The sequence below is a fragment of the Petaurus breviceps genome, unplaced genomic scaffold (genome assembly GCF_028583685.1).
Source record: "Petaurus breviceps papuanus isolate PSGF00001 unplaced genomic scaffold, PetGlider_PUasm1.0 38, whole genome shotgun sequence".
NCBI lineage: Eukaryota > Metazoa > Chordata > Mammalia > Diprotodontia > Petauridae > Petaurus > Petaurus breviceps.
This window is the reverse complement of record NW_027186304.1, coordinates 93,437,238-93,509,326: the sequence shown is the minus strand read 5'-3', so window position 1 is coordinate 93,509,326 and position 72,089 is coordinate 93,437,238.

Sequence of the window (72,089 nt, the reverse complement as noted above, 5' to 3'; positions counted from 1 at the left end):
GAAGATTGACCAGGGCCTGATTGCTCACATCAATTACATGAGCAATGAGAAGAGGAATGATTCAAGCAATATTATAGAGGTAAAAATGCCAAGATTTGGCAAATGATTAGATTTTTGGAGTGGAGATGAATAAATCAAATAGAATTCTGAGGCTATGAACCTGGGAGATTAACAGAAGAGTGGTCCTGTCAACAGAAGTAGGAAAGTTTAGTAGTAGAGTGTCTTTTTTTTTTTTAAGCAATCGGGGTTAAGTAACTTGCTCAAGGTTACACGGCCAGTCATTTCTGGGTGTGGTGCTGAGCGTCCAAGCCCAGGATTTGATCTCCAGGTCATCCCAACACTGGAGCTGGTGCTCCTACTCGCTGAGCCACCCAGCCGCCCCCAAGTAGAGTGGGTTTTGAAATAAAAGTGAGTCCTATTTTAATATATTAAATTTGGAATGTCTGTGGGACATCCATTTTGAAATGTCCGATAGGCAATGGATGATACGGACCCAGAGCTCAGCAAGTAGTACAGGTTCAACTTTTTTGAAAAACTAGGAAACTGGTTATTTACTGACCCAGATGCCTGGACAGAAATTCCTGCCATCACTCTCTGTTGCCTGCTCTCCTCGATTCTCTGTATTTACAGTAACCAGTCAGGTAAGCTGATATAACAAGCCACCTAGACTCTAAACTCAGCCATTATAGGTCTTTAGAAGGCATAGATCGATGTGTTCTTGCCTATGGTATGGTGGGTAGATGCCCTTATACTGACAATTCTGGGTGAATATCTGCTGAGAGTACAATCCTTTTCTCTATTTTGTTTCCTTGTACTTTTCCCTCTATATGCCTCAGACATCACCCTTGCAACAGTCTATTTCCTCCTCTGACCTGATTCCAGTGAATATGCCCCTCATTGAACCCCTGCTCTGTTCTCATGAATTTCCCTTCTTTCTGGAAACCTCTTTGTACTCTTTCCATCTTCAAGCAGTTTGGATCTCTCTGAAAAACATTGCATCCATGCTCACCCATTCCAGGACTCTCATTCTTGCTGATATATAGGGCCTGAAGAAGGAAGAGGCATATTCCTTATTCCACCTTTCCTTCCACACTGACTGCTAATATGTCCAACTCTTTCTATTCTTAAAACCAAACCAAACCAAACCCTTTCACTAGATGCTAACAGTCCCTCAAACTACCATCCCCTCTATAGATCTTCTTCCTTTGACATCTAGATTCCTAGGAACTGTTATTTGCTCTTATAGTTTCCATTTCCCCACCTACTACTCAGTCCTCAACCCTTTGCTATCTGGTTTTTCTGAATCAGTCATTCAACAAGTATTTATTAGTGCTTACCTACCAAGTCACAGTCATCATGCTAGGTGCTGGGGATACAAACAAAAACTTAAATAGTCTCTGTCCTCAGGGAATTTACTCTTACTCTATCACTGAAAATAGGGAAAACAAAAATCTATCTCCTTGAAATTTCCACCTATTCACAGACCAGTATTTCACATCATATACCAAGATAAGGTCAACATATGAGTACATGATTTAAACATAAAGGGAGACATTGTAAGTAAATTAGGGGAACGAGGAAAAATTTGTCAGATCTATGAATAGGGGAAGAAGTTATGACCAAGTGAGAGACAGAGATGATAATGGGAAGTACAATGAATAATATTGATTACATGGAATTAAAAAGGTTTTGTGAAAAAAACCCCAAAACAAATGAGTCAAAATCAGAAGGGAAAGCAGGAAACTGAAAGAATTATTACAGCAAATTTCTCTGATAAAGGCCTCATTTCTCAAATGTAGAAGGAACTGAGCCAAATTTAGAAAACTGAGAGCCATTACTCAATTGATAAATGATCAAAGCAAATGAGCAGGCAGTTTGCAGAAGAAATAAGAACTATCAGTAGTCACATGAAAAAAGTACTCTAAATCACCAGTGATTAGAGAAATGCACATTAAAACATCTGTGAGGTACCATTTCACACCTATCAGATTGGCTAACATGACAGAAAAGAAAAAGGACTAATGCCAGAGGCCTATGTGGAAAAATAGATATACAAATGTACTCTTGGTGGAGTTGTGAACATCAGACATTCTGGAGAACAACTTGGAGCTATGCTTAAAGGGCTAGAAAATCGCATGCCCTTTGACCTAGTGATGCCACTACCAGGTCTGTGTCCCAAAGAGATCAAAGAAAAAGGAAAAGCACCTCTGTGTACAAAATATTTATGGCAATTCATTTTATGGTGGCAAAGAATTGGAAACTGAGATACTCATCAATTGGGAAATGGCTGAACAAGTTGTGGTATATGATTGTGAAGGAATACTATTGTGTCGTAAGGAATGACAAGCAGGATGCTTTTGGAAAAACCTGGGAAGATTTACACGAACTGATGCAAAATGAAATGAACAGAATAAGGAGAACATTGTTCACAGTAATGGGAGTATTTTAATGATGATCAGCTGTGAAAGACTTGGCTACTCTGATCAATATAATGATCCAAGACTATTTTAAAGAACTAACAATGGAAAATTGCTATCTACCTCTGAGTGACAACTGATATATAGATTGAAGCATACCTTTTTTTTTTCACTTTTCCTTGCTTTTTTAATATGGTTAAGATGGAAATATGTTTCACATGATCTCACATGTATAATTGAGGTATTGTTTGCCTTCTCAGTGGGCAGAGGAGGCTTGGATGGAGTTAGAGAATTTGAGCTAAAAAAATTAAAAAAACAAAGCCTACAAAAATAGATTTCCACCTGCTCCTTTGTCAGTGAATGATAGTATTATTGATTTTTTCTTTTTTTTATCTTGCATTTTCTAGCTATATTTTAATGCAATGACATTTTCTATCAAGTCACAGAGCCTTAATATGAAAGATTATTATCCTTTCAAACAAAAGTATGACTAGGTCTCTTATTCATGACTATATTGATTGTTTTTCTTAGTGGAGATGTTAGTCTTTGTTCTCTTTATTTATATAGTCAGAGAACTACAGGATTTAAGAGCTAGAGGGGAAATTAGAGACCATTTAGTTCAACTTTCCCCCCTCCCTCGTTTGCAAATGAGGAAACTAGGGCCCTGAGAAGTTGTCACATGGGTAATTAGTGGTAGAACTAGGAGAAACAGCATTGTTTTTCTTGGAAAAGTCCAGGGACATTTCTACTACTCCACAGGAGATTCAAGTGAGTCTTTTACCAGCTATGTGACCTCACTGGAAGCACTTAACCTCTCCATTTTTAGTTTCCTCATTTGTAAAATGGGGACAATAATACTGCTCTATTTGTTTTATAAAGTATTTATATTTATTACATAAGATAAAGTATTTTTTATAGTCACAAAGCCTACTATCAATGTAAACAAAACTCATCAAAGATTCATATTATATATGAATGTTTGTCTAAATGTGATTAAAAAAAAGAAGGAACAGAGACAGAGAGAAACTCCATCAAAGTTCTCCTCCTGGAATGGAAGTAATCCTGGCGGGTCATGGAGGCTATGCCAATGGGTACATGGTCTTGAACATTCTACACAGCCAGAAAAACTCCAACAAAGGCAAGCCTGTTAGAGAATGAATAGCTGTTGTTGGAAGGTCTCCCCAGCTAAATCCAGAGATTCTAGCACCAGATTTGTTATAAGGTGATGGAGAGGCTGTAATTTGTATGAGTAAAGGGAGTACCTATCTAGATGAAAATACATAAATTTGTATCCTTGTAGTATTGAAGTGGGTTGAGAGGTAGTGTGTGTGTGTGTGTGTGTATGTGATAGAGACAGAAACAGAGAGACAAAGAAAAGACATAGAGACAGAGGGAGAAGGGACAGAGACAGAAAGAATAATAGAGAGCATTGTTCATATTTAAACACAGTCGTACTTATGTTGATCTCTACTCATAACTGAAAATATTGATAGGATTATAGATTGTGAGGTGGAAGGGACATATAGTACAACTTCTCTCCCTGTTCTGGCAAATGATGATATTTGAGATCTGAAGAGGTAAAGTGATTTATGTCAAATCAGATGGAGAGTATAGCAGAACTGGATTTCAAAGACATGTTTCAATATCCCCAGTCCAGATTTTTCCCAATATACTGTATTAATATAAAACCTGTTTCCCTCTGTAAGAATACACATTCTTTTTTTTTTCTTTTTTAAAGCAATTGGAGTTAAGTAACTTGCTCAAGGTTACATGGCCAGTTATTTCTGGGTGTGGTGCTAAGTATCTGAGCCCGGATTCGATCCCCAGGTTATCCCGACACTGGGGCGGGTGCTCTTACTCGCTGTGCTACCTGGGCCCCCCCCCCCCCCCCCCTTTTTTTAATGGTCTTCATTGTTGCAGAGCCTGTGACCATTTGGAATTTTGTGAGTTAGGCTCCCTTAGACTAAAGCTGCAATCTGGCTGCTGCTGCATTTTACCAGTGTCCAAAACTGCCTTACCTGCTCTGGAGAAGGCTTAAAGCTTTTCTTCTATCCTCTTTTCTCTCTGCTGCTCTGCTTCTGCTGGGTTAGTATCCTCCTTTGATCCTTCCTCCAAAATTGTCCAGCCCAGGGCCTGGGAACCTGTGACCTGGAGACCATATGTGGCCTTCTAGGTCCTCGGGTGCAGCCTTTTGACTGAGTCCAAGTTTTACAGAACAAAACCTTTTATTAAGGGGCTTTGTTCTGTGAAGTTTGGATACAGTCAGAGGGCCAACTTGAGGACCTAGAGGGCCACATGTGGCCTCGAGGCTGCAGGTTTCCCACCCCTGGTCAAGCCCAACAAATTGATGCTGGTAGACTGGCTGGGCATCCCTCCTACTTTACTGTTAGTTATCCTGCCTTGTAACTTAATGTTCAATTTGAACAAGTCTGATAAAGGGGTTGGGGTAGCATTGTGCTGTCTGTTGCTGCTTGCCACAGATTAACTTGCAGACAGGGACAAAGCCAAATGTCAAAGAAAACAATCTCCACATCTTCAACCATTTAGCCCTGAAAGGTATTAACAATGAAAGCAAACAAATGAACAAAAACAACAAAAATCCCTCAGAGGTGATGAAATAGGGTGAACATTCCTTAGATTGAGAAATAACATAAAAAGCTCCTCTCACATTAAATAAAAAGCACATTCTCCTAGTCCTTTATTGTCTTCTCTTATACTCAGCATGTACATTTCTCTTTCTTTCCTCTAAGAAATATTCTAAAGTGCTCTGTGAGTCAGGTGATGCTGATTCACCCTGGGTCAGCGTCTCCCTCAGAGGGTGGTGCCTAACTGGGTGGATTTTGTTCTTGGCATTGCAGAGAGCTTTCACAGAGGGACAAAAGCAACATTCAGTTCTCTGTTACAGCCACCACTACCCAGTATAAATTAATGATTGACTGATAATATGCCATGGACATAGTAGGCTTCCTAGAGGCCATAGAGAGACCAGGTTAAGCTGGCTGCTTCTCAGATCTGAATAAATAATACATATTTATTTGTTAAAAAATGTATTTGTGAAAAATCTGCTACAATAATGTTTACATCATATAGTATTTCACAATCTATGAAGCATTTTCCTGTGGCAATATTAGTATTTTTATTCCTATTTTGAAAATGAGGAAACAGATTCAGAAAAGTTAAATGACTTGTTCAGGGTCACACAGCTAAGAAATGATATGTTCAAGCAAGCTCAGAGTTGAATTCAGGTCTTTTTCCCTATCCAGTGATCTTTTGTCATTTCTATAGAATGTGTAGAAAAGAATAGGAGTATATAGTTGGAGTGGTTTATATAGCAATAATCAATGGTTTACTGATACATAGGACATTCAGGAAGAGTGGAAACTTCTATCATTAGGTAAGAATGCTGATGGCACTGGGAAATCCTGAAGATAGAACATTCTGGTTTTGTTGGACCTCATTTAATCCTCCAGGCTAGGAACCATGTAATATACACACTTGACCTTCTCTTCTATTTCATTTTGTTGTTATTGTTCAGCAGTTTCAGTCATATCTGAGTCTTCATGACCCCATTTTGGGTTTTCTTGACAAAAACTCTGAGTGTTTGCTATTTCCTTCTCCAGCTCATTTTATAGATGGGGAAACTGAGGCAAACAGGGTTAAGTGACTTGCCCAGGTCACACAGCTAGTAAGTGTCTGAGGACAGATTTGAAGTCAGAAAGATGAGTCTTCCTAACTCTAGGCCCAGCACTCTATACACTGTGCCACCTGGCTGCCCTGTCTAATGCATTAAAGCCTCTGTTTTGGTTATCCAAAGTTATAAGGCAACAAAAACTATTTATTTGTTTTTCTTAATTTATTTTTTTCAAATGCTTTATTAACTTATGATTTACATCATTCATTTCTGCAAGATTTTGAGTTACAAATTTTCTCCTTGTTTTTCCCCTACCCCCTGCCGCAAAACAGCAGTCCCACAGGATATCCCTTCCTCTAATCTGCTATCTCCCATATTTTCTCCCATATCCCTTTCGACTTTTCCAGTGGATCTCTATGCCCCAGTGCCTGTATATCTTATTTCCCAATTACATGAAAAATAATATTAATAATAGTGTATATATATATATATATTTAAATGTTTGATTTTAAAACTTTGAATTCCAGATTCATTCCCTTCCTTCCTTGTTACCCACCCTTACTGGGAAGATAAGCAGTTCAGTATAGGTTGTATGTGTGGCTAATGCAAAACAATAACATAGTAGATATATTGTAAAAGACCGACTATATTTCCCTCCCTCCTATCCCACCTCCCACTTGTTCTATTCTCTACTTTGATCCCCTCCCTTTTCAAAAGTGGGTTCTTCCAACTTCCCTCCCCCCCAGCCTGCCCTCCCTTCCATCATCCCCCCTCTCATCCCCTTCCTCCTTACTCTCCTGTAAGGTGAGATACCCTATTTAGTGTGTATTTCATTCCCTCCCTGAGCCAAATTCAATGGGAATAAGGTTGACCCATTCCCTTTTGCCTTCCTTTCTTCCCCTCCATTTTCCTCATTTTCCCTTTCCTATTCTATATGAGACAGTTTACCCCGTCCTGTCTCTCCCCATCTCCTCTCATTATATTCCTCTCTCACCTCTTAGTTTCACCTTTTAAGTATCATCCCTTCCTATTAAATTGGTCCTGTGCCCTCTATCTATGTATACCTGTAAGCATATGCCCATAAAATCTCATATATAGACATATATATATATATATACATATATAGTTCTATTCCCTTCAACTACTGAGAAAGGTTTCATAAGTTACAATTATTGTTTTTCCATGTAAGAATGTTAATAATTCAACTTTGATAAGTTCCTTATGATTTCTTTTCCCTGTTTACCTTCTCATGCTTCTCTTGTTTCTTGTATCTGAATGTCAAATTTTCTATTCAACTCTGGTTTTTTCAACAAGAATGCTTGAAAGTCCTTCATTCCACTGAATGACCATATTTTCCCCTGAAACATGATACTCAGTTTTGTTGGGTAGGTGACTCTTGGTTTTAATCCCATATCCTTTGACCTCTGGAATATCATATTCCAAGCACTTTGATCCCTCAGTGTAGAAGCTGCCAGATCCTGGGTTATCCTGATTGTGTTTCCACAATATTGAAATTGTTTCTTCCTGGCTGCTTGTAATATTCTCTCCTTAATCTGGGAATTCTGGAACCTGGCTATAATATTCCTAGGAATTTTCTTTTAGAGATCTTTTTCAGGAGGTGATCAGTGGATTCTTTCAAGCTCTATTTTGCCCTCTGGTTCTAAAACATTAGGGCAGTTTTCTTTGAGAACTTCCTGGAGGATGATTTCTAGGTTCTTACTTTGATCATGGCTTTCAGGTAGTCCAATAATTTTTAAATGATCTCTCCTGGATCTCTTTTCCAGGTCAGTGGTTTTTCCCATGAGATATTTCACATTGCCTTTGATTCTTTCATTTGTTTGGATCTGTTTAACAGCATCTTGATTTCTCATAAAGTCATTGGCTTCCATTTGCTCCAATTTAATTCTGAAGCAATGATTCTCCTCATTGAGCTTTTGAGATTCTTTTTCCATCTGGCAAATTCGGCTCTTTAAGGCATTCTTCTCCTCATTGCCTTTTTGAGCCTCTTTTCCCATTTGAGTTAGTCTATTTTTTAAGCTCTGATTTTCCTCAGTCAGGCTGTTCACTCTCATTTCGTAATTTTCTTGCATTGTTCTCATTTCTCTCCCCAGTTTTTCCCCCACTTCTCTTATCTGCTTCTTAAGGTCCTCTATGGCCTGTGACCAGCTTGTATTTTCCTTTGAAGCTTTTGATGCAGGAGTTCTGACTTCACTGTCTTCCTCCTCTTCCATGCTTTGCTCCTTTTTGTCCCCAAAATAGGAGTCTAATGTTGAAATCTTCTGTCTGCTTTGTTTCCTTTGCCTGGTCATGTCGCCTCTCAGTCATTTGACCCCTGGGCTTTTTGTCATAGTAGGACTCTGCCACCAGACAGGGGAGCTTACGTCCCAAACCCTGGGCTTTTCTAAGCTGCTGGAGGTACTAGTTGGGTGTCCTCTCTGAGGTCTCCGCATGCTCTGGCAAGCTGGACACACACCCCAGGACCTCCACCCTAGACTGCAATCCAGATCCAAGCAGGTTAAAGCAAGAGAGATTACCCCTCAGACTGGTGCTTGGTCCCCCTACACTCTGCAGGCCAGGAGCTGAAGCTGCTATGTGGTGCTGGCTGGCTGTGCGGGCTTCTCAGCGGCTTCTTGCCCTGGGGGCAAAAGCCATGCACTCCCACTTACTGGGTCCCAAAGTCCAGACTGCACTGACCTCTCACTTTTTCCTTCACATCTATGTGTTGATAAATCTGGAAATGGCCACAGCTGCTGCTGATCTGGAGTCCCTCAGGCCAGTGGCTTGTCATGCTTGCCCTGGGGCTAAAGCCTATGTGGTGCTGCGCTCCCAGAGCACTTCACTGGCCAATTCCTGCCAGCCTGCCAGGCTGTCCTCAGTGGGAGGTTAGTTTCTCTGTGTCATTTTGTGGGTTCTGCAGCTCCAAAGTTTGTTTAGAGTCCCCTTTTTTTACATGGATTGGGGAAGGTGGAAGAAAAACTATTTATTTTTGTTTGTATTTTCCAGACTGCTTTAAATTTTTTTTTCTCTCAGTTTCAGGTTCGTTTCGTAAGAGACTTTTTTGAATATCATCATATGAACAGCCAGAATAGGCCACCCATTGACTACCATTTCATTCTGCTCTGTCTGGCTTCTCTTTGGATGACTCATTTGGTTTCCAGCTGGGTACTACATCTGTTAAATAGTAGTTGCCCTGTGTTTTTTCAAGACAAAAATCTTTTGATTCCTCTCATTTCTGACCCCAGAAAAAAAACACAAAACCAAAAACACTTTGGGTTTCAAACTTGATAGGTTTTTGAGTTGATCAGGAACTGCTAATCAGCAGCTGCAAAGCTTTCTGGTACTGATCTCCACTGGGTATCTACAAGTAGTCATTTCAAAGGTCGTTCATTGGAGCTATGTTTTACCTGAATGTAGGGGAATTGAAAGCAGGCTTCACAGTTACTCTCTACTCCATTTTGAGTAGTTGGCAAGATAACAGAAAGATTCTCTGAAGCTTGTGTAGAGATAGGCAATCAATAATAATTCCTGTTACCTATCAGTGCTGAAATAAGCTAGAAGTAGGGAGACCACATGGGAGGTTGTTGCAGTAACATAGGTCTGAGAATGTAAAGGCCTGTATGTGGATTGTAACCATGAGAATGGAGACAAATGCTTAGATGTGAAAGGTGAGGAAGGAGGGATAAAGAGGACTTGTTAATCCATTGGATATGGAGATAAGAGAGAAGAGACCAAGATGAATCCACCTTTCAAACATTGGGATTCTGGGAGTATTGGAAAGTTGGAAGCTAACCTAGAGCTCCTTGGCAGCTTTAACAGTTTCAACTGTATAATAGTGGAAATGATTTAGGCCCATCAGAAATATTCTCTGTTGTGACTACCGTGTTTCCCCGATAATAAGACACTGTCTTATTATTTTTTTGGAAAGAAAAACACCAGAGGGCTTATTTTCCGGGGAGGGCTTATGTTGTCCTGCCTCAGCTCTCCTCCGCGGCACTGCTCTTAATGGCACCAGCAAGCAAATCACTGGGGAAGAACAGGATGACGCGCTCACTGCTGCAGCTCTGATTGGATGCAGCTTGAAGCGTGGCATGCGTTTTGGGGGGGGGGACGGTGCATACAGAGGGTACCATAATGTAGTGTGTAGCGCAGGGGATCACCTTCACTATAGTAGCAATCTCAATAGGGCTTATTTTCGGGGGAGGGCTTATTTTAGAGGAATCTTACACAGTAAGGGGAGGGCTTATTTTCGGGATAGGTCTTATTATCAGGGAAACATGGTAATACTCTGTGACTGAGTCAGAGAAAGAAACAACATGATATAGTGGATAGAGAGCTAGCTTTGGAGCCAGGGAGATGTGGGTTCAAGTCTTGCCTCTAATACATACTGGCTGTGTGGTTCTGTGCAAGTCACTTAATCTCTTAGTGTTCTAGGCAACTTTGTAAAACTGTAAGTCCCAGAGAAAATGCCAATTTGTATTGGTGGAGGTGGTTACATCATGCAGTAGTTTCCTATATCAATGAAATCACAAGTCTAACCCCTATTCTTCTCCAGACACTATCTATATATGTTTAAATATATGTATATTACATAGATATACATACATACATGGATAAGTTTAGATAAATATATGTGTGTATGATATATATGTTGTGGCATTGTAGTAGAGTGATAGAGAGTAATGTCAAGATGGAGAGTCTTTGAGTACAGAAACTGTAATAAATTATATGTCTGACATCTGTGGACATTTCTAGCTAAGCTCATAGAGACTCATTACCAGGTTTACTGCTGGGTAATGATCTATGCAGCCAAATCAATCCTCAAAGAATTTGTCTGATCGTGGAAGCATTGTGTTCTATGTCAATGAAGAGAGCACCACACTTGTGGAACCATGGATCCCTGAAGTGAGATGACCCAAATATATTCATGTATATGTATATGTGTATGTAGGTGATTGTAGATTTTGAGCCGGAAAGTACCTCAAAGTCCATCTAGTTTAATTCATTCATTTTTTAAATGAGGAAAGTGAAGCCCAAGGAAGTTAAATAACTTACCCAATGTCACATGGGGGTATCAAAGGTGAGATATGAACTGACCTTCTTTAACTCTTCCCACTCCACCACAATACTTTCATGCATGTATCTCCCAGAATATACAGAAATATATAAAAGGTGGTATCCCAAACCATGTAGGGGCACTCCTTCCATCAAAGCAGATTGCAGAAGTCTATGATTTAGCAGAAAAATATTAGTTATCTGAGACAGAAGTAAAAGGATTTGATGGGGTCATACAGATAATAAGTTTCAGAGGAAGGAGTTGAATCAAGGCCAGTACTTGATCTATTATAACTGTAATACACATGTGTGCACATACACACAAACACACACAAACATACACACACAGATACACATTGAGAATTTAATATATTCTACAGCAAGGGACAGTTGACTTAACACTGTGTGTCTGGTAACAACAGTTTTTTAACTCCAGGTGAATAATCTGAGTTTCATATGCAAATACTCTTGCAGGTAACCACCTAGAAGCATGGGGCCTCTCAGTGGGAATTTAGGGGTGTCTGTGGAGATGAATATTACTATTTAATCTAGTGATATCAAATAATCTCTTGAAGGTCTGATTTTTATAAAATTAAATCTGGAAATTAATTTAGGCAATTATCCTTATTTTTGTTATATTAGTGCAGCCTAACCATAAACAATGAATATCTCTCCAATGATTTCCTTTTCTTTTCTTTCTACAAAAAATGTTTTGTAGTTTTAGTGACATAAGTTCTGAACATGTCTTGGAAATTTGTGTGGATGTGTGATTTCGATGGTATAGGAAACTCCTGTTGAAGAAACTACATCTTTCAGGTCATATTGGCACTTGCTCTACAATTTAAAGTCTTTAAAGAGATTTAATTTAAAGAGAGTTGTATGGGGTACCAAATAGCTAAGTGACTTGCCTAGGGTCACACAACTAATATGCCTCAGAATTTTCACTTGAACCCAGATCTCCCTGACTCTGAGACTAACTATCCATGGGGCTACATTTTTTCTTCTCAGTAGGTTATCTTTCATATGTTTTATACATTTTGTGGTTATTTTAATGGGAATTTATTTTTATCTTCTGCTTTTTTGTTTGTGACATATACCTACACACAAATATAAACATACACAGAAAGGCTGATGATTTATATAAGCTTATTTTAAAATTTGCTTCTTCACTGAAGTTTTTGAATATTTCAATAATTTTTTTTTCAGTGAACCTACAGAATCCTCTAAGTAAACCATCATATTCTCTGTGAATAGAGTTTTGTTTCCTCTTTGTCTATGCTTATTCTCTCAGTTCTTTCTCTTGTCACTGCCATAGGCAAAGGTTTTTAGAATTCCATCAAATAATAGTGGTTATAGCAGGAATATTTGTTTTATGTATTATCTTTATGGAAAGATTTTTAGCATTTTTGTCCCAGTGTGCCTGTTTAAAGATGACATTTTATTGGTGGCATGGAGCTCTGAACATTTTGGACAAGATCTATAACCACTCAAAAGAGTCTGACCTGACCAAACACGCAGGAAAGATAAGGTGATGAAGAATGTGTATTGCTTAGATCATAGTTGTCATATCCTAGGCCTATAGGTGACTTGTAACAATTTTGTTGTTCAAGTAATTTTTAGTCTTGTCCAACTCTTTATGACCCCTTTTCAGAGTTTTCTTGGCAAAGATACTGGAATGGTTTGCCATTTCCCTCATCAGTTCATTTTATAAATGAGAAAACTGAGGCAAACAAGGTTAAGTGACTTGCCTAGGGTCAAACATGTTGTAAGTATCTGAGGCTGTATTTGAACTCAGGTCCTCCTGACTTCAGGCTTAGTACTCTATCCACTCTATCCACTGTGCTAGCTAGCTTCTTGCTTCCCAAGGGATGCCCAAATCAGATTAAAATGCACCTAGGAAATATTTCACAAAATAAAAAATTCAGTAAAGCACAGATAATGTTACATATCCCACAGAGATCTTTATGAACAGATTACTACTCCTTTTTTCTATTTGAGTTTGATACTAATCAAGGAGAGTGTCTAGCTAGATGTTATGGGTTGGTGATCCAAACCAGACCTTACAGGGCACTTTGTTTCATAATGCTCTAATATATTTATTATGCCATATTTTATATTGTAGCTATTTCTATTGATGTCTTTCCCTCCTTGTAGTCTGTAAGTTCCTTGAGGAACATAATACGTAGCCTTATGGACTATGTGTATGATATTTGTCTATCACTGTTAATGGCTGGGGCAGATTGTACAAATGGACATGGTGGGCCTATACTTAAACAAAAGCAGAGCAGGCTGGGTTGTCCAGAAAACTCCCAAACTCCCTTAATAACATCAAACTTCTCTCAGAAATAAAGGCTCATATTTTTAATGCCAACATAGTATCAGTGTTGTATGACTGTGAGATAGAAAATATAACAGATTCTGAAGAACTGAAAAATGCATATTGTACAGAGAACAATGGGAATTGCATGGTAGATGCAAGCAAGTTATAGAATAAAATTAATGAGAATTTTCAAAGAGGAACAGGAGCAATGATAGAATGATAGGAAAAGTGGATGAAATGATCATTTAGCAAATGCAAGGGATGGATGCCAGGTGGTCAGCTCATGCTCTGCTGGCATCCTCACCATGTCAAAGGAATCTGAGGAAGGCTTGCAGCATGCTGGTCAGACTGCCTGTAGTAGATGTGTGGAAAAACATGGGCAGGAGCTGCATAGAATGGGAGAAGGCCTGGATAGGTTGTAATCTGAATCACTGGAGGGAACTTCTTCATTGATGAGAGCAAAAATCTATTTGATTTATTTAGTCCGTGCAAGGCAAAAAAAATTGTGAGCTCGATCCTGCTCTCCCAGAGCTTACTTTTAATTGAAGCAACATATCATGGCTAATTGTACATAAATGATCTTTTTTTTTTTCAACCTTGAGAAACAATTTGTTCTTTTTCACTTATCAGTCTACTTTCTCATTGGAGCAGGGAGAAAGTATTAGCAACTGGGGTATGGATTAGGTGAAAGCTCCTGGAGGATATGACATCTGAACTAAGCCTTGGAGAAAGAAAAGGATCCTGAGAAGCCGAGAGGTTATAGTACATCCTAGTGCATCATGGAAGGTGGCCTGTGCAAAATCTTGAGGGCAGGAAATATATACTGATGAAATTATGAAAGTTATATATATATATATATGTGTGTGTGTGTGTGTGTGTACACATACACACAGACACATATGTACGTGCAATCTGTATTTATTTCTGTTCTTTCTTACAACACACTAAGGATGTTCATGGGTTGCCAAAGTATTTACAACACGTTACTTGCTAAACAGTGGACTGAATGAATATCAAAGAGTCAACTGCCTCTTAAATAATATCCAAACTCCTTCACCTAATATTACCATATTTTATGCTACCCCACCTCTCCAAACTCCTCTTTAATTTTTCCTATGCCATCAAAAATCCAAATTAAAATCCCAACTCTGTTATTCTTAGTGTTGCCTTAGGCAGACCTCTCTACCTAAGTATCAGTTTATGCAACTGTAAAATTAATGAATTACACTATATCACCACTAAGGTTTCCTCTAGCTTTGAATACATGATTCTGCTCAGTTTTTGTTTTTGTTCAACTGTTTCAGTTGTTTCTGTGACCCCATTTGGGATTTTCTTGGCAAAGATATGAGAGAGGTTTGCCATTTTCTTCTCCAGTTTATTTTACAGATGAGGAAATGAAGGCAAACAGGGTTAAGTGACTTGCCCAGGGTCACACAGTTAGCAAATGTCTGAGGTCAGAAGATGAGTCTTCCTAACTCCAAGCCTGGCACTCTATCCCAACTGCCAATTCTACTCGATACTACTGCCTTATGATAAAATTTATTAACTTCCATTCATATCCTAAACTTTCCCACATCCATGCCTTTGCCCAGACTATACCTCAAGTCATATTCTCTTGTGTCTACATGTACTGAAATCTTATCTATCTCTCAAGATACATATCAGAAGCCACTTCTTCCATGAAGCATTCTTTGATTCTCCAGTACAGAAATAAATCTTTTCTTCTTCAACCTTGGATAACAATTTATTTGTTCTTTTTGCACTTAGTCTATTTTCTTTTTTTTTATTATGTATGTATCACCTCCATGATTTCACAATCCTCTTTGAGAAAGGACAAACAACATATATCATTATTCATCTACTATATTGTGAGTTGCACAAAGCCCCAAAATGTTCCACAAAAAAATTCATTGCATTTGAATTTAAACTTGAAAGGATTCTGGAAATTGGAGCATTCTGAATAGCCACAAAAAAAGAAAGTAACCCTGATGGGTGAAATTAGTTATTAATATATGCTACTGAGAGAGTGATGAGTGTGGCAATCCTGGCAACATATTTGGAATGTAGGTCCTGCTTCATTAAAAAAAAATCAAACAATCCAGCTTTGTATGTATTTTAACTAATTAGCAATGAGATCCTTCTGAATCTATAAACTGCCATGTACATTTCACCACAGATCTTGTTTACATGTACCATGAAGGAAGAACATGGAATTTTCACTGGTACACTCACATTAGCTTTCAGAAGATTTTATAAATTTACTAATTACAGACATCTGCACAGTCCTCAGCCTCTGGCAATTAAAGTCAAATTGCAGCAATTTGACAAAACCTTGATGCTAAGAATTAGTTTACCTCTACATTTCCCCCTTGACTAGAATATATAATATGCTTCATTGATGTATTAGAGAGACAAAGAAACACAGGGTTTCTATGTGAATATAAGTTTCTTAATTTTCCTTCTTTGTCATTCCAAGTTTTTTTTAAAAACCCAAATACCATACCTTCACATTCACATTATAATTCTTCTCTCTTTTTCTCTGTCACTGTCTTTCTTTTTCTCTGTTTCTGTCTCTGTCTCTCCCTTGATCAGCAAAAGGAATGAAAAAGGAATAGTTTTCTGAAGACTCTTTTCCCACCACTCCCTTCCTCAGTCTTGACTTCTTTCTTTGATTGCACTGGGCCTATATTCAGCAGTCCTTTAATGATACAGCAAGGCAGGGGGAGATGCTCTGGATAAGGGAATATTCTAGAACGTGGATACGTCCAAAGATTTAAAAAAAATTCAAGTTGTTTCCAATGGAGATGCTTTATAAAATAATGACACATTTCTCTTCCCTACTAAAGAAACTATGCTGTACCTAATTTAATCTTTCCATGATGTAGTTTCTTTCTGGGCACTAATTACTGGACTGGACTACTGTTGTGGATGCTTATTTAGGCTGAGTAGGTGCTGACCTCAGGAGATTCTCAGGACCTGAATTTCTTCAAAAAAGGATTTGATGTTAACTTGATCTTTGGTCATCTGTCTCTTTCTCATAAAAGCAAGAGGAAAAGCACATGTCTGGATGACCTCCTGGGCAGTGTAACATATCAATTTTTCATATAAAATTAATTATTGAATCTAAGGATGAAGCAACCTTATCCCAAGTGGCTTTTCTCGCCTTCCAGAAGATCATCTTCACTTGGTATTAGGTGTGTCATTTGCCTTGCCAGCACCTTGCTAAATATTATTTACTATTTCTACATCACAACCAAAATAGGCTCTATAGGTCTCCTTGTCAACTTCAACCCACTCTTTGATCTCTCGGGCAGAATTTTTTTTTTATTATAAGTTATAGAAGAACAGTATCCTTCACCATTTCAAGAATTTATGCCAGTATATTTACTAGGCTTCCTCACAAGCCTATAAATTTTTCATCGTTATCAGAAGAGACCTTCACTAAGCAAAATATCAGGGCATCATTTCCTATACATTTTCTTTAAAGTTTAGCTTGCAGTAGAATTCCAGGCACAAACAAAACTAGAAATTCCATCTTTAATAATATAATGAGATTGGAAGCCTTGCCTAGCACAAGCCTGGTGGATCGACTTTCTCATTATGCAATTCACATTTTATATCTGGTCTATTGAATCAATGAAGTTAAAAGTTGAAGAGAGAAAATGGTAAAATATTAACAAAAACTGACTTTTCGTCAGGGAAGCTAGTCCTTCAGGGAAGGTAGTATAGCTGTTGTAGGGTGGCAGCAGGGTGGTCAGTAGTTATGAGGAGTACAGTAGGTTCTCTCAATGACAGATTACCTAGAGCCAGCACATAGAGAGAAGCAATCAGTCCCTCTGGCCAAGGCTGCTGAGGCCTGTCCCGGGGGCTAATACCTTCGGCTCACATGGGCCTGGGCTTGGCTCCCAGAGCACTCTGCTGGCTGATCCCTGCCGGCCTGCCAGGCTGTCCTCAGTGGGAGGTTAGCTTCTCTGTGTCATTTTGTGGGTTCTGTAGCTCCAAAGTGTGTTCAGAGTCCCCTTTTACATGGATTGGGGAAGGTGGAACCTGGAGCCATGTGGAAGTTCTGTTTCTACTCCGCCATCTTGACTCCGTCCCTCAATTTCCCAAAACACAGAATTTTAATAGGTAGAAATGAAGGATAAGTTCTAGGCATGGAAGACTGCTGTATGAAATTACTCCACATATGCAAGGTATTGAGATAGGGGAGATAAAATCTTGTGCATGAGGAACAATATTTCAGTTTGGTTATATGGTAGAGTACATGAAGGGGAATGTTATGTAAGTCTGGAAAGCTAGATGGAGCTATGTTGTGAATGACTTTAAATGCCAAACAGAGGAGTTTTTATTTGAGCATATTGAAAATAGCCACAGAAGCTTTTAGAACAGGAAAATGGCATAGTCACACCTATGCTCCAGGATAATCATTTTTCAACCTGATGAGAGATAGATGGGAGAGTAGAGAGATAAAATGCAAGGTTTATCACAATGGTTGTATTACAGTAGTCCCAGCAAGACATGATAAGGACCCGATGTAAGGTTTTAGTAACAGGATTAGAGAGAAAAGTACACTTGTGAGAGATGTTGGGGAGCAAAATCAACAAGACTTCGATATATAAAGTGAGGGAAAATGAAAAGCAGAGGATGACTCCAGGGTTTCACATCTGGGTGACTGGAAGGATGGTGCCCTTCACAAGAATCAGGATAATTTTTAAAAAGGTAGGCTTTTTGTGAAAGTATTTTAAACATGCTTAGAAATCTGTGGGACATTGAGTTTGAAATGTCCAATAGGCAATTGGTAACATGGAAATGCAGCTTAGTAGAGACTATGGTTGAATACATATTCCTGTTTCTTAGTTGTATAGAGATAACCATTGGACAAAAGAGGTGATGAGATCACCAAGAAGCACAGAATGTTGGGATGCATGGATGAGGATTCAGCAAAAGAGACTAAAAAGAGTGATCAGACAGGTAAGGTAACTAAGAGAGAGAACAGTGTCCCCCAAACCCAGAAGAGTGAGTCAATAGAAAATGGAATAAAAAAGAAGTAAAGCTTTTAATATGGCTTCTGATCTTAAACAACTTTGGCCACTATCTTCAGACAGCAAACTAATACAACAAGCAGGCATTTATTGACAGAAGCAGAAGGAGTAAGGTAGGGCTGTTGATGCAATAATGTAACACGAGCATGGTGCTCTGGGTCTTTAAGAAGCTCTGTGTGTGTGTGTGTGTGTGTGTGTGTGTGTGTGTGAGAGAGAGAGAGAGAGAGAGAGCATGCATGTGCAGATATTTGTACTCTATTGTTATATACATGCAATATTCAGCAGTGTCAGTTCTGTGTTCTTTGGGGTTATGCCTTTAATAATAACAATTTGGAATACAAAAAGAACTGCTATAAATATTTTTGTACAAAGAGGTCCTTATTTTCTTTGCTCTTTTGGGGATACAGGCCTAGTAGTGATATTCTGGGTCAGAGGGTATTTACAGTTTTATATCCCTTTGAGCATATTTCCAAATTATTTTCTAGAATGGTTAGGCTGGTTCACAACTTCACTAATAGTAAAAATGTCCCAATTTTTCCAAAACCTTCCCACCTTCAGCATTAATCCTTTTCTTTTTCCTTCACTTTAGTCAATCTGATAGGTGTGAAATGGTACCTCAGAGTTGTTTTAATTTTCATTTCTCTAATCAATAGTGATTTAGAGCAATTTTTTATCGTGGGTATTGATAGCTTTGATTTCTTCTTCTGCAAAATACCTCTTCATATCCTTTGACCATTTATCATTTAAGGAATGGTGTTTACTTTGCTAAACTTGGTTCAATTCCCTATTTACTCTTAGAAAAGACAGAGAAAACTTCAAATGCCCTAGAAGAGTGACTTTGTCCTCTCTGCATTCAAATCCATAATGGCTCCTACTTATGTAATGGTAGACTGGCCAATGAGGACCAGTCTTCAGAGCTTGCACAGTAGACTGAGCCTGCTACCAAGCATTGTGGGGAGTTTGGTGGACCTGCTTTTGGAAGTGCTTGATGACATATAATGGAAGATCACTGACCCAATCAGAATCAAAGCATGCACAGCTATTCTGTGACTGTTTCCTGCTCATTTATTACATTATAATGAGCAACATTGTTTTAATTGGCTGATGTGCCAGGATAGAGTGTGCATACAACCTCACCCTGCTGCCTCACACAAATAGACCAAATCACTTTTTCTTTTCTGGTGACAATTGAGGCAGTAAATGCTATAAGTCTTTGGGTGAAGAGAGAAATACCAGGACTATATCTCTTCACTCGTGTGGTCCTTAAAATGTACAATCTTGCTATTTCTTCTTTCTTTAGTGTTCATTCTTTCTTGTTCCCAGGTAAAGCAATATTGGAAATGGAATGATGTTGTGAGCTTTTCAATGTCATAAATGAGCTTGGTGAGAAATAAGCACACCACGCTGAAGATCTAGCCTAATACATTGATTTATCCATGGAAATGCTTCCACTGATATTGATCCTTCCATTGGCTAAGCCACACCTGGAAGTTAACTTAATAGGGGCAGGAAGGTTGTAGTGATCAATTTCAGTTTGAACTAACTTTTCCCAGGGACTGAAGTGAAAAAGGAGAGAATGTGCTCCTACTTCAAGATAGGGGGAAGGGTAAGATTAGTCTGGCATGTCCTATTCTTGAGGAAGTCAGATTGGCTTTTTGTGATCATGGCTTCCCTTTTTAGGTATTTACTGAGCCATAAGAAATGGTGAATCTGAAGAATTCAGGGAAAAATGTAAATATTTACATAGCATCCTATTTAGTCTCTCAAATTAGTATTATATTTGAAGATTGGGTTCCTACAAGAGACAACTATAGTTTTCATACTATCAGTGTGCTAGGATTAGCTCATAGAAGCTAGGTTTTCTAGAATTGTTATTTACCATTTCCCGCCAATATGTTTCCCATTGGTTATTAAACATTAGCCCTTAATTAGATTTTCAAAGGTATTTACTAAGTAGGAAGAACATTAAAGCAAGAACCATAGGTACAAAATCTCACCTCCCCAAACTCTTCTCTCCTTGTCTGTTCCCCTTTCTTCTTCTCCTATCCCTCTCCTTTCCCCCCTCTTCCTCTTCCTTCCTTCCTTTTATCCTTTCTGTTTTCCTTTCTTTAGTACCTCTAGTTTTGTTTATTTCAGTTTCTTTTCATCAACTGTAATCTACCAGATGAATGAAAGGTGAAACATCATAGATGTTTTTGTTGGCAATTCTTGTAATAATTTAGGATAATAGTTTTAAAAACATGGTTATCAATAGTTCTTATGACTGTTAATAGTTTGTAATTCTTTTGAGAAGTATCTTATTCATATCTTTTGACCACTATCCACTGCAGACTGTTTTTTGTTTATGTATTTTGGTTAATTCCCTATATGTCTTGGATAACAGATTATTATAAGAGGTACTTAGTGCAAAGATTTTTTTTAAAACCAAACAACAGGTTCCTAGCTACATTGGTTTTATTCATGCAAAATTTTTTTCCAATACAACGTACTTGGAATGAGCTATATTTTAGTCTCCTCTATCCTTTGTTTGGCCAATACTTCTTTCCAAGTCATAGTTATGAAAACACCTCTATCCATTTTTCTCTCATTTTTAATGAAGTGATTTTTTTATATTTAAATCAAGTATCAATTTGGAAATTATTATAGTGCTTTAATGAAAATTCCTTCTTTCAAGAGGTGGATGAAACAATGAGGAGAAATTCTTTTCTGGATCTATATTTCATCATAAAGGAAAAGAAGGAATCTTTGGGAGAAAATGACAGTTTCATTTGAGAAGTTGTGATAGGGGAGAAGAAAGCCAGAAAGGATCTCAATTAAATCCTTTATTTCAAAAGGTTTAGAGAAAATCTAGAGAGGCTCCTAAGTACAAAAACTCAACAGGAAAAGTCAGCCCAGGGGGGAAAATGTAATCTCTTTAGAAGAAAATTTTAATGCTATGAAGAGAGACAATTTTAATGAAGAAAATAAAGGAATACTGTCCAAAAAAATTGATGTGTAAAGAGCCCATCAACTAACTTAAAGAAAAAGACATAAAATACAGAAATGGAGATAAGTATATGAATACAAAAATGTAGAGCAGTCCTATAAGAATAGTGTCAGAAGAGCTAAAGCATACAATAATTTGGACCTGGTGAGCAAAGATAAGAATAACAAAGAGATTTTTAAAAGCTCCATTTGGGAAAAATGAGGATCAAAGAAGGATAATACTATGCTTGACTTGAATAAGATGACAACTCAGGAGAGGAAGAAGGCACAAGAGCTGAATTCTAACTTTACTTGTCTTCTCTTCCCAAGAAAAATGATTTTTGGACTGGATAGGATGAAAGATGGTTAATAAGTTAAGGAAAGAGATCATAAAGTAGCACTTAGCTGCCCTTGATGGGTTTGAGTTACTTTTATCATATGATCCTTATCATAGAGTATTAAAAGCATAGGCAGGGGTGACTTCCAAGTCACTGTCAAGTAATTTTTGGAAAACTGTAGAACATTTAGTATAATGTCAAGAGTTAATTCTATATATAGTTTCCAAATGTGTATTAAATACTATATGAACTTTCCTTAATATAGGAAGTAGTATTTATCTAAAACCAAGAACCAATCATTTATGTAATGAGTATAAACTAGAGACTTTCCCAATAGAATCAGAGGAAAGACAAGGATATCCATTGTCATCACTACTATTTAATGTAGGGTAATTAATACTAATTATAGCAATAACACAAGCACAAGAAATTGAAGAAATAAGCAAATGAAAAGAGGAAACAAAAATTTTTTTTGAAGATATGATAGTACAGTTAGAAAACCCTAGAGAGGGGGCGGAACCAAGATGGTGGAGTAAAAGCAGTGACTTGCATGAGCTCTTCCCCAAGCCCCTTGAAATACCTGTAAAAAATGATTCTAAACAAATTCTAGAGCAGTAGAAGTCACAAAATGACAGACTGAAACAAATTTCCAGTCCAAGATAATCTGGATGGTTGACAGAAAAGGTCTATTGCACTGGACTGTGCAGAGAACTTTCAGAAGTCTTTCAGCTTCACTAATGAAATATTCCCCTCCCCTATATTATTACCTTAAAGGTTACAGGGCAGATAAGCAGGAGGATGTATTATTATATAGGGGACATTTTAGGGTCCCTTGACCTCACTAAGATATATTCCCTTGTCCTATACTGCCTGCAAAGTTACAGGGCAGATAAGCAAGAGGGCATGTAATCTTTTTTGTTTATGCCTTTGGATATGGTCCTAGAATAATACCCTAATAAATAACTAACCTTAAGCAAGGGTAAATAGTAAGCAAGATTAAAGGAGGGTGATTCTACAATGTCTGCATTCCTTTGAGGGAGGATCTTTGTACATTGTCTGCATTTTTTGGGGTGTCTACATTCTCTTGGGGGGCATTAAAAACTCTTGTGAGCTCCTTGAATCTTTGGCTCTGTATGAAATGGTCCTGTAATAAACAGACTATTGATTACACTCCCCCCCTCCCCTCATTATTCTCACCGCTTGCTAGCCCACCAACTGTGCTGGCCGCAGTTGGACTGGGTGAGGAACACAGTCTAGTGTGTCATGCCAGCACATATGGGATTGGAGCAGGTCTCAGGGGACTGAATCACTGGCTCCTGCAGTAATTTCCAGACTTCTCAACCCACAAATGGCAAAGACAAATTCAAAGGTCAGCAGGAAAAGTCTCTTACCTGGTTGAGAGAGGAGTGTGGTCTGGCCCCAGCTGCTGCCCCAGTCACAAGGTACCGGCAGTCACTGCAGCAGTGGCAGCTGCTTCTGGAGCTCTCAGCCTACAGATAGTGGGGGAAATTGAGCAGTTGATCAGAGGGGGATTGCAGGGATCTCTTAGCTGACTCTGAGACAGGATTCTCTTGCTTTGCCTATGCTTAGATCTGGGTTTCAGTCCTGAGTGACAGTCCCTGGGCTAGGAGGAATACTGGCATAGTGAAGCTTGTGGTGACAGTGGAGATGGAATCCTTCTCACAGTTCCAAGGCAGAAAAAAGTGCTTGTGGTGACTCACAGACAAGAGCACAAGACAGGAGAGGAGTAAACACCTCTCCTTTGATCATATAACCTTGGAAAAACTGAAAATTTATAGGTCCCTGGAAATATCTCTGAAAACAGCTGAACAAAACCCCTGAAACTTAGGGCAGTACACCCTCCACTTAACAAAAAGCTCAAAAGTCAAGTAATTGGCTGGGAAAATGAGCAAACAGCAGAAAAAATCAAACTATAGAATCTTACATTCTTAGTGACAAGGTACTTACTTCCTTGGTGATGAAGAAGAACAAAACATACAATGAGAAGACAACAAAATCAAAGCTCCTACATCCAAAGCCTCCAAGAAAAATATGAATTGGTCACAGGCCATGAAAGAGCTCAAAAAGGATTTTGAAAATCAAGTAAGAGAAGTAGAGGAAAAATTGGGAAGAGAAATGAGAGTGATGCAAGAAAATCATGAAAAATGTATGTAATGGCAAGCAAAGAAGTAGTTAACACCTTGTTTCAGCTATTTAGCAGATACCTTGTTTCAGTTCAAGTTTCTTCTGAGCATTGCCCATGATTGAGAAGCAGAAGTTGTGAACCCCACAAGTTGTGAATCCTAGAACCTGTGAACTACTGTTACTGATGCAACAGGAAGGGGAGGAGCTAATGACCATATATAAGGAGAGGCCCAGCTGGAGAGAGCAGAACTGAGAACAGAACTTGTGGTGGTAGAACTGAGAACTGAGAAGAGAATTAAGCATAACTGAGAAGGAAGCTCTTGTGATGGCAGAGTCAAGAAGGAGAAAACTTGTGGTATCCTGGCACTCTGTGTTTGTTCTGTCTGTATTGATGTTTGTTTGTGATACAAGTACAGAAGCCCTAGGACCTTACTGGAAGCCCTGAAAGAGGATTTTCTGGTTGTCTGTTTACAGAAGTACTGGAGGAGGGTTTCAGAGGTCCTGGGACTTTATTGATGATTTGTGTTGATCTCTTGGACCTTATTTGTGGGTATCTGTTGGTATCACAGGCAGATATTGAATTGATGATGATGCCATCAATGTGTATGTTTGTTGTTTTGGCTCTGTTAAGCTTTGTTTTCCCAGAAACAGGAACTGTGAAGGATTTGAGGTAGACTGGACACTGTGAACTTCAGTGTGGAATGGGAACTGGACAAGGAATTGGACAAGAAGCTGGATGAGGAGCTGGACAGGAGCTGAGAGCTTCCTGCCTTTGAATCCAGGTGACAGTTGGATAGATTTGGGCAGGAGCTGGGACCATGGAAGAGAAACCATGGAAGCTGAGAGCCAGTCTCCAGTCAAGATGAAAGAAGACTTTACTTGGATACTGTATATTGATTGAGAAGATTATAATTTAGTGACCTAGGGGGGAGAACTTTGACCTTTGTGTCCCTTAAGGAGGCCTGTTCCTTAAGGATGATTGAATTAAGGACTTACTTAATAATTGAGCTACTAAATGATTGTACTTTGTTTAAAACTATGTGGCCACTTTGGTGAAAACTATGTGGCCATTTTAGTGATATGTTGTTATGTCATAACATTGTGAATGCTGTACTTTGACTTCTGTGAATGTTTTGCTTTAATTTATTATTGAATAAATAGTGAGTTCACTATACTATGTAATCAGAACTTTGAAACTGTCCACAGCAGCAGTCTTCTAGAAAGCTGTTCATGCTTGGTTTTACAATGAGTCAACAGCTTGTTGAAGGAGAGCCAAAAAAATGCTGAAAAAAATAACACTTTAAAAAAATAGAAAAATCCAAATGGCAAAAGTGGTGCAAAAAAACAATGAAAGAGTAGAATGCTTTAAGAAAGCAGAATTGACCAAATAGAAAAGGTAGCCCAAAAGGTCACTGAAGAAAATAATTCCTTAAAAATTAGAAAGGAGCAAATGGAAGCTAAAGACTTTAAGAGAAATGAAGAAATTATAAAGCAAAACCTAAAGAATGAAAAAATAGAAGACAATATGAAGTATCTCATTGGAAGAAAAACAACTGACCTGGAAAATAGAACCAGGAGAGATAATTTTAAAATTATTGGACTACTTGAAAGCCATGATCAAAAAAAGAGCCTAGACATCATCTTTCAAGAAATTATCAGGGAAAATTGCCCTGATATTCTAGAACCAGAGGGTAAAATAGAAACTGAAAAAAATCCACTGATCACCTCCTGAAAAAGATCCCAAAACGAAACCACCTAGGAATATTGTAACCAAATTCCAGAGTTCTCAGGTCAAGAAAAAAATATTGCAAGCAACCAGAAAAAAATTCAAGTAATGTGGAACCAAAATTAGGATAACACAAGAGTTAGCCACTTTTACACTAAGGGATCTGAGGACTTGGAATATGATATTCTGGAGGTCAAAGGAGATAGGATTAAAACCAAGGATCATATCCTTCAGGGGGGAAAATGGAATTTCAATGAAATAGAGAACTTCCAAACATTCTTGATGAAAGGACTAGAGTTGAATACAAAATTTGACTTTCAAATACAAGAATGAAGAGAAGCATGAAAAGGTAAAAAGGAAAGAGAAATCATAAGGGACTTATTAAAATTGAACTGTTTACATTCCTACATGGAAAGATGATATTTGTAACTCATGAGACTTTTCTCAGTATTAGCATACTTGGAGGGAACACACACACACATACACACATACATATAGACAGAGGGCACAGGGTAAGCTGAATATGAAGAGAAATCTAAAAAATAAAATTAATTGTTGAGAGGAATGTACTAGGGGAAAGAGAAAGGGAGAGGTAGAATATAGTTTATCATCTCACATAAAAGAGTCACTTAACCCCAATTGCCCTGCCTTCCCCCCTTCCCCCAAAAAAGAAATAACTTTTACAATGGAAGGGAAGAGGGAGGAGGTAAGAAGGAATAAGTGAACCTTACTTTCATCAGATTTGGAATAAGGAGGGAATAACATACATACTCAACTGGGTATGGAGATCTATCTTATGCTACAGGAAAGCAGGGGGAGGGGAATGAGAGAGGTGGGATAATAAAAAGGATGTCAGATTGGGGGAAGGTAGCAAACACTTTTGAGGAGGGACACATCAAAGGAGAGAATAGAATAAATGGAGGGTGGGACGAGATAGAGGGAAATATAGTTAGTCTTTCACAATATGACTGTTATGGAACTGTCTTGCATGACTACACATTTATAACCTATATCGAATTGCTTGCCTTCTCAATGAGGGTGGATAGGAAGAGAGGAAGGGAGAGAATGTAGATCTCAAAATTTTAAAAGTGAATGTTAAAAATAGTTTTTACATGCAACTGGGAAATGAGATATACAGGCAATGGGGTATAGAAATCTATCTTGCCCTACAAGAAAATAGAAGGGAAGGGGATAAGAGAATGGGTGGGGGGGGTGATAAAGGGAGGGTAGATTGGAGGAAGGGGTAATCAGAATGCACACTGTCTTGGGGTGGGGGAGAGGAGAGATGGGGAGAAAATTTGGAATTCAAAATCTTGTGGAAGTGAAAGTTAAAAACTAAAAATTAATAAGTTAATAAAGAAGAAAACCCTAGAGAGGCAACTTAAAAATTGAATAAAACAATAGCTTTAGGAAAGTTGTAGTGTATAAAGTAAATCTACATAAATCAGCACCATTTCTGTATATCACCAATGAAATCCAGCAAAAAGAACATACAGAGAAATTCCATTTGAAATAACTTTTGTTGTTGTGCTATTATTGTTGTTTAGTCATTCCTGACTCCATGGACCCTAGTATGCCAGGGCCTTCTATGCTCCACTATCTCTTCAAATCTCTCCAAATTCATGTTCATTATTTCCATGACACTATCTATTCATCACATCTTCTTCCATCCCATTTCTTTTTGCCTTCAATCTTTCTCAACATAAGAGTCTTTCCAAAGAGTCCTGTTTTTTCATCATGTCGCTAAAGTATTTAAATTTTGGCTTCAATATTTGAGCTTACAGTGAATAGTCTGAATTAATTTATTTAAATATTGACTTACTTGATCTCCTTGCCATCCAAGAGACTCTCAAAAGTCTTCTTCCACACCACAATTTAAAAGTGTTGATTCTGCAGCATTCAGTTTTCCTTATATTCCAACTCTCAAAGCCATGCATTGCTTCTGGAAAAAAAATAGTTTTCTTTTTAAAAAACATTTCTAGCCTTCCTTCCCTCCTTCTCCTCCCCTCTTCCTGAGATGTTAAGCAATCAGATATAGCTTATATGTGTGTAACTATGTATAATATTTCCATATTAGCCATTTTGTACAAGAAGACTCAAATAAAAGAAAAAAACAAAGAAAGAAGCATGTTTCAATCTGTATCCAAACAATATCAGTTCTTTCTCTGGAGACAGATAGCATCCTCCATCATTAGTCCTTTGGGTTTATCTTGGGTCATTGTATTGTTGAGAATAGCTAAGCCATTCACAACTCTTCACCAAACAGTATTGATGTTATTGTGTACAAGGTTCTCTTGTTTCCATCCACTTCACTATGCATCAGTCGATGTAAGTCTTTCCAGGTTTTTCCGAAATCATCTTGCTTTTCATTTTTTATATTACAATAATATTCCATTATAATCATATACCACAGCTTGTTTAGCCATTACCCAGTTGATGAGCTTCCCTTTGATTTCCAGTTCTTAGTCACCACAAAAAGAATTTCTATAAATATTTTTTGTACATGTGAGTCCTTTTCATTTTTTAAATAATCTCTTCAGAATATATGCTAAGCAGTGGCATTGCTGGATCAAATGATATTCATAGTTTGATAGCTCTTTGGGAATAGTTCTAAATTTTTCTCCAGAATGGTTGGATCAGTTCATAGCTCCACCAACAAGATATTAGTGTGCCAGTTTTCCTGCATCCCCTCCAACATCCAACATTTTCCTTTTCTGTCATATTAGCCAATCTGATAGGTATGAGGTGGTACCTCAGAGTTGTTTTAATTTGCATTTTTCTAATCAATAGTGATTTGGAGCATTTTTTTCATATTATTATATATAGCTTTGATTTCTTTATAAACTGCATATCCTTCGACCATTTATCAATTGGTGAATGGTTTGTATTTTCACAAATGTGAATTAGTTCTCTATATATTTGAGAAAGAAAGCCTTTATCAGAGAGATACTTGTTGCCCCTTAATAAGCTAAGGGAATTTGCAGATCCTCACTGCTTTTGAAGATGTTCCCTGTCCCCTAATAGGCTGAATATAATCACATGGAGCATGTGGTGAGAGGAGTTTGCTGAAGGATTGAGCAGAGTCCACAGACACTGGGAATCAGAGCAGGTAGAGCTGGAGTGAGAGAGAGGACTCACCCAGGGAAACAGCTAGCCTTGTGAATGTTAGTTTGCGGGAAGGTTAAATGGAGTGGCTCTCTGCTGTGTTATGGTATATTAACTTTTCTGTTGCTAGGATAGATTCAGTTTCCTGGTGCTGGGATTTGGTTTTCTGAATAAATGTTTTGCTTCTGTCTTCTATATGGAGTTTCTATTATATTTTGTGATTGAGAACTATACTAGCATATTTACAGTCACTGTCAGTGCTGTCAATATTGTGTTGATGCTACAATTTGTAAATCACATACCCATTTTGACCTTATCTTCACATATTGTGTGAGATATTCTTTATCTAGTTTCTGCCATACTGTTTTCTAGTTTTCCTAGCAGTTTTTGTCAAATAATGAGTTTTTGTTCCAAAAGCTTGGATCTTTAGGTTTATCATATACTAGATCAACATGATCATTTATTTTTTAAAATTTTAATTTTTAATTTTTTGTCTTTATTAATTTGTTTGTTTACTTTTAGTTTACAAGATTCAGTTCCACAATCCCTTGAGTTTCAAATTTTCTCCTATTCCCTCTCCCTTCCCCCCTTCCCCCCCACCCCCCAGCCCATGGTGGCATGTAATCAAGTAGAGGACCTGCAAATACTTTCACATTAGACATCAGTCAGATTTTAAAGAAGGATTGAAACTGATGGAATGAAGAATGGGAAAGAGGAAACTGAACCAAACAAGAAAAAGAAAGAGAGCAGGTAGTTTTGTTTCAATCTGCATTCAAACTTTCTAGTTCTTTCTCTGAGTGTAGACTTCTCCTTTCATCATGAGTCTTTTGGAGTGGTCTTATAACCTTGCATTGCTGAGAAGAGTTCAGTCTATCAATGCTGGTCTTCACACATATGTTGTGTCTGTAATTGTGTACAAATGTTTCCTGGTTCTGCTCTTCTCACTCAGAATCAGTTTGTTTATAAGTCTCTCCAGGTAAATATGAAGTCTGCCTGCTCCTCATTTCTGGTTAGCCATTCCCCAAGTGATGGATATCCTCTTAATTTCCAAATCTTTGCCACCACAAAAAGAGCTGCAATAAATATTTTTTTATACATGTGGGTCTTCCTCCCACTTCTATGATCTCTTTGGGATACAACCCTAGAAGTGGTATTACAGGGTCAAAGGGTATGCAATTATTTATAGCCCTTTGGGTATAGTTCCAGATAGCTCTCCAGAATAGTTGAATCAGTTCACAACTCCACCAACAATGCATTAGTGTTTCACTTTTTCCCCATCCTCTTCAGCATTTGTCATTTTTCTGTTTTGTCATGATGATCATTAATTATAATGTAATTTGTACCTAATCTATTCCACTGATCCACCACTCTATTTCTTAGTCAGCACCAGATTGTTTTTGATAATTAATGCTTTATTATATAGTTTGAAATGTGGTACAGCTAGATCACCTTCTTTTGCACTTTTAATTATTGATTCTCTTCATATCCTTAAGCTTTTGTTCTTCCAGATGAATTTAGTTCTTGTTTTTTCTAGCTCTGTAAAATAATTTTTTTATTGGTATGGCATTGAATAAATAGACTATTTTAGTTAGAATTGTAATTTTTTACTATATTGGCTCAGCTTACCCTTGGGAAATTAATACTTTTCCAATTGTTTAGATCTGACTTTATTTGTGTGAAAAGTGTTTTATTGATGTGTTCATATAGTTCCTGGGTTTTTCTTGGCAGAAAGACTCCCAAGTATTTTATATTGTCTGCAGTTATTTTAAATGGAATTTCTCTTTCTATCTTTTGCTGCAGGATTTTGTTGGTAATATATAGAAATGCTGATAATTTATGTGAGTTTAATTTGTATCCTCCAACTTTTCTGTTTTAAAAAATAATTTTAAGTAGTTTTTTTAGTTGATTCTCTATAGCTTAACATCATATAATCGGCAGCAAGTGATAGTTTTGTTTCCTCATTGCCTATTCTAATTCTTTATTTATTTTCTTCTTTTATTGCTGTAGCTAACATTTCTAGTACAATATTAAATAATAGAGGTGATAATGGGTACCTTTGCTTCACCCCTGATTGTATTGGGAAGGCTTCTAGCTTATCCCCATTATAGATAATGATTGCTGATGCTTTCACATAAATATTACTTGTCATTTTAAGGTAAGTTCCATTGATTCCTACACTCTCTAGTGTTTTTAATAAGAATGAGTACTATATTTTGTCCAAGACTTTTTCTACATCTATTGAGATAATCATATGATTTCTGTTGGTTTTGTTATTGATATGGTCAATTATGTTGCTAACTTTCCCAATATTGAACCCACCTGCTCATAGTGTATCATTCTTGTGATATATTGCATAATCTCTTTGTTAGTATTTTATTTAAAATTTTTTGCATCAATATTCATTATGGAAATTGGTCTATAATTTTCTTTATCTGTTTTGACTCTTCCTGGTTTAGGTATCAGTATGATATATGTGTCATACAAGGAATTTGGTAGAACACCTATTTTTCCTAATATTTTATACAGTGTGCAATTAATTATTCTTCAAATGTTTGGCAGAATGCACTTGTAAATTCATCTGGTCTTGGGGAATATTTCTTAGGAAGTTGATTGAAGTTCAATTTCTTTTTCTAAGATTGTGTTATTGATGTATTTTATTTCTTTTTCTGTTAATCTGGTAACATATTTTTTATAGATATTAATCCATTTCATTTAGATTGCCAAATTTATTGGAATATAATTGGGAAAAATAGCTCTTAATTACTTAAATTTCCTCTTCATTGGTGGTGAATTAACCCCTTTAATTTTTTATTCTAGAAATTTGGTTTTCTTATTCCCTTTTAAAAATTCAAATTAAGTAACGGTTTATCTATTTTATTGATTTTTTTTCATAAAACTAGCTCCTACTTTTATTTATTATTTCAATGCCATTCTTACTTTCCATTTAATCTCTCCTTTTGATTTTCAGGATTTCTAATTTGGTGTTTATTTGGGGATTCTCAATTTGTTCTTTTTTAGTTTTTTAGTTATATGCTCAATTAATTGATCTGCTTTTCCCCTATTTTATTGATGTAAGAAATTAGAGATATAAATTGTCTCCTAAGTACAACTTTGGCTGCATCCCATAAATTTGGTATGTTGTCTCAACATTGTCATTTAATGAAATTATTGATTGTTTCTAGAACTTATTATTTGACCCACTTATTTTTATCTTTTAGGAAGTGATTATTTAATTTCCAGTTAATTTTAAATATCTCTATTGTCCATTATTGAATGTAATTTTTATTGTATTATAATCTAAAAAGGATGTATTTACTGTTTCTTCTCTTCTGCATTTGATTGTGAGGTTTTTGTGTCCTAATACATGGTCAGTTTTTATGTAGGTGCCATGTATTGCTGAGAAAAAGGTATGTTCCTTTCTATTCAATTTTCTCCAGAGATCTATCATATCTGACTTTTCCAGAATTTTATTTACCTCCTTAACTTCTTTCTTTTTTATTTTTTGTTTAGACTTACCTATTTCTGAGAGGAGAAAGTTGAGGTCCTCTATTTGTATTGGTTTGTTATCTATTTTCTCCTATAACTCATTCAACTTCTTCAAAACTTTGATGCTATGCCATTTGGTGCATTTATGTTTAGTATCTATAAGACTTCACTGTCTGTGGCACCTTTCTGCAAAATAAAGTTTCCTTCCTTATCCCTTTTAATTAGGTCTATTTTTTGCTTTTGCTTTGTCTGAGATCATGATCACTACTCCTGCTTTCTTTGTTTCACTTGAAGCATAATAAATTTTGCTCCACTCCCTTACCTTTACCCTATATGTATCTCTCTGCTTCAGATTTGTTTCTTTCAAATTTGTGCTTTGTAGGATTTGATTTTTTAATCCATTTTGCTAGCCACTTCTGTTTTATGGGTGAGTTCACCCAATTCACATTTATAGTTATGACAACTTTGTATTTTCCACCACCCTCTTTTTCCCTTTTTTATCTCCCTCTTGCTCCCATCCCCACCTTTTCCCTCCTTACATGGGTTTTACTTCTGATCACCACCTTCCTCAACCTGCCCTCCCTTTTATCAGTCCCCTCCATTACTCTCCTATTATCTCCATCCCTTTTTACTTCCTTATAAGGTAAGATAGATTTCTATATTCAATTGAGTGTGTCTGTTATTCCCTTACTGAACCAATTTTGATGAGATTAAGATTTAAGCTTTGCTGGCCACCCCACCCTTCTAACACCCATTTCTTCCTCCATTAGAATAGAACTTTTATACCTCTTTTGTGTAGCATAATTTACTCCATTCACTCTCCACTCTCTTTTTCTTCCATTGTAATTTTCTTTCTCACCACCCTCCCCAGCCCTTTTTTTGGGTACCATCCCATAGAAACCACCTTATATCTATACCCTTTGTCTTTATATACTCCAAATTGCTCTTATGATAATAAAGTTCCTAAGAATTACAAATATTATCTTGCCATATAGAAACATAAACAGTTTAACCTTATTTAATTTCTTATACTTTCTCTTTATTGTTTCTTCTTTACCTTTTTTATGTTTTCCTCAAGTCATGTATTTGGAAATCAAGTGGATACTTGCTATGCTGCACAGACATCCCACTTACCTATGGGGCTGCTGGTTTGTAGGACATGGGGCCTAGCCTGTGAACTGCTCACAGGCTCAGAGCCTTGCTGCAGGCCCCTTCTGTGAGGCTGGCTGACTGCTGCTGCTGCTGCTTGTGCTTCTCTGGGACTTCCATCCCCTCTCACCCCAGTGACAGACCTTCCCTGCCATGCTGGTAAGGTCTCTCTGTGTTCCTAGATCAATTCTGAGCTTTCTAGTTGTTTTGGGGAGAATTTGACAGGGCTTCAGAGAATTCTTGATACCAGAAGTCCCATAGCTTTGACTATATGGACCTTTGTTAGTAAGGTGATTTCTCTACATTTTGGTATGCTATCCAGATTTGTCATAGCTTTCCTTCTAAGGAGCAAGTGTATTTTAATTTCATGGCTCCAGTTGCTGTCTGCAGTGATGTTTGAGCCCAAAGATATAAGATCTGACACTGCTTCCGTTTCTTCTCTCTCTATTAGGTAAGAAGTGAGGGACCCGTTGCCAATATCACCTAATTCACAGTGTTGTTCTGAGGATCAAATGAGTTCACAGATAGAAAGTTCTTAGCACTCTTAGAGTGCTGTATAGATGCTAGTTATTAGCATTGCATGCTAAGATAACCTCTAAATAGGTATATGACTTAGACATAAAGGGTGAATTTATAAACAAGTTAGAGGAATAAAGAAGAAATTACCTTTCTGACCCAGTAATGGGGAAAATGTTCATGATCAAACAAGAAATAGAGAGGATCACAAAAAATAAAATGGATAATATGGGTTACATAAAATTAAGAAATTTTTTTTTAAACAATTGGGGTTAAGTAACTTGCTCAAAGTTACAAGGCCAGGTGTTTCTGGGTGTGGTGCTAAGTATCTGAGCCCAGATTTGATCCCAGGTCATCCTGACTCTGGGGCCGGTGCTCTTACTCACTGTGAAATTAATAAATTTTTGCAAAATCAAAACCAATGCAGTTAATATTAGAAGGGAAGCATGTAACTGGAAAAAAAAATCCTTGCAACATGTTTTTCTCATAAAGCAAGTCTAATTTCCAAGATATATAAAAAACTCATTTCAGTTTTTAAGAATGAACAGTTTCCTAACTGTAAATAGTCAAATGATATAAAAGAGTAGTTTTCAGGGGCGGCTAGATGGTGCAGTGAGTAAAGCGCTGGCCCTGGAGTCAGGAGGACCTGAGTTCAGTTCAGGCCTCAGACACTTAACAACCACACACAAAAAACTAGCTGTGTAACCTTGGACAAGTTACTTAACCCCAATTGCCCTCCAAAAAGGCAAAAAAAAAAAAGAGTAATTTTCAGAGGAAGAAATCCAAGTTATCACAGCCATATTAAAAGTAATTGAAATTACTTATAATTAGAGAAATAAAAGTCAAAGTAACACTGAAATTTTGCCTTGCTTCCAAAAGATTGTCTAAATTGGCAAAAAAGAGAAAATTACAAATGGTGGTGCTGCGGGAAAAAAGGGCACATTAATGTACTGTTGGTGGAGCTATGAATTGGTCTGGCCATTTGAGAAAACAATGTGGAATTGTGCCCATAAAATCATTAAACAATAAATATTCAACAATACCACTATTAAGTCTATACCCAAACAATATTAAAAAAAGAGGAAAAGGCCCCATGTGTATAAAAATATTTACGTCAGCTGTTGTTTTTTTTTTTTTTTGCTAGCATGAGAAATCATGAAAGAAATGGTTTCAATGAAAGGTAGGAAGATATGTATAAACTGATGCCAAGTGAAGTGAGCAGAAGGAGAATAATTTGTACAATAACAACAGCACAAGAAAAACGAACAACTTCAAAAACGTTAAGAATGTGATCAATGTGGTGAAAAACTATGATTCCAGAGGATTAATTCTCCTACTGAAAGTGGGATAATGGCCTAAGGTTGCAGACTGGAATACACTTTCTTTTTTTTTTTTTTAACGTTGCCAATTCAGGAATTTGTCTTGTCTGACTATGCATAATTGTTATAAGGCTTGCATTTTCATTAAAATAGTATATGAAGTGCCAATTCCATCATGCAAGTTTATACAACTAGGGTTCACTAAACTCTAGGAAGTTCAAAGAGAATAATATGGATTTAGTTAGATGTCAGAGACCAGAGGCTATATGTTATAAATACATTTAATTTCTAAATCTTATTTCTATATCCACATGGCATTTGGCAATGCTGCCTCATAGAAGGGACCAACTTGAGGGCTAACTCTGAGAACCAAAGTGAATACAGCACTTAGAGTTTCTTCTACTCACTGAGTCATATTCAGATTATTAAAATGAGTGTGGTACCCCAAGACCCAGATCCTCAGAGATAAAGACCACTAGGTGGATTGCTATCAAAGATGGCTAATGGTTAAACTTATGTAGCATTGTGTATATAAGGGTGAAATGGAACAGTTAAGGCAAGTTGTGAAAGAATACAGAAACAGATTCAATATTTTAACCCACAATTCCAAACATTTAATTTCATATTTGTGGGTATCATGAAACTAAAGGATTCAGGGTCACAAAGTGCGTATTTGTCCAGAGGTGTATTGGTAAATTTTTAGTGATCAAAAGTATGCAGGACACACTTTTAAGTTTAATATGCATTTTAACATTTTCTTCATCCATTTGTTAAGTCTAGAAATCAACAAAACAATAAATCAATCCCTGATTTATTGTGTTTTTGCAGATTTCTGATGTGTAAATGACCACACTGAAAATTTCACATGAACTCTGACAAGTTTCTTTGTCTAAGCTCTGTCTAAGCTGGTTCCAATTTACTCTTAGATCTATCTCAATAGAAGTATATCAAAATTTTATTCAGGGACAAAAAGAAGAAAGTAAAGTTAGTTATTGAGAAAAGAGTGATATGTCTCAGGTATTTCAGGTTATCCCATACAGTATATTGAAGTAGGTCAAATTGAGATTTGGAAAGTATTGAGTGAGATCCTCCTTACATAATTATGCTCTTAAGATATGCCTCTCCATCACTAAGTGGCATTGCATCTTCTTTTTTTTGCCTTTTTTTTTTTGGAGGGCAGTTGGGGTTAAGTAACTTGCCCAAGGTTACATGGCTAGTTTTTTTTTTTTGTGTGTGTGTGTGTTAAGTGTCTGAGGCCAGAACTGAACTCGGGTCCTCCTGACTCCGGGGCTGGTGCTTTACTCACTGCACCACCTAGGTGCCCCCTGGCATTGCATCTTAACCTTTGAATTTACATATGCTTAATAGTTAGAGACACAAGTAAGTCAAAACTTATCCTAACCTAATATCATTAAGTCATAGATTTAGAGGTGGAAGGAATCAACATATAATTGCACCCCCTCATTTTTCACATGACAAAACTGAGACCTAGAAAGTTTGTGATTTGCCTGAGGTAACCCAGTTTGTAAATGGCAGAGGCAGTATTTAAACCCATGTCCTCTGACTCCAAATCCTGTATTCTTTCCACTATATCATAATTGCCTACTCATAGAAAACAATGAGATGAGCTAGATTTTTTTATTCGCCGCATCTTTCTTTTTATCTACATTTGTTAACCAAAGGCAAGGAAAGAATTCAGTCAGTAAGTAGGCAAGGCACCATAGTCAAAGGAAATGAACACTGGGATGGGAGTCATAAAATCTCATTTTAAGACTTGGCAATTGGTCTTAACAGCAATGTGACCTTGAGTAAATAATTTCTTTCTTTCTGAACTTGTTTATTTGGAAAAAATAAAATAACAGAGCTGCCTTTCTTCACATTACAGTTTTTGTGAGGAACATTTCTGGCAAGCTTTTAGTGGCCATATGCATATGAGTCACTGACAGTGACTTACTAATGTCTTACCTTGTTGTGTCATTGTAGTGTGGAGATGGCTTTGAGTCCTCAATGTTATACCAGTGAAGTATAAACTCTGGCAGGTACTACCTGCTTAGTGAAGGATAGTTGCTTGAGGATGGGTCTAAGTTTGGGAAGGTTTGTCACCAGGTTGACAGGGTGATGAAATTTTTGGTCATAGCAAGTCTCAATGACATCTTCTAAGATATAGAATTGTTATTTTGCAATGATTGAGGACAGAGTAGCCACTCAGATGATATTGCAGATCTTTGAAGTTTCAACATGGTTAAATTACCTCCCTCCCCAGTCATAAAGAACAATGATCTATATGGCAGCTGTGGAAACAATTTGGAAAGGTGTAGGGAGAACCTAGAGTAAGGGAAACAATTAGACAATTAACAAGCATTAATGAATACCTACCATGTATTAGGTACTGTGCTAAGAACTGGAAAAATACAGACCTGAATAAAAGTTGTTGCCATCAAGAAGCTTACTTTCTATTGGAGGGAGACTCCATGTAGGCAGTAAGGCATTATAGGAAGAACACTGCATTTGTAGTCTGAAGCCCTGTGTTAGAATTCTGGCTCAACCATCACTACAGGCCTGATCTTAGATAAATTATCAAACCTCTTTGAGCTTTAGTTTCTTAACCTTCCATTTACTCTGTATTAATCTTGTAGGTATTAATTTACATACATAATGTCTCCTCTATTAGAATGTGAGCTCCCTGAGGGTAGGAGCTCTTTTTGCCTTTACATTCACAAGACTTAGTGCTATAAACTTAATGAATGCTTATTAATTGATTGATCAATAAAATGAGGACCAGATAACTTCTAAGATTCCTTTCTATTCTAAATCCCTAGGGTTTTTTATTTTAAGTATGTGCAACTATGATTCTGAATAACAGCCAAGAATTATTGCTTCAAGCGACACAATTCTAATGAACTAGAGATTCTTTAAACAATCTGGGACTTGACTTTTCTCATATTTTCCATTCTTCTCCCTTTTTTCTCCCTGAATACAAATTCAACATAGTCATGATATAAGAATTTTATTTCTAAGAATTCAGACTTTACATCCTTGTGGAACATATATAAATACAATTTAGCCTTTTTATGGAGTCCTGGGTTAATGCTAGCAGAAGCTATTAATATGGCATATGACTCAGTGATTAAAAAAGGCATTGTATGGTGGGAGAGAATGACTAACACTTCCACTTACTAGTGTGAGTACTGCAGCTTTGTTGGTGAGAAGCTGTGTGACGTAGTAGACAGAGTGTAATACTGGGAGTCAGAAAGAGCTGGTTTTAACCTTCATCTCTGACAGTTGTAAGCTGTATTACAGCTTCTATGAGACTTGACTTCCTCATTTGAAGACAAAGATAGTATTGCTTGTAATTACTTCCTCACAATGTGGTAGTGAGTTTGAGATGGGATGGTCTACAAGGGCCTTTGTAAACTTTAAAGTGCTATATAAATATCAGTTATTATGATTATAGTACAGGATGACACACAAAGGTATGCTGGGAAATATTTCTCATACAGCTCTTTAAAAAAAGTATGCACAACAACCTTTTAAGTTTAATCTGCATCATTAACATTTTCTCTATTACACTCTTTAAAAGTCTAGAGTCAATCAACAAAACAATAAATTGAGCCCTGATTTGTAACATTTGCTGGTTTCCAAGGTTTACAGGATTACTCAGAAAATTTAGCAAAGGCTTTTGGGAGTTGGGTTAAGCTGCCTCCAGTATACTCCTGATTATCACCTGGATGTAATTCAACATAAGCGATATTATGAAAATAGAATTTCAGTGGGTAGATCATCTCTTGATCTAGATGCTTTTACTTATTACCTTCTTCTGTTACTATTCTTTAACAGAGACTTGGAATATTTGTGAAAATGTATTATTTGGAGGATATAATGGTGGAAGTTCAGACAAACAATGTTTAAAAGAGGCAATATTAAAAAAAAAACAGGCAGTATCCTTTGCCAAATGTCAGCTCTACACAAAGGACCATTCTTCCCAGCAATAGTGCCTCACTTTAATGAGAAGAATTATTCAATGCCACGTGTCTTTCTTTTGGAATCAAATCAAAGGGAAAGACATGAGGAAATTTGTACCAAAATATGCAAATGAACACTTCCAAGATGAAGTGATAATGGGAGAGGTCAGAATACTTTTGGAAATGAGAAACTGGCTCATTACTAGGGTAATTTGTTAAACAGTATGGAATCATCTCCCTTCCCATTGGCCCCAACCATGTAAGACCAGCATTGCTTTCACTTCCTCCTTTCTTTTCACTAGATTCTTTTTCCTCTTACAATTTCCTATAAGAATAACAAAAGTTTGCATGAGGGAACCAAGAAAATTCAAAGCACTTGCCCAGGTTACATGTCCATAAAAGATTTAAAGAATAAAGTGTTAACATTCTGAGCCTTTTTCTTTTCCCCTCCAGAAATGGGTTTTCTTGATGACAAATACAGGTTTTTCATGCTCTCATGGGAAAATTTAGAGCATGATATTATTGTCTGAATTAGAGATTCTGGGAAACAACAGCTTCTATTATATCCTTATCAAACTAACCGAAGATGCTTGGAATCTCCAGAGATTTATAGTAATCCAAAAAATTATAGAATTGGGCAAATGTTTTCCTTTACACAGTGTGTTTCTTTGAAGAGTGCTCTTCCTTTGCAAATGAAGCTTGAAGAAATTAATTTTAGATGCAATTGCTATTTTTTTCTGACAATCATAAAAAAAGATTCTAGAAAACTAAAAATAATGCAAAACTCATAAGGCATTTCAATTTACTCTTCAGTCTGATCACAGAACTGAAAAATCACAGATCTCCCTGTGCCAATTTTCCTGAAGAATGTTAATAGGATTACCCCTTTTATGTTATCACTCCTTTTTGTATAATGTGTTTTTTATGTACAAAATATTCTCTTCACCTCTAGTTTATTTCAGAGTTTTAAAAAATAACCAACCTTTAGAAAACATTTTAAAGTTAGAGAAGCACTGCTATACATTATCTCATTTGAACTTTACAAATATTGAGGAATGGAATCTGTCTCTCAAGTCAAAAGACTTAGCTTCAAATCCTACATCTGACACTTAGAGCTAAGTGGCTCAGTGACTAGAACTCGGGATCTGGAATGTGGATCTGAATCAGGAAGCTCTGAGTGCAAAATATGGCACCAGACATTTCATAGCTATGTGAGCATAGGCAAGTCACAACCACTTTCTGCCTCCATTTCCTCATCTGTAAAATGAGGTTAATAATGCACCTCATTTGGGGGGAACAAATTAGATAACATTTGTAAACCACTTTACAGACATAAATACACTATATAAGTGTGGGTTATTATTAATATGGTTACCTGTGCAACCTTGGGCAAGTTGTTTAACTCCTGAAACCTCAGTTCTTCATCTGTAATATGAAGGGGTTAAATTACGTCTTCTTGGTTTCCTTCTCATTCTATATCTATTATTCTGTAATTCTGTCAAGGGTGTTATAACCCCCATTTTAAAGATGGAAAAAAACCACCACAAAATGCAAAGAGCTTAAATCTGTCCATTGTTGTAACTTTCAGAATTCCAGATGAAGGATTTGAATTTAGGCATTCCTGACCCCAGGTCTAACACTCCATCCTCTGCATCCAGTAGCCTCTTGCTAACTTGAAAGCATGCATCTTTTTGCTCTTTATCTTTCTATTTCTGAACCTGGCATATTCCTAATATTCAGATATTATTTTAAAAATTGAATTAGCTTAAGTTTGTAAGGTTATAGGGTTAATATCTATATTTTTGCATCTAGCCTCCCTCCCCCCCATCACAGATCATAAATCATTTTTTCAGAGGGGGAAATTTTAGGTATATCTGCCTGAAACAATTTTTTTCACTAATATACCATTATTGTAAAATCCTAGAATTTTAGATTTAGAGCTTGTTTGATATATAGGAATAATTCTGTTGGGGGTAGGCTGAGCTAGTGAATAGTGATAGATGGAAAAAGAAAATCAATAAAATATTTTAAAAATATGAATTATTTCTTAATGACTTCTCAGTCCTTGTCATTCCTGATGTCATTATGGAATTTAACACTATGGACAGCTCCTCCTCTTGGACACTTTTTAATCCCTGTGATTTTATGATAGCAGTTTTTCTCCTACTTCTTTAGCTCCTCCTTCTTAGTCTCCTTTGCTAGATCATCATCTAAGACCAATTTGTTACATGTAGATGGATGCCAAAGCTTTGTCTTGGGCCTTCCTCTCTTGTTTCTCTACACTCTTTCACTTGGTGACCTTATGATCTCTGATGGATTCAGTTATCATTTGCACATCTACATATATATGAAATCTCTCTCTCTGTCTGTCTGTCTCTCTCTCTGCCTGCCTGTCTGTCTGTCTTTCTCCCTCTCCCTCCCTCCCTCTCTCTCTCTCTCTCTCTCTCTCTCTCCCTAATATCTTTCCTAAACTTGAATCTTAAATAGTCAATTGTCTTTTGAACACATCTAACTGAATGTCCAACAAGCATCTTAAATTCAATATATCCAAAAAAGAACTCATTATCTTTTCCCCAAACTCTTTCTTCCTCCCAACTTCCCTATTCCTTGTCCAGATTCAAAATGTTGGAGTTAATCCCAACTCTTCCCTTTTCTTGCCCCCTCTCCTAATCTCCAATCAGTTGCCAAGTCTTGTTGATTGTACTTTTACAACATCTCTCAAATCTATTCCCTTCTATTTACACAGCCACTAATGTCAGTTCAGGCTCTCATCACATCTTACTTGGTGTATTGTTATAACCTTCCAACTTGTCTACTGGCTCCAATCTCAAGGTACTCAAATTCATCCCTCACGGAGGTGCCACATTGTTTCTAAAGCACAGTTCTGACTATTACTTCTTTCTCAAATGACTCTTAATCATTTCTTGGGTAGAATGTGAACTCCTCTGCTTGGAGTTTTAAAAGTCTTCTCTATCTGGTTCCAGATTATCCATTCAGAAATCCTGGATACTTTTCCCCTTTGTGGACTCTACCTTCCAATCACATTGAGCTTCATTGTTGTATCTCTCACATGCCATTCCATACTCTACCTCTATGACTTTGCACATGCTGCCTCTCATACTTGGATTGCCCTCCCTCCTTAGTTCCCCCTAGAATCCCTAACTTCCTTCAGAGCTTAGCTCAAATACCACCTCCTGTATGAAGCCACCTCCTATAGCATCCTGATCTCCCTAGGTACTAGTGTATGTTACTCCACCTCCCGAAAGTATTGCTTTCCATAGTCAAATGTAAAGTGCTATTTTTAAAAATTTCCTTTGTATTCTTTGACTTTATATTCTCATTGTTTAGCACAGTGATTGGTACATGTTAAATGCCAAAATAAATGCAAATTAACCAATCACTTAAGTCTGTTTTCATTTCCTGCCTATAGAACATAAGCTCCTTGAGGGCAGGGAGTACCACATTTTTGTTCCTGTATTACTAGTACCTAGCTCATTGCTTGGCACACAGTAGCTTTTTGGCTCTATCTGTGGCTATACATATAAAATGTACTCTATGTTCTAGCTGACTTGGACTAGGAGTTGTTCCCCAAACATGCACTGTATTTTCCTCCCTCCTTCCATTTTCTCATGATTTCCCCTATATCTGGAATGCCCTCCTTTCTCTTTCTTTGTCCACTTGTCCAGTCAAACATTTATTGTTGAAATATTGAATTGCCAATCATCCTTTAAATCCCAATTCAATTTCATCCCTCTTCATGAAAATTTCCCTGATACCCCCTGCTAGAAACAGCTTTCTTAATAAGGTCTAACCTTTCTACATCTGTAATATGTCTAGAAAGTATTGTGTTTTATAGGTATCCACATATATGCCTGGTTCCCTTACTAAATAGAATATGCCACAAGGGCAGGGATGATATCTTATGTATATACTTTGATTCTCTTTTAGGGCCTGACAACAGTGTTGCCTATATTTTATTTTATTTTTAATGCTTTATTAACTTCTGATTTACATCATTGGTTTCCGCCAGATTTTGAGTTACAAATTTTCTCCCCATTTTTCCCCTACCTACCTCCCCATTGCCTATATTTTAAGTGCTTAAGTATGCTTGTTGAATTGAGAAAGAGAGCCTGCTATGTTTTTCAGGAATTGCCGGGGAAGTGGACCTGGAATGCAAGATGTCTCATTACATGTAGATTGTGATTTAGAAGAGAGTAGACAGTGTTATAATTGGCTACCATGACTATGATGATGTGTCATTGTCATCCCTTTATGGAATTTCAAGACTTCTCTGAATTTGAAGGAGGATCTGGCTTGTCACGTGCTGAGGCAGTAGTTGGGCATGCTCAGGTGTCCCATAAAAGACAAATCTGCCAGGCCTGAGCAGCAATTTGGAGAGCAGAACAGTTTGAACGCTTGAGGTATTCAAGGCAGCTTTGTAGAGTGGGATGCTTGCATCTCTACAAGAGGGCAGCAGGCAGGCTAAGAATTATCTCTCTTCTTTTCTCTGCTTTTACTATGACATCTTACAGTAGTACCACTTCCCCCATGAGATAGTGCAATCAGCAGGGAGCAATTCGAAGAGCAGATAGCTACTCATCAGAAACCAGAAATCTCAGTAATCTGAGAGAGTTTGAGGCACAGTTGAGAGTCAGTGGGGAGCGGAGATACACCCTCTTTATGGAGAAACAGGCACAGTAAGGCAGAATTCAAAGCAGGAAACAAGAAGAGAATTGAATATGGACTTAAGAGAATTAACCCTGGCTGTGGAGAGTTGAGATATAGAGAAGAAATACAGGGAGTCTTGATAAGTAATCCTACCTCACTTCCCTGAGAAGAGAAACTGAGCCTAGTAAGTAGCAGTGTGAGGACAGTGTAAGGACTTATGAAAAGAAGCGACATTGGGGTCCAACAGTACCAGAGGTGTTGGCTACATTGTCCACAAATATTTCCTCCATGTGTTCCTCAGTACCAGTATATTCTAAATTTATGCCCATTCTTCTCATGGACACTATGTTTATTTCTTCACAAAAAACTTCAGAGTATTCTCCAAGTTTACAGGAGGAACATTTTATAGCTATTGTTCTTACTATTCCATCTTGCCATCTTAGTAAATGCCTTTACTTTGCTTTAATTGTAAATATATCGATGGACTATTATAGATAAATTTACCATTTGGGGCTTGCAAATGATTTAGTTTCAGGAGTATGAACCCACAGAATAACCCATTAGAATCTAGGGTGGTACTGATAGAGGAGAAGTTACATCTACTAAACATGTGACAAATAAGACATCATCCAGACTCAATGGCAGTCATTTCTTAAGAGAAATGAAAGTCAATATTATTCTTGGTTGGTCTTTGAGATTCTTCTTAAGAGGCTGAGTGAGTTTGGATTTGTGATTAGGTGAGACCTGGAATTGCATCTTTCCTATAATACTTAATTAGGTGTGAAACCTTGGGTAGGACACTTAACTTCTCTAACCCCCAGTTTCCTCATCTGAAAAATGAGGATATTTAGATCTGTAACACCTATCTCAAGGTTTTGTGGTGATGACTGAATCAGATAACATCTGTAAAATGCCTAGTAAACTTTCCAGCACTATATACATGCCACCGATTTGTAATGTCTCTCTCTGAAGTATATATAGTAAGAGGAATAGTAGGAATAGTGAATAGAGAGTCTTACTCTTAGTCAGGAAGATCTATGCTCCAATCCCACCTCTGACACAAATGGGTAGTATGACTCACTAAGAAAATCATATAACGTCTCAGGGCCCTTCTCAGTGCAAGATGCACAACAATTGCTGATCATCATTGGTAAAAGGAGTTTCATTTCTAGAAATTCCCTCTGCCAATGAAATCACAAGATTGGACAAAAACAAAACAAAGGACAAAACAAACACAGCAACCATAAACACATGGAATAATTTTGTCCAATAGATACATTGGGACATTTAAACAATAATGGATAGAAAATCTGTCAGACCATAGGACACAATTTTATTTCAAAGCCACACAATCACTAGAAAAAGGTCATGGATATAAGTATACTAAGTCTCAGTGTTTCAGCCTACTTCAAAATGTCATGATACAGATTAAGCAAAACGGTGGAATATAATCTAATTGCTACTTAACCCTTTTTAAATATGAAATTTCCCAACAAGTGAGAACAAATCCCTAGAACCTACCACATAATAAGATTTTGACAACAGTTAGGAATACTAATGGAGTTCTGAGTTAGGACAGACAGTAGATTTGGCCTTCCACCATTATATATTATGTATTGATGCTGTAGATTTCATAACCTTGCTAGTTACATATAATTGCTACAAAATCCTCAAACTGAACTTTGGAATGGAACAGGATGGAACAGAATGCTTTCAAATTTCTTGCTTTAGAAAGTTTAAATTGAGCTTGAACTAATTTTATTGTAGTTTTGGTATTGATTCTCAATTCTTATGCACACATCATAGAGTTTTATAAGGCTTTGCTTGATGGCCCTTGAAATTACAGCCCTGAATCCTGTTTTTAATTAGAAGGGAAATGTCCCTTTGTTCTGTACTGCACTCTAGTGTTTGCTTGTTAATTCCTGGCTGCAGCAGCCCAAGTTGACTTGTACATCAAATACGAGTACTACATTCTGGACCACAATTGTTGTTTGCATTAGAAAATCATCCCTTGATGGGGGCTTTTAAAGGAGCTTTAGAAGATACTCTTCAAGCAACTAAAAGTTCATTTCTATAGTTTCCCACTGAGCTATTCCAGGGAACAAGAGAAAATAGATGACCACTTTGAAACAATGCTAATTGAATTGCTATTGTTGCTCCCCAGGGACTTGAGAGGAAAAGTTCTCAGACACAGAAGGAATTCTCAGAAACCAAAACTTGCTATTAGTGTGCGTTCAAAGCTGGCATGAGATATGCACTTAGGGAGAGAAGCTCATTACTTAGAGTTTCATCTCTGAAGTGTGTCATCTCCTTCTTCTAGATATAGTTCAGGAAATCTCTGAACTTTGCTGGTTCCTAAAAGGATTCAAGCCCCTCACTATTTGTGATTTCCTGATTCTCCCTTCCCATGTTAAATCAAAGCATCAGAGATCTAGAGCAGGAAGGGACCTCAGAGACCTTTTAGTCCACACTCCTCATTTTACTGACAAGGAAATGAGGTGTAGGGAATTTATGCATCTTGCACAAGGTCAGCCAGACCTTATTAGGTTGATGTGAGGAGGTGAGATTTGAATACATCCTCTGACTCCAGAGAGTGTATTTTTCCCACTGTATAATGTTTCCAGAGAATGAGGACTGTGTGGTTTCTCCTTATGTTCCCAGGGCTTGCCACAGTGACTAACACATAGACATTAAAGAAAGGTGTTAATCCAGGCTCAGATACTTAGCACCACACCCATAAATAACTGGCATGTAATATTGAGCAAGTTACTTAACCCCGATTGCTTAAAAAAAAAAGAAAGGTGTTTATTTTTAATTTTTTTTGGTATTAAAAAAGAAATGTCTTTATCATCTTGATGCTTTAATACCTTCTTCTAGAACAAAGTCAAGAATCCTGTGGGCTTTGTGAACTTCTTCTCTCCATTGAAGGGTTTCTTCACTTTTCTCAATCTGCTGAGCTTTTTTTTTTTTTTTTTAAAACTGAGACCTATGTCAAAAATTCACTCTCTCATTGTCAATTGGTATCTGTGCACCTTCCAAATCTGGAGTACTGCCCTAGGTGACCTTTTAGTTATATGGTTTTTAGAAGGCAGATTGGATTAGTGATTTATTCTCTCATAGATACAAATGTGTAAAAGTCTAATTTAGAAGAAGACTGAGCAGATCTTTTAGATATTCTGTGACATAATTGAAGTCCAGGCTGACTGACAGACTCAGAGCTGATTTTTGGGACTGATTTCTCTCCTAATGTAACTTGTCATTTACTAACAATTCATCCAACTAACTGTACATTTCTTCCTTCTCAATGACAGATTGAAGACCTTGCTGAAATTCCAAGGTATAAGGAGTAACAAAATGCTAATCACATGCCTGTACTTGATAATTCTATTCATTCTATAGGTCAGTGAACTTGACTTTGGTTTTGGGGAAATTTTTAGAAAGAATCATTAAAGATTTCATTAGTAAATATCTAGAAAGGGAAGCAGTAATTGCAAAGAATCAGCATGGCTTGATCAAGGACATGTCATACCAGAATAACCTTATTTCCTTTTTTCCTGACAGGGCTATTAAACTATGAGTGGAATGACAAGCATACAATTTATGCCAATTTTAATAAAGTATTTGAGAAGTATCTTATGGAATTTTTGTGGAAAAGATTGAGAGATGTGGGCTGGAATATAATTTAGAATTTGTTAAATAACCAGAGTCAAAGAATAGTTATGAATGATTCAATGCCTGCTTGGCAGAAGATCTCTACTGGAGTGTCCGATACTATTTCACACTTATATCAAAGACTCAGATTGAGACACGGATGGCAAAACTGTTGGATTTGCAAATGACACAAAGTTAGAAGGGATAGCTAACATATTGGATGAGAGTCAGGATCTAAAAAAATCCTGATAGAATAGAGGATAGGGCTACATCCAATGAAATGAAAATCAATAAGAGCAAAGTCTCAAACTTGGTTTCAGAAATTAACTTCACAAGTTTTAATGGGAGATAGATGGCTAGGCATGTCGCCATACTAACTTTCTATGGTTAGTTTTTTTCTAGTTTTTTTTACTCATCTTTTTTTTGGGGGGGGGAGGGGGGAAAGGGCAGACTTTTTACTTTCTTTTAAAATTGAGCTGTGCTCCTAGGGTAGAAGGGACACTCTCTCTGAGGGCTTGTTGGGTAAGTGGCTGCAGACCCTGTCTGTTTACCTGGTGCTGCACTGATATTGTCCTGAGGCTCAGGGAGGACCCTTGTGTCTGGTGCTGGTTTGAAGGGGGTTGAGTGGGCAGTGACTGGTTCTGCTGGAGGCCATGGGGTCTGACGGCTTACCTGATTGTGAGCTGGGGTCCTAGTGGTGGTGTCTGATGTGTGCTGAGTCCTAGTGGGTTGTTTCTGTATTTCCCCTGGGGCTACACTGAAGCATGTTGAGGTCAGGCTTCTGGAGGATGCCTGTTTGCCCAGGGTAACACTGAAACACATGGTGGTTCCTTGAGCTGGAGTTTACCAGCTACCCTGGCTATGATAAAGCACGTGGGGGGTCCTGGTGCTGGTGCTTGCCTGCTCCATCACACTGGGGCTCAGGATCTCCTGCTGGTCCCCTGAGGTGGGGTTTGATGCTGGACTGTTGGGATGCTTCCTGTTCTGGACTGCATTTCCCTTTTACTCAAGTGAGACAGACCTTTCTTGCTGATCTTCCAAGTTTCTTGGGCTAAAATATTATTTCACTCCATCTTTTTGGTGGTTCTGCCATTTCAGGATTTGTTCTGGGACACTAATTCATGGCTGCTTGGAGGTGAATATGGAAGTCAAAGTGATTTACTGCTTACTCCACTGTTTTGGTTCCCCAAAGTGGTGACCTAAAAGCCTGTCATTCTCTGAATTCAGCAAACACTCAATTTATTTCCACGAAGAGTTATTAAGTACCTTCTCTTTATAAGAAATAGTATTAGTCAGGGAAGTACTGTATTAAGCTATCAAATACCTTGATTTTCTGAACCTATAGCTGATGCATTAATACACATTCAATAAACATTTATTAAAAGGATTTACTATGTGAAGGTCACAGTGATAAAATTTCAGGAAGGTGCAATTTAAATTAAATGTGGTCCCTGCTTACATGTCAAATCAGGTCAACAAGCCTTTATTAAGCACTTATTATGTCCTCAGGAGGCAAAGGAAGGCAAAAACAGTCCCTGATCTAATGGAGCTCACTTTTAGTGAGGGAGACAATATGCAAACAATAATGTTTATAGAATATGAATATACAGAGTATATTAGAAGCAATTTCAGTGGGAAGGTATTAGCATTGAAGATTGCCAGGGAATAATTCTTGCAGAAGGTGAGATTTTTAGCAGAGACTTGAAGCAAGCTAAGCCAAATTGAGAATTGATTCTGGAGGGAACCACTGGAATTTATTGAGAAGGGATGAGATATGGTTAGGAATGGGACTTTGGCAGCTGAGTGGAGTGCAGCTTGGAGTGGAGGATAATGAGAGAAGGGAGATTGATCATCAAGCTATTGCAATAGTCCAGTTGTGAAATATTGGAAGTCTGCATCAGGATGGTTGCACTGTTAGAAGAGAGAACAGTTTCACGGCCCTTTCATTTTTAATATGGACATATAGTTTTATTGGTATAAGGACTTCCTTCCCTTCACTGAGGAAAATGATAAATTTTGCTTTATCTTGTAGCCTTAGAGAGTTGACTGGGGTTATTGATAGGTATATCATGTTGTCCTTGGTCCCAGAGCTCCTGGGGGTCAGAGGTAGGATTTGAACCCAGGTATGTCTGGCTCCAAGGTGAATTCTCTATTCACTATGCAAAGATCCCTCCCCTCACTTTCTTCATCTGTGAAATGACTACAACAATACCTATAACAACCATCCTCATGGGATTTTTGTGAAGAGTATATGAGATAAAGTGTGTAAAGATTTATTCATCCTTGAGAAATTTGAAAAACAATTTTCTGCCAATATTTCTCAGGATATGTCCAGGGATGTAGCTTACCTGCACTATTTGTCTCTCTGTTTCACTTTCCTTTTAGAATGGAGGATGACGTAATATCAGTTACCTCAGGAACAATAATTTGGCATTTTGGAATTTTCCTATCTTGTTAGTAAAGGAGTTTATATAATTCTGTCCTTGTTTCTTATCCTCACCATATATTCTTTTGTAATGGCAAGCACAGAAGTAGTTCACATCTTGTTTCAGCTATTGAATTAACACCTTGTTTCAGTTCAAGTTTCTTTTGAGCCTTGTATCAAGTCTGTTAAGAAACAGATTGTGTGAACCCCAAAACTTGTGAACCCTAGAACTCATGAACTCCTGCAACAGGAAGGGGAGGAGCTAATGACCATATATAAGGAGAATTTTCAGTTTAGAGACTACAGAACTGAGAAGAGGACTCCTGTGGTGGCAGAGTCAAGAAGGAGAAAACTTGTGGTATCCCAGCACTGTTTGTCTGCACTCTCTGTGTTGATGTTTGTTTGTGATACTTTGTACAGAAGCCCTGGGACCTTACTGGGAGCCCTGAAAGAGGATTTTCTGGTTGTATGTTTACAGATGTCCTGGAGGAGGGTTTTGGAGGTCCTGGGACTTTACTGATGACTTTTGTTGACCTCTTGTACCTTGTTTGTGGATCTGTGTTGATTTCTATGCTGATGATTTGTGTTGAGTTCTCAGACCTTGTTGGTGGGTCTGAGTTGATTTCACAATCAAATAGGAACTCAATGATGGTGCTGGCAATGTGCATGAATATTATTGTGGCTCTGTCAAGCTTTGTTTTCCCAGAAACAGGAACTGTGAAGGACTTGAGGTGGACTGGACACTGTGAACTTCAATATGGAATGGGAACTGGATGAAGAACTGGACAAGGAGCTAGACAAGGAACTGGGAGCTGCTTGCTTTTGAACCCAGGTGACAGTTGCAGCTGGGACCATGGAAGAGGAACCATAGAAGCTAAGAACTAGCCTTGAGTCAAGCTGAGGGAAGACTTTACTTGGATACTGTGTACTGACTGTGAAAATTATGGTTTACTGTGACCTGGAGTGAAGAACTTTGATTTTTGTACTTTGTGATTGAATTAAGGATTTTGTGATTGACTAAATGAATGTACTTTGTTTAAAACTATGTGACCACTTTGGTGAAAACTATGTGGCCATTTTAGTGAAAAGTTGTTGAGTGTTGACATTATGAATGCTGTATTTTGATTTTCTGTGATAAATTGTAACATTGTGAATGCTGTGTTTTGATTTTCTATGAATGTTTTGCTCTGATTTGTTATTGAATAGAGAGCTCACTATACTATGTAATCAGAACCTTGAAAGCTGTTCACAGCAGAAGTCCCCTGGAAAGCTGCTTGTGCATGGCTTTACATCTTTTTTAAAAAATAGCTGTAAAATTTGTTGTTTATTTATTTTTAAACATTCTTTTCTTTTTAACTTTTGATTTCTGGATTCTCTACCTTTCTTCTGCTCCTTCCCTGTCCACAGAGAAGGCAAACAATATGATATCACACACACACACACACACACACACACACACACACACACACACACACATATATATATATATAAAATCATGCAAAATATATTTTCATATTATCCATGTGGCAAAAAAGCAAGAAAAATATGTTTTAATTTGCACTTTGACTTTATCAGTTTTCTCTCTGGAGGCAGATAGCATTTTTTCATCATAAGTCCTTTCAAATTATCTTAGATCATTAAATTAATCAGAGTAGACAAATCTTTTGTAGCTAATTAGCATTACGACATTGCTTCATCTGTGCACAATGATCTCTCAGTTCTTCTCACTTTGCATCAATTCATATGCATCTCACTATGTTTTTCTGAAATCATTCTCACCATTACTTATATCACAATAACACACCATTACAATCAGAAGCCACAATTTTTCAGTCATTCCCCAATTAATGAGTATCCCATCAATTTCCATTTCTTTGCAACCACAAAAAGAACTATTATGAATATTTTTGTACATTTATGTCATCTTTTTTCATAAATTTTTTTGAGATACAGATGTAGTAGTAGTACTACTACTGAATAAAGATGTTACATATTTTGGGGCATAGTTCCTGATTGTTCTCTAGAATAGTTGGGCCAGTTCACTACTTTGCTATCACAGTTCATTATGGTACCTATATCCTCTCATCCCTTCCAAATTTTTTTTATTTCTGATATGTATGAGTTGGTACATTAGGAATGTTTTAATTCTCTAATCAGTAGTGATTTGGAACATTTTTTCCATATGTCTATAGATAGCTTTGATGTCTTCTGAAATCTATCTGTTCTTGTCCTTTGACTATTTTTCAATTGAGGAATGGCTCCTATTTATATAAATTGATTCAGTTCCTTATATATTCTAGAAATGAGGCATCTATCAGAGAAACTTGCTATAAAATCTTTGATATCACTTCATTGTCTATTGCAATTGTCATTTGATATTACTCTGTTGGCCTTTTAGCAAAATGTAATTTCCCTGAATATATCTTTTGTATTAGGTCTATTTAAGCTTTTGCTTTCTCTGAAATAATGTTTGCTACCCTTGCTTTTTTAAAACTTCAGCTTAAGTGTAATAGATTTTACTCCAGTGATTTATTTTAACTCTGTGTGTTTTTCTGTTCCAAGTGTGTCTCTTATATACAACATATTGTTGGATTCTGCTTTCTAATCTGGTCTGCTATGCACTTCCATTTTATGGGTTACCTCATCCCATTCACACTCACAGTCATGATTACTGTGCATTTCCCTCCATTTCATTTTTTGTTTATCCTTCTCTCCCTTTTTATCTTATCCCTCCTCAAAAATCTGTTTTTCTCCTGACCACTTCCTCCCTTAATTTGCCCCTTTTTTTTTATCACCATCACCATATCTTTTATCCCCTTTCCTTTTAATTTTCCTATTGAGTAAGATAGATTTGTGTATACAACTGAGTATATATGTGTATATTCTTCCTCCTTTGAACCAGTTCTGATGAGACTGACATTCAAGCATTGCCTACTACATCCTGATTTCCCCCTTCACTATTAAAGCTCTTCCATTCATCCCTCTTTTATGTGAGAAATTTTTCCCCCATTCTACCTCTCCCTTCCCTCTTCTCCCAGTATATTCCTCTTTCTCATCCCTTCATTTTTTCTTTTGGAGATCATTCCAAGATAATTGACTCATTCCTGTGCCCTCTGTCTATGTATACTACTCCTAACTCTCCTAATAATGGAAAAATTCTTAAGAGTTACATGTATCATCTTCCAACATAGGAATATATTTTACCTTTATTGAATACCTTATGATTACTCTAAATTTCCTTTTTATGTTTCTCTTGAGTCTTCTGGCTGAATGTCAATTTTTCTATTCAATTTTGGTCTTTTCATCAGGAATGTTTGGAAGTCCTCTATTTCATTAAATATCCATTTTTCCCCATGGTAGGATTATACTCAGTTTTGCTGGCTAGTTTATGCTTCATGGTAATCCTAGTTCCTTTGCCTTTTGGAATATCATATTCCAAATCTTCTGCTTCTTTAATATGGAAGCTGTTAGATATTGTGTTATTCTAAATGTGGCTCCATGATATCTGAATTGTTTCTTACTGTTTGCTTGAAGTATTTTTCCCTTGATGTGGAAGCCTTAGAATTTGACTATAATATTCCTGAGAGTTTTAATTTTGGGATCTCTTTTAGGAAACGATTGGTGGATTCTTTCAATTTCTATTTTGCCTTCTGGTCCTAAGACAGTGGGAGGGTTTTCATTGATCATTTCTTGAAATATGATATCTAGGCTCTTTTTTAATCACAGATTTCAGATAGTCTGATAATTCTTAAATTATCTCTCCTCAATCTATTTTTTAGGTCAGTTGTTTTTCCAATCAGATATTTCACATTTTCTTCTATGTTTTCATTCTTTTGGATTCATTTTGTTGTTGTTTGAAGTCTTATGGATTTATTCACTTCCAGTTGACCAATTCTAATTTTTAAGGGATTATTCTCTTCAGTAAGCTTTTATACCTCTTTTTCATTTGGCCTATTAGTCTTTTAAAGGAGTTCTTTTCATCAGTGAACTCCTCACTGTAGAGTCTTGAGGGAATGTGCTGTTGTTATTTTGAAAATTCACATTGGGAAAATGAGGTGGGAATGTAATCTACATTTGCCTCATTGAGTAAACATGGTGACAGGATTTGGCAAAGTGGATAGAACACTGGACTTGGAGACTTCAGGAAGACCCAAGTATAAGTTCTGCCTTAGAATCTATTTGTTTCACTCTGAGAAATTCACTTAATTTCTCTGTCTCTCAGTTTCCTCATCTGCAAAATTGGGGGAAAGGTTGAATTTGCAGGCATCTGAGATCCTTCCTAGTTCTCAAGCTAGTATTCTATTATCCATGCTTCTTTCATGATTTACTAGTTAATTTAAGGCAATTCTTTGGATTATTTATCTAGCTTTGAGAGGATTTCATAGCCCCTGCAAACTCCTCAAGAATAATTATTATCATTAACTGGGAGACTATATTTGAGAAGAGTTATCTACTAGTCTCTTTGAGTCATTTTGGCTACAGTCTTGTAAGCTCATGAATAAGAACCCAGAGAAAGGAATGGTTCACTAGGAAGCAGAGACATTGACAGGACTGGATTAAGGTTTTTACTGATACTTTCAGAGGTTTTACTTTGTTGTCAGTTCCAAGGATCCACTGAAAATTCTTAAAATAGGAATCTGAATGAAGGAAAATAATAATTACAATGTATGGAGTGTCTAGAAACCTGACAGAGCTATAAAGACACTTTTACTTAGGAACTATTTGAACAAAATATTGTATTTTCAGATGGATCATTACTGTCATAGTTGAGTTTACTTAAAAAAATCTATTGTGTTAATTATCCAATATAATCATTTTTGTGACAGGTGGGAGGAGATATGTTAGCAGAATTTAGGAAAGAAAAAAACACAACCCTGTGACTGGAATACTGGATGAGAAAGTGGCATATTCTCTATTCATCTGGAATTAGATGCTGAAACACAGAAGCACTAAAAAAGTGTTGGAGTTTTACCAAAGGCTTTGTTATAATAAAGTGAATAAAAAAAATCTTGATGATATGCTTTTCACTTTTTAATAAGCATCAAACACTTCAGGATCCCAAACTAGATTACACTGACCGTAGTCATTGTAAACAGGTCTGCATTCTTTTTTGGGGAATCCCTTTTCATCATAGCTTTCATCTGCACTCTAACAGCAGTAAATGGGATATTCTCTTCTGAATTTTGAGCCAGGTCTCAGTTTCCTTAAACAAAAGTGAAGCAGGTTGGTAGAAATGAGAAAACCCTTCCATGGGGGGGATGAGGTTTACAAAGCCACACCATTCTTGAATTTGTTCCAGAAGAAGGAATCAAATCATCAAGATGATAAAGACATTTCCTTCTCAATAAAAAATATGAAAAACATCTTTAATGTCTGTCAGGAACTGTGGTAAGCACTGGGAATACAAGGAGATACCAGACAGTCCTGATTCTCTGGAAATATATGAGAAAAATGCAATCTGTGGAGTCAGTGACAGTGATTGGATAATTCACATCCTTTTTATGGACCTAGTTGTTTATTAAAATAAAAGAAAAACAGCAATGAAATGTGGACTCCTTGCCACCAAAGTATTTGCATTGTCTTTTAAATGTCTAATCACTCTATTTCTAGTATTCTTACATTTATTCACGTAGCAAAGATGATTCAGTTATGGTTAGTAGACTGGAACAATCTCATTGGTATTTCTGCCATAGATGTTTAAGAGGATATTCTTCCACATGGTAGTAATGATTGAGATCTTGGGATACTTTAGTTTCTTTTTGAAGGTGACTTACATGGGAAATGCTATTTTGACTAGAATAGAAAACTGAGAAATTTTACTTACAAGAAGAAAAGAAATTGAAAAAATGCTAATCAAGTCTTCTTAAGCATGCCTGCTGGTGATAGCTAAGGAGGAAATAGAGTTTTAATTATATATGTTGCATCAAGAACCTGATGAATCTGTAAGACTATAATGGAATATAAAGAAACTTTAGAAGCCCAATGATGGTTTAGAACTAGTAAAAGCTTTGCCTTAACAGGTTTGGTTCCTAAATGATTCATTAAGAAAACCCTCTACCTAGCATTCCACAAAATTAAGTATTTTTCCTTACCAACTGATTTAACTTGTTTATCCAGTACATTTGTTTTATCTGGCATGGTGGAACTAAGTCACTAGTTTTACTTTCCGTTCTCTTCTTACCAGTGAGGCGGTTATTTATATGGCACCGAGGAAAGAGTGCTGGACCCAGAGACAGGAAGACCAGCATTCCCTGACACCTATTAGTTGTATGACTCAGTACAAGTTACTTAGTTTCTCCTGCTTTAGTTTCCTCATCTGTTAAATGGGTGAAGGTAATAGCCTCTACCTTCCAGGGTCATTGTGCAGTAAAATGAGATAATATTTGTAAAGTGCTTAAAAAGCCTTAAAACATTATATATATGATAGTCAATTAATGGGCTTTAACTTCAGAGAGTTGTGACTAGTTTTGTCCAAGTTATTACAAGAATATAGAGCAAAAGCTGGTGAATTGCCTCAGTTCTCTGGCTATGAAGATTGGACTTGATGTCAATTGTCTTGACTTGAGATAACTTTTAATTCCTACACTTTCTAGTATACTTGGAACCTTTGTAATGCTCTTTGTATATTCTTTTCTTTTTCAGATTTTGCAAAATCCATTGCATATTTATAAATGTTTTGTATTCCCTGCTTAATTGAGCTCCTCTTATTAGGACTGTGACCATATCTCAGTAATATTTGTACTTAATTCTTGCTTTGGATATTGTAAGTGCTTAAAAATTAGTTAGTAACTGGGCAATTCAGGAAGGCTGGCATATTACCAGTGATGACTTGCACTTGAGAAATGGCATAAGAGCATAAAAGATATGTGTGGCCAGAAAGGGAGGTAGTTAGGTCAGTCATGAAGAAAGAATGAAGTGTAGCAGATGACTCTCTGCTGACCATACTGGTATCCATGAAAGTTTTTAAAAATAATTTTTACTGATAGCTTTATTTAAAAATTCAATCTTATTTTAAGTTCCAGATTCTCTCACTTCCTTTTCCCTCACCTACACATTGAGAAGACCAGAAAAACAAAGCCCATTACAAATATATTGTTGTTGTGTTGTCATTTAGTTGTTTCAGTCATGTCTGTCTCTTTGTGAGCCCTTTTTAAGGGTTTTCTTGGTGAAGATACTGGAGTGGATTGCCACTTCCTTCTCCAGCTCATTTTTATAGATGAGGAAACTGAGGCAAACAGGTTTAAGTGATTTATCCAGGGGCACACAGCTAGTAATTATCTTAGGGCTGATTTGAACTCAGGTCTTCCTGACTCCAGGCCCACTGCTCTATTCACTGTGCCAGCTAGTTGCCCTTACAAACATGTAGAGTCATGTAAAATAAATTCTCAAATGGGTCTTGTCCAAAAAGAAGGGAAAAAAGGAAGGAAGGAAAGAAGAAAAGAAAGGAAGGAATGAAAGAAGGAAGGATGAAGGAAAAATGCTTTGATTTGCACTTTGAGTCCATTCCTTCTTTATCTGGAGGTATATAGTATGTTTCATCTTATGTCTTTAGGAATTGCGGGTGGTCATTGTGTTGATAAAAGTTCCTAAGTTTTGCAGAGTTGATTATCTTTACACTATTTTGATTATTGTATACATTGTTCCCTAGGTTTTACTCACTTCAATTTTTATCAGTTCATATAAGTTTTCCTGTATTTTCCCATAATCATCCTCTTCATTATTTTTTACAGCACAATAGTGCTATCATATTCATATACCATGACTTGTTTAGCTATTACCCAATTGATGGACAGACCTTCAGTTTTAAATTCTTATTTACCACAAAAAACACTACTATAAATTTTTTTGCGCATGAATCCCTTTCCTCTTTCTTTGATTGTTTTTGTGGTATAGAACAAGCAGTAATACTGGGTCAAAGTGCTGGATAATAGCTTTTTGGGTATGGTTCCAAATTATTTTTCACAATGGTAGAATCACTTCATACCTCCACCAAGAATGCATTAAAATGTTTGTTTCCCTACATCTCCTTCAGCATTTTTCATTTTCCATTTTTTATTCAACTTAACCAATATGATGGGTTTGATGTGGTGCCTCAGAGTTGTTTTGATTTGCATTTCTCTTATGGTAATAGAGCATTTTTTTCAGATGGCTATTGATAGGTTGGAATTCTTCCTCTGAAAACTGCTTATTCATATTCTTTGACCATTTATCAACTGGGGAATGACCCTCATTCATATAAATTTGACTCAGTTCCCTATATATTAGATATGAGACCCTTACTAGAGGAACTCACTGCAAAGATCTTTCCATGTTTTTTCTTTTTAATTTGCCTAAATTTCCCAGAGAGCCATTCTTTAAAAAGGACATTTTTAGAGAAGAAAAAGAAGAGGAAGAGAAAAAAGGAAAAAAAATCTGATTAGTAGGTAAAAATTATGGACAATATTGTCAATGTTCTACACTTATGGATCCTTGCACTTTTGCTAATATGGTTTCTCATGTTTCTTCTTTGGGGCCAACACTGTTCTTTATAATTTTGCAATATTTATTTTAAAAAATTATTTATTTACATCTTTTGTTTTTACCTGTCTAGATTTACTCCTGTACTCTTCCCTACCCCCATTTCAGAGGGCTATCCCATATAACAAAGATTAAGATAGAGAAAAAAATCAGCAAAACCAATCAATTAATTATTTAAATAAAATAATATGTGCATTGTTCCACACCTTTGAACTTCTCTTACCCTTACAAAAGAGTAGGGGAAAGGTCTCTCCTTATATTTCTTCTTTGGGGTTGAGCTTTTTTGTTTTGACATTGCAACACTAATTTTTTATTATTTTGTGGTTGTTCTTTCCTCTTTAAATTTTTGTAATTATTGAACACATTATTTTCTTACCTCTATTTACTTTACTTTATGTTAGTCTTTCCATGCTTCTCTGTATTAATCATATTTATTGTTTTTAAAGCACAGTAATAACCCATTAGATTCATGTACTGCAATTTATTTAGTCACTCTTTAATCAGTGGATATATACTTGTTTTCCAGTTCTTTGGCACCATAAAAATAATGCTGCTATATAGTAATGTATATGGAGCTTTTCATTTTAATTAGCAACCTTTGGTATATTCCTAGCAGTGAAATTTTTTAGGTCAAAGAATATGTATGTTTTTTTCCATTTATTTCACCAATTCTAAATTGCTTTCTAGAATGGTTGTACTAACAGCTCCTCCAAGACTGATGAATTATTCCTGCAACCTCTATTTTGGGAAAGAGATTAGTCATAACTTATTCTCAATATTTAACCACCGCGCTGTTATTTTGATACTTCTTTCCCTCCTCCTCTACCCCATCATATTTTCATCTCTCCTTTTATGTGTTGCCTTCCTGCCTTGAAATGTAAGCCTTTTGAGGGTAAGGATTGTCTTTGTGCTTGTATTTGTGTCTGATAATTAGCATAGTACCTGACACATAGTAAACACAATAAAAACTTCTTTATTGACTGATTATTATTAGTTATTTGGAGTATTCTTTCACAAGATTGTTAATAACTTGTAATTTTGCTTCTGAGAACTGTTTGTCCATATCCTTTGACCACATATCTATTGGAGAATGACATATGGTCTTATGTATTTCTATTAGATGAATCAAATAGAAAATTCTTTTCTGTTGTCCATGAAATGTAAAAAGAAAATAATTAGAAGATTTCAATCTATTGACAGATCTTTTTAGGAAACAGATGATAGATTACATGCTGGAAGGAACAGAAGAAACCATCTTGTCCAACACCTTCATTTTAGAGATGAGGAAACTGAGGCTAAGGGTGCTTAAATTATTTGTCCAAGGTCACAAGATGGAAAACATCAGAGATGGGATTTGAAACATGCTACTCCTAGAATGATGCAGTATAAGATTTGGTGGATGGTTTGAGGTGTGTATTGGTAGAAGAGGTATTCTAATTGGCAACATCATGGATACATCAAAATATGAAAGCACTGGTGCTTATCCAGTTATAGATGCCAAGACAAAGTCAATTTTGGGAAAGTAGAGCATCTTAAACAATTATTTCTAAAGATAGAAATTTAAGGAAGACTAAAGCTTTTAAAAAGTTAATATCTTTTATGTCATAGTCATTTCTATATATACCATGTCCACCACCAGATGATAGTTTTTATTCATTTCGTAGAAAGCTCTGAGTTGAGTGTGAAAAAACACTGGTGAATTTAATTGAACCTGATATATTTTCAAGGGGATGAATAATTCATATATTCTGGGATTAAAAAAGCTTCATTTTCTTAACCTCTCTGACCTTTCATTAGTTTGTGCTGTAGTGATGTTATGTCTTGCATATAATTAGGGTAAATCTTCTTAAATTTCTACTTCAGAACATTCTCATTATACATCAAAAAAAATCAAAGCTGATATAATAGAAATAACCATAATCTATAAGGCACTTAATGCCTTCTTCCCACCCTATTGATCCTTTTTCAACCAAAACTCATCCATCTTTCTCACTCATAAAAGCCCATTTAGTTCCTTTATTACTTCATTTTATTCGGCTGTTGGCTTGATTCAGTAGTTGAGAAGTTAAAAATAAGTAATAATGCTTCAGTCACTATTGAAAAAAAAACAGTTGACAGTAAACCCTCCATACATTAGCAGACTATTTCCATGAGTTGCTATAACAACAAAAACTAATGCAGTCAACCTTCTAGTGATAACTCTCAGAATTTAGCTAATCCTTTCCTACTTGGTAGGACTTTCCAGAACTTGCATTCTGTTGAAAGCCTTTTAGAACCCAAGTGAGTCATTCTATTAGAACTTGAGTGGAGAAAGTCATGCTAATAATTGATAATAGTTTCAATTTCTGTACTGAATTTTTAAATTTCCAAAGTTTTTTCACATATTATCTCATTTGGTTCACTACAATGTGATAGTGTAAACAATTATCTCCATTTTACAGATAAGGAAACTAAGGTTCATAGAAGAAAAGAGACTTGCTTGAGATAATAAAACCAGAAAGTGATAGAACTAACACATGAACCTGGTCCTATCAGACTTATTTTGTTATTTATACCACAATCTCTATTTGACTTTTCTAAAAATGGTAAAATTTAACTACTCATTAGATTTTGCTTAGTCATATTTTTTAATCAAAGATCAATAGATGAATTTCCCACACCACCTGAGAATTTTCCTCCTTCTCTAATCTCTTGGCAAGAAAAGCACAGTTGCTTAATTGGATTATTTTCAAATTTGGAACCAGCTTTCTGTAGTCTGATGCTTTCCAAATTTTGTTGGCTCTTTTTTCACATTCCTTGATGTTACAAAGATTATGGGCATGTTTTAGCTAAGGTATTTTGAGAAGAGAAATCTTCATCTCATGTGTTGCAAAGGGACATTATAGACATTTACTTACATATATACACACATCTACATACACACACACACACACACACATATATATATGTATATATAAGATATCTCTCTCTCTATCTATTAGTTGCTGCATAAACATAAGGATTATTTTATGGTGGTTAAAAGATGCTACTATTGGGCTATAGGCAGTCAATTAGTATTTATTAAGGAGTCACTATATTCTAGGCACTCTGCTAAGCACTGGAGATACAAAGAAAGGAAAAAGCAAAAGTATATACAGTAAATTTAAGATTAAGGGAGACTGAGAAAGGCTTCTTGTAGAAGATAGAATCTGAGCTGGAACTTAAAGGAATCTGGAAAAGTTTGGAGGCGGAGAGGAGAAGGGAGAGCATTATAGTGATGATAGATTGAATGAGTTAAAACAAGGAGGTCAGTGTCACTGGACTATAAAATGTGTTGAGGGAGAGCTGCAAGGGTAAGGAGACTGGAAAAGTAGACTGGATCAGATTAGGAAGATTTTTGAAAGCCAAAGAATTTTTTATTTGATCCTGTGTGGGAAGCCAAAACATCTGATCTGGGATTCTGGTAATTTTTGGTAGCCAGCTCATAGGATTTCTCCCCTGTGAAGCAGCTTTGAAGCTAGCACTGGGTTTCCTTTCTTTCCTTTTCTTTTCATTTTTTCAAATGCTTTATTAACTTCTGATTTACATCATTCATTTCCACATTTCAGTTACAAATTTTCTCCCCATTTTTCCCCTACCCACTGTCCCAAAATAGCAGTGCCATAGGATATCCCCTCCTCCAATCTGCTCTATCCCATATCTTCTCCCATACCCCTTTGAATTTTCCAGTAGGCCATGGTGGATCTCTATGCTCCAGTGCCTGTATATCTTATTTCTCAATTACATGTAAAATAGTATTAATAATAGTATATATACATATATATGTGTATATATATATATATATATATATATATATAGTTAAACATTTGATTTTAAAACTTTGAATTCCAGATTCATTCCCTTCCTCCCTTGTCACCCACCCTTACTGGGAAGATAAGCAATTCAGTATAGGTTGTACATGTGTAGCTAATGCAAAACCTTACCATAGTATATATATTGTAAAAGACTGACTATATTTCCCTCCCTCCTATAACACCTCCCACTGGTTCTATTCTCTACTTTGATCCTGTCCCTTTTCAAAAGTGGGTGCTTCCAACTTCCCTCACCCCCAGCCGGCCCTCCCTTCCATCATCCCCCCTCTGATCCCCTTCCCCCCTACTCTCCTCTAGGGTGAGATACCCTATTTACTGTGTATTTCATTCCCTCCCCAAGCCAAATTCAATGAGAATAAGGCTGACCCATTCCCTTTTGCCTTCCTATTCTTCCCCTCCATTGTAACCATTTTCCCTTGCCTCTTCTATATGAGATAGTTTACCCCATTCTGTCTCTCCCCAACTCCTCTCATTATAATACTCTCTCACCTCTTAATTTCACCTTTTAAGTATCATCCCTTCCTATTAAATTGGTCCTGTGCCCTCTATGTATACTTGTAAACATATATACACACATTCACATATGTATTCATATGCCCATATACTTCTATTCCCTTCAACTATTTTCATACTGAGAAAAATTTCATCAGTTACAATTATCGTATTTCCATGTAGCAATGTTAATAGTTCAACTTTGATAAGTTCCTTATGATTTCTTTTCCCTGTTTGCCTTCTCATGCTTCTCTTGCTTCTTGTGTCTGAATGTCAAATTTTCTATTCAACTCTGTTTTTTTCAACAAGAATGCTTGAAAGTTCTCTATTCCACTGAATAACCATATTTTCCCCTGAAACATGATACTCAATTTTGCTGGGTAGGTGACTCTTGGTTTTAATGCCAGCTCCTTTGACCTCCAGAATATCATATTCCAAGCCCTTCGATCCCTCAGTGTAGAAGCTGCCAGATCCTGGGTTACCCTGATTGTGTTTCCACAATATTCAAATTGTTTCTTCCTGGCTGCTTGTAATATTCTCTCCTTAATCTGTGAATTCCAGAACCTGGCTATAATATTTCTAGGAGTTTTCTTTTCAGGATCTTTTTCAGGAGGTGATTGGTGGATTCTTTTAACCTCTATTTTGCCCTCTGGTTCTAAAATATTGGGGTAGTTTTCCTTGAGAACTTCCTGGAGGATGATTTCTAGGTTCTTACTTTGATCATGGCTTTCAGGTAGTCCAATAATTTTTAAATTATCTCTCCTGGATCTCTTTTCCAGGTCAGTGGTTTTTTTCCATGAGATATTTCACATTGCCTTCCATGCTTTCATTTGTTTGGATCTGTTTAACAGCATCTTGATTTCTCATAAAGTCATTAGCTTCCATTTGCTCCAATCTAATTCTGAAGCAATGATTCTCCTCAGTGAGCTTTTGAGATTCTTTTTCTATCTGGCAAATTTAGCTTTTTAAGGCATTCTTCTCCTCATTACCTTTTTGAGCCTCTTTTGCCATTTGAGTTAGTCTATTTTTTAAGCTATGATTTTCCTCAGTCAGGCTGTTGACTCTCATTCCATAATTTTCTTGCATCATTCTCATTTCAGTTCTCAATTTTTCCTCCACTTGTCTTATCTGCTTCTTAAGATCCTCTATGGCCTGTAACCAGCTCGTATTTTCCTTTGAAGCTTTTGGTGCAGGAGTTCTGACTTCACTGTCTTCTTCCTGTTCCATGCTTTGCTCCTTTTTGTCCACAAAATAGCAGTCTAATGTTGGAATCTTTTGTGTGCTTTGTTTCCTTTGCCTAGTCATGCTACCCCTCAGTCAGTTGACCCCTTGGCTTTTTGCCACAGTTGGACTCTGCCACCAGACTGGGGAGCTTTTGTCCCAATTGCTGGGGTTTTCTCAGCTTCCAGAGGTATTAGATGGGTGCCCTCTTTGAGGCCTCCAAATGCTCTGGCAAGCTGGACACATACCCCAGGACCTCCACCCTAGACTGCAATCCAGATCCAAGCAGGTTAAAGCAAGAGCGATTACCACTCAGACTGGTCACTTGGTCCACCTACACTCTGCAGGCCAGGAGCTGAAGCTGCCATGTGGCGCTGGCTGTGCGGGGTGTCTCAGCGGCTTCTTGCCCTGGGGGCAAAAGCCGGTGGACTCCCACTTACTGGGTCCCAAAGTCCAGACTGTACTGACCTTTTACTTTCTTCTTCGCATCTATGTGTTGATAATTCTGGAAATGGCCACAGCTGCTGCTGATCTGGAGTCCCTCCTGCTGCTGGTCACACCTGCCCTGGGGCTAAAACCTCTGGCTCACGTGGGTCTGGACCCTGCTCCCAGACTGCTGTGCTGGCCGATTCCTGCCAGCCTGCCGGGCTGTCCTCAGCAGGAGGTTAGCTTCTCTGTGTAATTTTTTTGGTTCTGCAGCTCCAAAGTTTGTTCAGAGTCCCCTTTTTACATGGATTGGGGAAGGTGGAAGCTGGAGCTGCTCAGAGGTCCTGCTTCTACTCCACCATCTTGACTCCGCCCCCCTAGCTCTGGGTTTTCTTTTGTGATGTGGCTGCATAAAAGAACTTACCTGATTGCTGAGATCAAAGGCTCTTCTCTGTTTTGGGATTTTAGCCAGAAGATGTTAATCCCCTACAAGATTAGATATATATTTTTTATAGGTATGTTACATCCAGGACATGATAACTCTTAAGGTCTATCTAACCTCCTGTACTAAAACAAAGCAATGATAAGAAAACATGGTGATCTAGAGTTACATTCTTTTATTTCTTTGCTCTATAAAAACCTTGTTCAAAGAATCAATAAATGGAGTTCTATCCTGAATCGCCTGCCTGGTCCAGTTCATCCTTATCACATCTCTGCTCACACTTGGTGCTGGCATCAAGTGGCTCTTGGCAACTGTCATCCAATGTGGGACAAATAGAGACCTTAAAGGAAGGTTGCCACAGTGACTGCCCTTACAATTCACTGGAGCCCCACAGGTCACAAGTACATAGGATAAGGGAACTTTTTTCAGCTAACTTTTTTAAATCACTTTATTTCACCAGGCTTATGTGGGGATTTTCAAGCTTTATCACAATGGGTCAAATGCATGGAGTACAGTTCAAAGATCGGGAATAATATTTTCAAGTATTAAAGACAGTAATCAAAGACAGGGAGTTTACAATTAAGAAGGAACAGCTGGATGAGTTTTTAGTGTTTGTGGAACATTGTTGCCCTTGATTTCCAAAGGGTGGTACAGTGGATTTGGTAAAATGGGAGACAGTAGGAGACACATGAGTGAGAGACTAATAGAGGAAGGAACCCCACATTTCCCTATTTCTGCCTTTTTTTCTATGGAATATATTAAAGATATGTTTAAAATTCAAAATGAAAGTGCCAAAGGTGACTCAAACAATTAAATGTGATGCAGCTGTCTCTACACAGTATTTATAATGCAACAGTATTTTCCTTGGAATATTATCTCTTTCATTCCTCCTCTCCCTTCTTTCCTGCCAGAACACAAATGGCTGGCTGGAGAGAAGAGAGAACGACAGGGAAAAGGCATTTTATTATGTAGGGTATATGATGGTAATAGCAAATCAAAGAGTATACAAGAAGTATCAGGACAGAATTAGAAAAAAATAATAAGGCATAAACTATTTGCATGGAAAATGTGAACAGAAATTTTAAAGTTTCAAAATCTCTTTCTCCCCATTTTAACTCTGGCCAAGTTTGATTGCAGAGAAAGTGATAGAAAATAAAAAGGGATTTTTTTTTCTCTCAGATAAAAGAGGCAGAATAATAAACATTTAACCATTTCCTGCCTCACCTAAAAGAGAGAAGTTTTGTGTATAGGGATGCAACAGAAAGTTAGTTGAATTGATTCCGGTTATTTTTGGAATTATGAAAAGTCAAAAGTGTCACTCCTAACTTGATGCTAAAGACAAGTCAGAATTTATTATACTATTTGGCACTAAGGCAAATTAATAACACACAAAGATCTGAAAAACAAGCACCTCAGAGGTGAAGGTTTGAACTCTCCAGTACAGGGAAGAGAGGACACAGTGCCACTGGATCTTTGTGCAGAGTTCCCACACCTATAACTGGCAAGTTAAAAGCTGGAACTTTCAAAGAAATTTTTAAGGAATAAACATAGAAATGAAGTTTACTGAGGTAAAAGTTAAAACAGCTGAAAACATTTTAGAAAAATTTATTAAAGTCTCTTGTCCCAGATCAGATTAAAAGAGAGAGTGCTGAAGAATAATAGGGAATTTGAGTTACCCTCCCCAACATGCCTAAAGGGAGGAGGCATACTAATTATACCAAGGGTCCCACTGGCGACAGTCCTGGGGCACCCTGAAACCCACACATTTAGGCAAGCAGATGAACCTTTCCTTTCTAAGCCCTGAATCCACAATCAGACTCTGCAACTGTGAGGAGAGAAGAAAGACCTCTGCACTTGATAAGCCCAATTCTCTGTCAATAATTTTTGCATGTGATAATTTGGAAATACAATTAATGTCATAATGCCATTGTGTTATTATGGTCTTCCTAAACGGTAGGAAAATTTTATCATATAGTAAAAATTGAATAATCATTATTAGCCAGAAATAGTGTTAGATAAAGCAGATTTTTAATCTGATTTTTGTTGAAACTAAGAGAGGAAAAAATTTGTGTAAAAACAGTTATGTCACTTTATCAGTTCTGCTAAATCCTGTCTTATAATGTTTTTATCTGTCATATAGGAAATAAGATATTTACACCTTTGCCTGTAGTTAAAAAGGATGTTACAGTTAAAACAATTTGGCTCTCATTTATGAAAATTGTCAATTTGTTAAGTTACTGTTTTAATGCTAAAACCTAACATTGTTAGTTGATTACTATATGTGGAAAGGAGGAGACTGAGTTAAAACTTTATTTGGATTAATTCTACTCATTCAGAACATTCCTCCTGCATGTATGAGATTTGGCAAAGCAGGGGCATCACTGTCAGCCCCTGGTCTATGTCAATTCCCCTTATTTTGTAATACTGCCAAGGCCCCTGGAAATTATATCTATAGGCAAGGTCTTCAGCCTGGGAAAGGAACTTGTTTTAGTTATGTAGTTAAATAATGAACATAACTTGCTAAGAAATTGCAAAAGATTAATAAGAATTTCTAACATTGGCTTTTACACCAGGATAAGTTTAAATTTGAGAAAGAAAAATGTTAAATGAAATCCCTTATGTATTAAAGACCTAGTAAACCTTTATTGTTTTAACTGCTCCATGAGAATAAAATTAACTGTAATTGGCTCTAAGTTGTGATTGATGAAAATTGCTGTTTAAGATATAGAGCACTTAAGACTATATTTGATTCACATATTCCTACTTTATTCCTTCCTAGACTGAATTTCTATGATCAGACCAAGTAATCAGTAAAGCAGATGAACTCTTTTGTTTTAGCTTACTGGGAAATCTCATATTATTTTTCACCTAAAATTAGAACGTGTACAGAAATTTGTACAAACTACTTAAGGCTCACCTTAAAATATTCCCATTCTCTAAAGGGATTCTAAAACTAAGAGCTTTTAAAAGTGCAGTGATCAGCTTCTTAATTGTTACCAATATAAAATTCAATTACTATACCTTTTTTGGCTAAAACACTTTGTGCTACCTAAGAATTCTTCAATTAACTAGGAATTTAGTTTGTTAGTAATACTTTGGGCATTTATGTTACTTAAGGACATCTTAAACCAACTTTGTTTTAATAAAGCTCAATTTAAAAAGTTTGTTTTTACTATAAAGAAAAAGTCAGGAAAATGGAGAAGGCTCACTGACCTCTGAGCAATAAATGAAAGAATGGAAACTATGGGGGCCCTTCACCCAGGCTTCCCTGCTCCCTCTATGATTCCAGAGGGATGGCCTTTGTGGATAATTGATTAGAAAGATTGTTTTTACACTATTCCTTTACATATAGATGATTGCCCTTACTTTGCCTTTTCCCTTCCATCAATTAATTTGAGAGCTCCCCATTAGTGATGCCAATGGAAGGTGCCCCCACAAGGGATGAAAAATAGCCCTACTATGTACCAAGAATTTGTTGCATAGGCATTACAACCTATAATAGATCAATATCCCTGTGCATATCTTATCTATTACATGGATGACATCTTGTGTGAACACCCTTCAAAAGTAGTTTTACAACAAATACTCCAAGCCACTCGGGTTAGTCTATCTTGATATGGGCTAATCATAGCCCTTGATAAAATTCAGTTACGACCTCCATACAATTACTTAGGACATAAAATGAGAAATAAAATTATTGAGCCTCAAAAAATAGAAATTTGAAGAGATAACTTGCAAACTTTAAATGACTTTCAAAAATTATTAGGAGATATAAATTGGGTATGGCCATATCTTAAGATTGGAACACACCAGCTCACTCACATTTTGATACTCTAAGGGGAGATCCAGTCTTCCATTCCCCTCAAACCTTAACAAAAGAAGCAGAAGAACAACTTAAAATTATTGAGAATGCCATTCAGCAGTGCCAAGTCTCTTAAGTAGACAGTACTAACCCTGCAGAAGTCACTGTAATTCCTTTTGGAGCCATACATCAAATATTGGGGCAATACATCAAATATACATACATACAAAAAATTTGGGGGCAATACAACAAAATATTTTGGAGTGGACCTACCTTTCATATCAAAATCAAAACACTATATTACCTATCCTCAATTAGTGGCTATGATTATGTATAAGACCATTCAACATGTAATTACCATCTCATGCTCTCCCCCTGCCCATATTCATCAACCTTATACTAAGGCCTAAATTAAAAATCCTAATCAAAGAAAACCCTTCCTGGCAAATTTTGTTGTGTATCTGGGACCTTTAGACAATACAAACAAATACCCTATTTTACAATTAATTTCCAATCAACAATGGGTCATTTTCCAAATAATATACTCCTCTCCTCTTTTACAAGCAGATAATGCTTTTACTGAAGCTACAGATAAAAATATAGCTATGCATTTCATTCCCCCTAGGACTAAAAATATTATTTCTACTTCCTTTTCATCTACCCAAGAGAATGAAATGTTTGCTATTGTATGTCTTTTAAAAGAACAATCTTAACCCCTTAATATTTTTACTGATAGCAAATACTGTTATTGTATGTAAAGAACATTGAGACAGCAAATATCAGGTATTCCAAGAGTTATATTAATTATTTTTACAATTGCAACAAGTGGTAAGAAATAGAAAAAATCTTTTTTCTATTTCTCATGTTTACTCTCAAACATCTCTACCTGGGCCCGTTCAACAAGGAAATGCTACAGCTGATAAATTAACAATACTAACTTATCTGACACTTCTTCCTTTATCTCTGCATTCGGCCAAAAAAGAACATGATTTATTTAATCAAAGTGCAAGAATGTTAGTTAAACAATTTCATATTACTCGAGAACAGGCCTGGTAAATGGTTAAATCATGCACAAAATGCCTTCCACACATACCTTCCCCCTCTTCTACTGCTATTAATCCTAGACGGTTGCACCTAGAGGCTTTGGCAAATGGATGTTACTCATTATCCTGCCTTCAAAAACTTACAATATATTCATGCAAGAATAGACACCTTCTCCTCATACACTGTAGCTACACTTCAGTCAGGAGAAGCAACACACCACATTATTGACTGTTTAATCCATTGTTTTTCACTCATAGGTACCCCTAAAGAAATAAAAAATGATAATGCCCCTGCCTATACTAGCAAATCATTTCAATCTTTCTGTGATCATTTTCAAATAAAATTAATGACAGGCATAACCCTTGTAATTCCACTGGTCAATTTATACTTGATAGATGGAATAAAGATATTAAAACCTATTTTCAAAAAATAAAAAAGAGGGGACTTGGATGAATATGCCACAAAGGCAATTAACTACTGCTTTATACACCCTAAATTTTTTAAGCATCACTAAAAATGGGTATACACCAGCAGAAAAACAATTTGAAAAAGTACACACTCCCTGAATGAAGGTAATGTGGAGAGGTCCCCAAACAAAGAAATGGAAAAGACTTGCTCCTTAACTATGTGGGGGCAAAGCTGTGCTTATAATTTTTCAGACATTGCTGAATGACCAGTAAGGATACCAGCACAGAATGTCTGAGCATTTTGCATGACTCACCTCCCAGATACAGAAACTGAGAATTTGGAGAAAGAGGATCAAGAGATCCCTCACACAAGGACAAGCCAAGAAGCTACTTAACGTCCCACCTTTTCACAAGATAATACTACTCTCTAATGAAACATTATTTGTTTAACTTATCCCCTTACACAATGTATTAATGGTTATGCTGTCATTGCACTGTTTGTAGAACCACCCTCTTTTGGTTTCAGAGTTCAGGGGAAACTGCACTTCAAGTAATATCTGATTCTCTAGCTAGAAAAAAAGCAATTTCTGGACTTTTAATCATGGGACTAATCGCCATAGCCTTCCTCTTAATATCAGCAACCATGTCTTCTATTTCTCTACTAAGTGAAACACAAACTTCTCAATTTGTGAATGAATTGACAAAGAATGTTAGCTTGGCTTTATAAACCCAAGAATATAGATAGGACATAATTTATAAAATCAATTTGTTGAAACAGTCAGTCATGTATCTGTGGACTGGTTAGAAACACTTAAGGCCAGACTCCTTTTACAATGTAATTATGGATACATGTGTCTATGTTAGACTCTTATGTATGGACTGTTGCTTGCATTAATTGTACTCTTACTCAATGTATGTCTAGTAGAGAGTCTGTTGTAGTTGTTGTTGAACAACCTTCATTTGCTTTTTTCCAATTAATTTAACTTATGCTTTGTATCAAACATCAGAGGGAGATGAATTACATAAAAATTTCTGATTTCTTGAAAAGAGAGGGGAAAGGTTTGTCAGATTTCTTGTTACTAGTTTCACTGCCCTAATATTATTGATAATTTCAACTTCTTTGTCTGCAATTCTTCTACAAAGAGAAATCCAAACTGCACAATACGTTAATGAATTATCAAAAAATGTTTCTGTAGCCTTTAAGACACAATAGGGTATAGATAAGGATCTTTTGCATAAGATCAATTTATTACCACAATTATTGTAGTTAGTGATAAGTTAAAAGCATTAAAAACTCAACTGTTACTTAGATGTGATTATAAATATACATATATTGGTGTAACTCTTACCATATATTAGCTCTGATTCTAATGTTTTTTGGGGACAAAATTTGTGCCCAACTTCTTGGTGCTTGGCATGATTCAAATATCACCATGGAAATAAAGGCTTTCCATCAGATTATTGAAGATACTGCACATAGCAAGATCCCTGGGACTGACCAAGAAGGAGTTGAAAAAACATGTTGAAAAAAATCTCTCCATTTCAGAATATATTAGCTCTTAGTATGCATTTGCTTCCTATATTAATCATTATAATAATCTTTTGTATATTTAGATCATATATTATATGAAAAATGTCTTGTAATATCCAGGCTTTAGGCACTAAGCTACATGCCCTTAAACTATTGTTTAGAAGGGGGAGAAATGTAGGACGCCAAAACATCTGATCCAGGATTCAGGTAATTTTCAGTAGCCAGCTCCTAGGATTTCCCTTGTGAAACAGCTTTCAAGGGAGCTCTGGGTTTTCCTTGGTGATGCAGCTGCATAAAATAACTTACCTGATTGTTGAGGTCAAAGGCTCTGCCTTGTTCTGGGATTTTAGCCAGCCGATGTTAACCCCACACAAAATTAGATACATTTTTGTATAGGGATGTTACATCTAGGACATGATAACTCTTAAGGTCTATGTAAC